A 71,923-nucleotide genomic window follows, 5' to 3' on the forward strand; every position below is an offset into this window, starting at 1 on the left:
CACTTACCAATCACTTTCCATCAGTATTTATCTGAAATGCAAGGCAAATTTACTGTTGCACTTAGCTTGTAAAATTGACATAAATGTCACATTAAAATAAAAATTCACATTAAAATAAATATTCACATTAAAATAAATACTGAAGTGACTTGGAAGGTGGACATCTTCTATGAGAAGCTTTCCCAAGGAAAAGAATTTTAAATATGGAAGACAATCACAATCAAATCTTTTTAATAATGTTGAACTAAAATCTAAGCATAATGAGAAAGTAGTATCTGCGTTTCTTAATATGAATGGATGAATTGATTCAGTAGGGGATTGTGACTTGTATTCTGATGATACTTAAAATTAATGCAATATGGCTTTGTTGCATTTTGTCTTTCATCAAACTGCACTTTAGAAGTGTAAAAGGCAAAATGCAGCATTCTAGTACTCATATCTGCTTTGTGATTTGGTTGGTTTTTTATTTTCTCCTTTTGTCGTATTTATGTGCTCCCCTTCATATGCTCCATCTATGTATAGCTGCTTCCCCCTCCCATTCTTATTTGTTCTTTATACTTATTCTCAACTATTCTTAAAAATCCGATGTATTAACTCTCCTTTCACCCTTCAGTGCACCCTGTAACACTCCCTTCATTAATGCAATTTTTTGTATTTTGATGATTTGCTATCAACATTTGATTACTGAAGTGGAAATCTAAAAGCCACTAAAAATATATCAAGTTATGTTGTTGGTTTTCAGTACTTTTTCATCTTTATATGACCCAGAATCTTGAAATTCTGACAAGTTTCTCCACTGCAAAGATTTTGGGAACATACAGAGTAACAGAGAAGAATGTCATGTAGGATTTAGCAGAACTCAGAAAGAGGTCACTCTTTTTGAAAACCTGCAAAAAGTAAATGAGTTTCATATGGGTTGTCCTGACATACAGAAAAAAAAAAAAAAAAGACATTGGCTCTTCATCAAGCTGGAGAAGATGATGCACTGAATCTGCTCCCGACTACATCTGGTTTTAAATTACCATTGTAGTAGCCCAATATGCATTTTGCACTCTTGTCTTCTCCCTTAAACTGCTGTTACATTTGGTTGAAGCACAATATGTCAAAGTAGGATCATGCTTTTACCAAGAGCAAACCTGCCCCTGGACTAGGCAGTATTTGCATGACTTTAATAATTTAACTTTTATTTTGCCAAGCGTCTTAAACTCCCAGAGAGTTAATTAAAAATGTATCATTTTTATGCTAATTTACAACATGGCTACTATACGGAAAAGGTGTTACCACAGGGACATATGCCACAAAGGCTCAAATAGGGAATGAAATAAGTACATTTGCTCATATCTCAATAGACCAACAGCAATATTTTCTAAGGATCTGCATAGGAATTGAGAGAATAGGACATAATTTTAACGGATAACTGCCTATATTTATTTGCTCTCACTTGTTGCTTCCTAACTTGCTCCCTCCTCTCTTCTAGTATCTCTTTTTATTCAGAAGGGTAAAAGCTGCTTCCTTCTTGGTTATTATGAAATCACTAGACTACAGTGACGGCATCAATCACCTCTTTCAAGTCCACCTTTGTCATCTTTAAATTTTGGTTTATACGCTTTACCAATCTTTTGTCTGCTGAAACACAAGGCAGCATGAAGAAATAAGTGATACCCAGTGGACATGCATTAATACTTTAGTGCATCATTCGGGTTTGATAGAGATTTCAAATACTCAGGAAATTTCAAAGTCCAATGTTTTGCATACTTACAGGGTTTAGGGATTGTTCTATTCAAATGTAGCTGTAATTTAAAAACATTATATTTGTTTGGTGAGAATTCCATTGCGTAAAAGATCTACAGCTACAGGAGGTCATAGTGAGGTGGGTGTCAGTCTTTTCTCCTTGGTATCAAGTGGCGGCATGAAAGGAAATGCCCTCAAGTTGCATCAGAGGAGGTTTAGATTAATTTTTTTTTAAATTTTCTTTTCCACAAGAAAGGGTTGTAAAGCATGTTGGAGTCACTATCCCTGGAAGTGTTAAAAAAAACCTGTGGATGTGGCACTTGAGGATGTGGTAAACATGGTGGTGAACATGACTGGGTTGACAGCTGGACTTGGTGATCTTAAAGGTCTTTTCCAGCCTTAATTTTTCTATGGGCATATGATCTAGTGCTTTTACAGTTCAAATGTGTTTGTGTCCTGCCTGAGACTGAAAAGAATGTATTATGTGGGTTGTCTAAAATATACCCATGTGTGCACGCCTACACACACTCATACCTAATGCAATATATTTAATTTCAGACTATTTAAGCATGTAGAAATGTTTTACTTTATGTCCCTATACAGTAGTACTGACAGAAACATCTCCACTTGGGTATCACTGAAATGAGCTTTATTCCAGGCTTCTGGCAGAGAATGTTGATCAGCACTTCTTTCTTTAGGCAAGTATTTAAAAAAGTAAATACTTTCTGTTACTGGACTAATATATTTCTAGTAGATAAGCAGTACTTGACTTCAATTTAATTTCAGCCAAAGTAACTGGCAAATGTAAGTATTCAGTTTGCATATGTTTGTTGAAAAGAGGCAAAGTTTTATAATTATATGTGTCTTAATGATTGCACCCCTGGGTTAACAAACAAAGGATAGAAGTAGAGACACACAGTCAAAGGCAAGATAAAATTGTCTTATTTGTACACCTAAGGGTTTTTCTCTCTGTGGTTTACTGACAAAGACAGGTTAGGAACTGTCTCAACCCCTTTTGTGTCTATACAGGCACATCTCTTCTTGAGTCAATTATCGCTATAAATCTTAGGCCTGAAGCTCAAGCTATGCAGTCACAGTCCCCTCCTGAGCTAGTGCAGCTGCTCATTCTACCGCGGTCCCTGCCCACGGGCAGCTGCTCTTCAGTGGTGCGATGGTTTGCAGTAAAACCGCTCCACACCCTGCGGTCTTGGGGTGAAATATTGCAAGTGGCAGATCCGACTGTGATCTCCCAGATTTCAGATTAATGAATAGACTGATTTGCAGTCTATTCCTCAGGCGCTAGATGTCTCCATGAGCTATAAGCACACAGCTCAGGCTACGTTTACTATGCTTTAAACAAAGAGGAAATTGCTGGAGGCGGAGTTAGTAGGTCAGTATTCATAGACGTACAAGTGAGTTATCACTTGACTTCATCTGTTTGGAATATTCCCAAGGAAATAACTGTGTTGGGAAATGCTTGTATTTCCCGAAGCATTTCATTGAAGCATCTTGAATCCGATGAGGGTGCGGTTTTCTTAGTTCTTTTTTTGGTAAGTTTTTTGTGAGGGTATTTTTTTTTAATGACTCATTAGTAATGAGTGTGGCCCAACCTTGCTGCACGGAAATGGTGGGAGGTCCCAAACTTAAGAGAAGCCCGTTGTCAGATTACATCAAAGCTGACAGCCTGAGGCTAAGGTGTCCTGAGGCTTCACAGTCCCTCTTGAACGTCTATATCAATTGATGCTCTTTGCTGTTCCTGACATTCAAAACATTTTGGGGTTTAGTTTGATTTTACTTAAAAAACATCAGAACTCGAAACAAAATTTAAACAAAGGAAAACAAATCAGAAAGCGGAATCAGGTTCTCCAGTCAGCTCTTTCCCCTGCTCAGACTGCCCGGACTACAGCCTCCGTAAGTAACTTTGTTCAGCCTGCAGCCTGCACGTACCGACAGCCGCCGCGTGTCTCTGCTCCCTGCTGCTGTCGCCTCCCGTGTGCTCCGGGCGTCCCTGCCTCCCTCCCGGCTGCCGCCTTGCTCTCGTACCTTGCGCACCTTTCACGTCGCCAGGCAGCACCTGCGCGTTTATACTGCGGAATTGTTATTATTACTGTTATAATTATTATTATTACCAGTAATGTTATTATTACTACTACTGTTATTCTTATTATTACTTTAACACGGACACCGGCATCTAACGCTGTGTCTAGTGTTTGAGCTGCAAATCAGCTCCTCTCCACGCCGACCAGAGGAGATCCGTAGGGCGGGGCACGGATGCAAAGCACGCCCCTGTCTCCTCTTTGCCCGCAGGCCCGGGTGGTACAGGAGAGGGCACCTGGTTCCCGGCAGTGCGGGAGGGCCGGAGGGAAGGGCAGTCCCGTGGGGAGGCGCCGGGCCGGGCCGGGCCGGGCCGGGCAGCGCGGCGCCCGGAGCGCAGAGCGGAGGTGCAGCCGGGCCGGGCGAGGGGCGGGCGGGCGGCCCCGCTCCTCCCCTGGCGCGGGGGCGGCGGGAGCGCGGGAGGCGGGGCCGCGGCGGCGGGGTGCAGCCGCCTCCGCTTGGGGCCCGCGATCTGGGTCGCCCCGCGGGGGTTGTGGCCGCTGCCAATTGCGTAAGGGCGGCAGCCGAGGCGGGGAGCGGCGGAGTTGGCGAGCAGCCGGCGGCCTCCCGCCGTGTCCGGGGCGGGGAGCGCTATGCCGCCGCCCTGAGCGCGCCGCCGCGCCGGGCCCAGGTGAGAGCGCGCCCGGCCCGGCCGGGGCCAGCTCGAGGCCGGGCCGTGCCGGGGCGGCTGGGGCGCGGGCCGAGCCGCCGGGCCTCGCCGGCCGGGCTCTGCCGCGCTGGTCTCTTTTGTTCCCGGGGCCAGCGGGAGGGGAGGGAAGGAGGGAGCGGCGGCGGCAGCAGCCGGCGGCGGGGCGGAGAGGACCGGGTGGCAGCGGCGGCGGGCGCGGCCGCCCTGAGGGGCCGCGCGTGCCCGGCAGGTGTGGGCCGCGCGCCGCTCCGCGGGGCCGCGGCAGGTGCGGCGGCGGGGCCGCGCTCCCGGGGCCGCGCCTTTGTTGGCGCGCCCGGTTAGATGCTCCCGGGACCGCGGTGAGAGCGACCGGGCTCGGGTCCGGATCGCGGCGTGACTGCGCTGGGACTTGTCAGAGGCATCCTCCAGTGCTGGGGTTGCCGTGGAATGCCGTCCTTGTGACTGATAACCAGCAGCTGCTTTACTTGCCAGAGGCACGGGAGACACAGTGAGAGTTGTACATCACTGCAGCCCCTCTAAGAAAAGAGAGTGTCTACCGATTAATCTGCTGCATTTGTGCTACATCACAGCTTGGATGAAGGCTGTGTGCTGAAGATACTAGCCTTGTTGGTATTTTACATATGTATTTAGTGACAGGATTTCCTTAAAAGGGAAGAGATTTTATATTTCGGGGTAGTACTAAAAACAAAGTAGTAGCTGTGACTAGACAAAGACAATGTAGCAAGGAGGATGAAGTAGTACTTTTTATTTTTGTGGCTTTAGTCTTGTTTTTGTGAATCACAGAAAAAGATTTGTGGTGACTGATGTGAAATGGCTCACGGGTAGCAGTAAGGAGGAGGGAGGTTCATCTTTGTTCCTAAGAGTCTACAGCTCTTGGAGGTGCTTTGTCTACACGGATCCTGCTCACTGCCTGTACAAATGTGAAGTCTTCTGCCAGATCAGCTTTGTTGGGCCTGCTCCTCCTGCACTCTGTCTACTAATAATACACCACCTAACAGACTGTATGCCAGGGAATTGAGCTAGGCAAAGAGGCTGGAGAAATAAATTATTTCTATGTAAAGCGCAAGAAATGTCCCCAAATACAGAGGGATTCAGGAAGAAGGAAAGGAGTGTGAAGGGGAAGAGGACAAAGACAAGAGGTCTTGTGAGGTCCACGGTAAAGTGAGAGTGTCTTCTGAAGTTCAGTGTATGATCTCAAGAGGAGCTGTGGCGTGTGCTGTTTTGAGATGGGGATGTGTGTTTTCCAGTGGCACACACTGTGGGGTTTTTTAATTACAAATATTAACACATTACTCCCATAATATTTTGTGGGTAAAGTGGTGTTGAGGATTAGCTGGAAGCTTTTAGCCAGTTCATCTGACTTGTTGCTAGCTGTTAGAGACACTAACTGGTAGAAGGAAGTGGCCCCGGTGTGTAAAAACTGTTCCTTTTAGAAAACCCTATGAAATCCACTAAAGACTTCCTAGCTGTTACAGGTCCTGTGACTGGAACTTACGTTTGGTGATATTGTTCACTTTTCTTCCAAGTTGACAAACCAGGGGACCAAAAAAGGTTGTTTTTCCTCTAAGGCATGAATATAAAAATAGGTAGAACACAAGCTGTGGGGTGAACTTGGTTATTTTGCAGCTTTCCTTCTTTTTTTTTTAATATTTTAGTTGATACATATTTGAGTAGCTTGGTACTTCAAAGGAAGTTAGGGTCAGGGTGCAGTAGAACAGGTGTTTTTCAGTCTTATTTAAATACTTCCAAACAGCATTCTTACCACCAAGGCTGCAGAGAAATGTCTGCATGCCTTCTAGTCAGGGCTAGAAATACTTTTTAATTATGGATAACTTCTAATGTGCTTCAAATACAAAACACAATCATTAACTTCATTTATTATATGTCCAGTGTGTTTCAGAAAAATTTTATTAAACAGTTTTAGTGTACTGTTTTTGTGTGTTTTGGAGGTAAGTCAGTTCAGCTTCTTGCTGTGGAAGCCTTGTTTGCAGAAAATGAGCAGTTTTGACTCAGTTTTGTTTGTGTTACCCATTGAATAGGAGGGAGCTGTTTGCTTCTTTACCTGTGGGAAGGCTCTGACTACTCTCTGTGCTAGGATCAGAGCTGCATCTGTGCTCGGTTCTGTCTTGTACCAGAGCTGGGGAGAGCCAGGGAGGAGAGGGAGCCTGGTCCCCCGTGTCTTCTGGAGGCTGATGCTGCAGCCCACGGCTGTAAGGGCACAGCTCTGCTGTCTCCTCCCTGCAGCTGGAGAAGCTCCTTGGCTGATGGGCCACATCATGCATGACTTCAAGGAACCTTGCCCCACAGTGCTTGTGATGAACTATTCTTCACCTTCTGTGTACCTACACCAGTGATTTAAAAACTTGAGACAGAAGTCAGTGGGAAAATTGTCACCTAGTAAATCTCACTTTCTGTATATTAAAAAATTAAATCATAGGAGTGTAATCTGAAGTGTATCGGTAAGGTTCATGCTTTGCATTAGTAAAGCTGTTCTGTAAAATCACTTACGGTATGCATCAGAACATGGTTAAAATCTGTGTTGTAAATTGCAGTTTCATGTTTGTGAAATTGTGATTAGATTGATGCATTCTCAGGTTATTTTTACCGAAAGGGATTTCACTGTTGATTTAATGGAGGTATTTTTGGCAAGACCAATGGGAATGAGTTATTTGTAGATGTGGGTGTAGAAATCCACAGAAATATTTTCTTGGAATAGTAATACTGAGAAAGAAAGTGGAAAAGGAGTCGAAAAGTTGAGCAAAGATGTGAGGGAGAAAAGTGATGTATTTGCCAATATGGAAGAAAAACACTGAAGGTGTTATAGAATGCATACTTTAGAACTTGTAACTGATTTCATTGCTTTTTTGTGAAGTAGGTTAACAGAAGGGTAAGTGCTAGTAACTCTTCTATCTTTTTTGACAATGGGGTTAAGAAGGTCATGTAAAAAAGAGTAGTGCAGTCATGTAGGATGACTAGCTATACCTGGCAGGATGTTGCAGTACTTGGAGTAGGGTGCAGAGTTCTTGGAGTTTCCTAGAATGGAATTCAGTGTAGTAAGCCAAAATATGAGTGTAGCCACCAGCTCAGCAGAATACATACTTAGTGGTGGATTGCAGGGCTTTGTTTTGAAGATTTGCTGTTGTGAGATCCCAAATATGCTGTTAATGTTTTTTATAAAAAGAAAATTATAGCATGTTGTTTTCTTTTACTAAATTGTACAAACATACCATGTTGTGTAAGTTAAGTCACTGTTCCTTTTTCACCAGGCTCTCAGCTCACATACTTCTGTGATATCTGAGATACCTGAGAGCCACAGGTAATGTTGGCATTCTGATAGACACACAAATTATTTTTCAGTTCATCAGTAGAAACTCTTTTCACAAGACTTTGTGCCTTCATTTGTTAGCTGGTATGTGCTGTGCTGGCTAGATTGCCACCATTCCTACAGCAAAATGAAAACTGTGCTATGTTTCAGCTATTGTGTATCAGCTTGGCATGTTCATGTAAGCAATCAGGTAAAGGTGTATTTTGTGTTGCTGATTTCAGCAGGCAATTACAGTGGCTGAGTTGAGGGGCATTTGGTCCTTAGAGGAGGGGAGGGGATTTTGGAAAAGTGAAGGGGAAAGGCATTTAAATGAGGTCTTAAAGCATAGTAGAAGAGTGACTACATCCCATTAGGAAATTGTCCATCCAGGCAATTACCCAGTGTCTGACAGTGGCAAGTAATAGTCATCTGGTGAGGCTTCTGTGTTGTGATGCTACTGCTTCCAGCTTGTGTTTCAAGGACTTCCTAAACCTGAGGCAGTGTTATTTATCCATTAATCCTGTGATGACTTCTCTTCTGCAGCCTTGTTGCACTCCGAACCTACATAAATTATTGAAGTCCAAAGCATATAGTACTGATTCAAGTTCAGAGATTTTTGTGCCAGCTTTTTTTTTTCCTCCTCTGAAGAGGCATGAGATGTTGTTTACATTCTACCAGCTACTTCTGATTCTATGGACCTGTCATATAGCCTTTCTCTTAGAGAGACCTTCAGGAGTTCGAAGAGCTAAGAGATGCTGATGTCACAGCTATGTCTGATTGGATGTGATTTGCAGCTCTTAATTATTTTTTTAATGCAGACGCATTTAACTTGGCTCATACAAAGGTAAGACAAAAGAATGTGGGTGTGCAGCTGCAACAGTTCAGTTTTTCAAGCAACCTTTTTTTGTGGTTGGTGCACAGTTAAAATCTGCAGAGACAGTTCTTCAAATATGCAGAATAAGAGGTGACATATCATTTACTGAAGCTTGAGTTGGACTGAAGAAAAAATTCCAAGCACCTAACAACATTGTCTAAGAAAGAAATAAATCCACATACTGATATGGAAGAGAATGTGTTATGCCGATTCATGTTTTAAATATAACTTAAATATGACAACCCTTTGATGATTAAGTTATGAATATGCCTAGGAGTATTTTTGCATGTCAGTTTACCAAAGCTAAGTGCCTTTTCCCCACTGCCTGTTATATTCTGTACTTTAATCTATCCTTATAATCTATTTATAAGTGCTATTCTAATTGAATAATAGACACCTAATCTTACTGTCCTTGTCCTTGGAGGAGGATTGTAGACCCAGTGATTCAAGGTAGTACCATTACTTGACTTTACCTCTCTGAAGTGTATTACCATTACATAGAAAATATTCTGCTTTGAAATCCTAAGATGTAGCTATTTGGTTGGGATTTGTGGTTTTTTTAGAAACTATGGATATCTGTATACCACTTCTTTTTGTCCATATGAGAAGTTCAAATGCATTTCCCTGAGTTTTATTTGGATTTTTCCCTACCATCTTATTCAGGTTCCCTAAGGTGAATGTGGCAAATTGTCACTTTCCTGTGAAAGTTGTTGACTTAAGTGTAGCTATTTATTTGCTTAAAAGTGGGCTTGTACCTGGATGCATCACTAAGCTGAGGCCAAAGCGTTCTCTAACCTAACCCTCCACTTTTTTTTCCTCACATTACAGTCTTGGGGGCCAAATAATCTGTGACTCATGCAGCAAGCTCATGGCAAATGCTAATGGCAAATGGTGACTAAAATGTGATTTTCCACTCTTGATCTCTTATACAAATTATTAAACATTTTATTTTGGAAAGTGGAGCAGTAAAAATGATTCCATTTATTTTTCCTACTTCAGCACATGCCATATGTCCTAGTGTACTCTTGAATGTGCTGTATTTAAGTTGTTGTTTATTCACTTGTTTCTGCATGGTTTCCTCCAGCAGAATGTGCTGTTTTTAAAACAGAGTGAAAAGCAAAATAGACCTCCTCAATTTATAAGTAATTTATAAAGATAAACTAAAAAAGAAACAAAGGGAAAATAGAATTCAGTGGAAATGTCAGATACCATTTTATATACATTGACTACGGTTTGCTGTGGCTGCTAGCTTATGTTTCTTTGTTTTAGTGGGCAAAGTCTGAAGCTACTACAGTTCTATTTGAGCAGACTGGAAATTGCAGTATCTTCTGGTCAGTTTAGAATTCTTGAAAGCTTACAGGATGTTTGGCATCCAGGAAATGGAGAAAAACATGTCCCTGCTTTTTCTGCAGTCAGATGCATCTCTGCAGCATTACAAAAATCCCTAAGTTTTGTATGTAAACTTTCTGTAAGATCAGATACTTCATCTGCTGCATCAAATGTTCTGTAGGTGAAATGAGGTGAGCGCTGCAGAGGGCAAAAAGGGCAAAAGCCTGTTTGACATTGGGGCAGGGAACCATTTTTATTGTGCAAATACCCTCTGGCCTTTGTCACGTCCTTAATGGTGATCTGCCAAACACCTGCACAAGAGGGTAGAAATGAAATTTATGGCTCTCCTTTATGCCGTCACTATGGATGTGAGAGTGGTTTTAGTTGCCCATAATTTTGTACTTATTCACACAGACAAGTTATATTCCAGAGTGTCTATTTACTTCTTTCCCTTGGAATGCAATCTTCTCGCCATCCTCTCCCTCTCACCTCATCATCCTTTCTAATCCATAGATAATAGCTTAATTGTTTTGCATATCACCTAAACACATGTTGTCCAACTTTCCTTACTTGTATATAAATCTAAAATTTCTTCTGAACTGGAGAGGCTTGTGTTCTCCAAGATTTCCTTAGACCAATTGATGAAGATTATTTCTATCTTTAGGCCTTCTCTTATACTGTAAATTTAATGCATGCTTTCACTTCTTTCTCCTAATGTGTGGTACTGAAGCGGTTCTGTGATTCTGTATTTTGAAAGATTTGGTTTAAGAAATATCGACCTTGGCTCAGGTGGTTTCCAGTGGTTGTGTATTATGCAATTTTACATCTTTCCTATGTGGCAGGGAATTTACTAGAAACTATAATTGCTACATAGGAAGTTTAGAAAATCTACTGCAATTGAGCTTATCTTTTAAATTTTGCAACTTTTACCATTCTTACATCTCTGTTTCTTGCTGATTTTTGCTCTAATTTTCTTCTGAAAGTGCTGAGCATGGGAGAAAACTTGGAGGCGTGTGGTAAACAGTGTATGTGTCTAGATGTCACTAGAGTTCTTACAGGTTTTTTTTGTAACTCAGCTGAGATTTTTCAGGCTGTTCTAAATACTCTCATTTCTGAGAGTTACATGACTGTAACAGTGCATCTTACTCTGCATGTATTCTTCCCAGCTTTTGTACATGGGTGGAAAAGTAGGATCCTTCCAATATGCTGTCTGTTGTCTTAGTTGAATAGCTATAATTTCGGAATGAGGCAGGAGGAAAATATGTAGAACCAGAAAGGAAAGCATGTGGCTGTCCTGTTTGGAATTGTTCTTACTGGTGAAGTTGAGATTTGTTGAACTGGGGACTTCCAAGGCACTTGAAGCATTGGCATTTGTATTTCTGTTACAGTTGACCAGACTGGAGGTCTGTAAGGGTGTACACATTATGCTTTAGGAGCTTCCCTGACATCATGTTCTGCTAAGTAATTGTTTTTGCTGAGGAGTTTTTTAATACTGAGTTCTTGTCCCTTTCGCTTTTCATAGATTTCTCACTGCCGTTTGGTTTTATACCAGACAAGTGCCCCTACCAGGAAAGCAGTAATAGCTTTTGTGGTACAGAATCACGAGGTTTCAAGAAACCTTCAATATCATCAAAGGGCCCTACCACCTCCAGTAAACCGTGGCACTTAGTCCCATATCCGATCTTTTTTTAAACACATCTAGGGATGGTGACTCCACCACCTCCTGGGCAGTACAATTCCGGTACTTCATCACTGTTTCCATAAAAAACTTTTGTCCTAATATCCAACCTATATTTCCCCTGGCGCAGTTTGAGATTGTGTCCTCTGGTTCTATCAATGCTGCCTGGAGAAAGAGACCAACCCCCACCTGATCACAATTGCTTTTCAGGGAGTTATAGAGATTGATAAGGTCACCCCTGAGTCTCCTTTTCTCCAGGCTGAACAAGCCCAGCTCCCTCAGCCGTTCCTCACAGGGTTTGTGTTCCAAGCCCCTCCCCGGCCTCGTTGCCTCCTCCTGGACGCGCTCAAGCATCTCCACGTCCTCCCTGACCTGAGGGGGCAGAACTGGACACAGCACTCAAGGTGTGTCCTCAGCAGTGCTGAGTACAGGGGAAGAATGACCTCCCTGCTCCTGCTGGCCACACTGTTCCTGACACAGGCCAGGGGCCATTGGCCTTCTTGGCCATCAGGGCACACTGCTGGCTCATGTTCAGCTGGCTGTTGACCATTACCCCCAGGTCCCTTTCTGCCTGGACACTGTCCAGCCATACCGTCCCCAGCCTGTAGAACTGGGTTATTGTGGCCAAAATGCAGGACTCAGCACTTGGATTTATTAAACTTCATCTTACTGGACTCTGCCTATCCATCTGTTCCAGGTCTCTCTGTAGAGCCCTCCTGCCTTCCAACACATTGACACATGCTCCCAGTTTAGTGTCGTCTGCAAATTTACTACTCTGTTGCATGGGGAAATATTTCTTTGTGTATGTGTTTTCTTCCATCCTTTGCTTATTCTTTTCCTTAGCGGGAATTACATATTCTGAGACTAGACAGTGTGGTAATAGGTCAGCACTAGAGCTGGTGTTGTTTGATGGCCCAGATTAACAGAAGTCTGTCATTTCTTCTGGTTTGTCTTGTATTTTATTTTTAAGACCTGTGATCCTTAAAATATGCTTAAAGAGAAGCATGATTTTTTTTTTTACACTGTATGAAGTAAGCAAACTTTCTTTACAATCTTTTCAGACAGTGCAGGTGTGGGACTTTTTTAGCATATTTGACGTGTTTTTTTACGCTTAGCATTTGACAACGCAGAAGTGTAAAATATCTTGGTATTTTTCTCACTTTTTGGGTGGTGTCTTGTGACGTTTAAATTATCTGGTAAAATAAGCCAATTTCTTTCCAGGAAACCAGCCCCCAGATGAGTAATGGATAAGCATGCTGCTTGCTTCTGAGCATACAGTCATGTCTCAGGAGATTTTTATATTATCCCCTGGTTGCACAGTGTATATGTTTCCAGTTTCTGACTGTGTGGAACAATGTGGGCTTGTATGAGAGTGTGATAGTGGCACAAGTTAAAAGCAGCGAAGGAATTCTTGAGGAGACAGGAGATGTTGCAGCCCGTTCAGCATCTCACTGCTGTCTGGCTGCTGGGGTTTGCTGTCCGCATCTGTTTGCTCAGTTGGTCGGTAGGCATATCCAGGCTTGCAGGTATTCACTGTTTTTACTTGGAAGCTGAGCAAAATAAACCTTTTAAATTTTTTTTTAATTTTTAAATTTAAGGTGGTTTAAGCTGGATTGACTAATGCGACCAGTATGAGAAGAACTTGTTTGCTTGCTCATGCTGTAGGAAGGGGTGCATGAGCAGAGACCTGGATTGTGTGGAGTTGCGCTACTCTTGAAAAAGATCAATTTGCAAATAGTGCATTCATCCAGCAGATGGGTGGCAATGAAATATCTGAGATACTCCAGACACATTGTGGGCTGAAGCATCTGATGTATTCCAGTTGAGTCTGTGCATTGGAAGCTTTCCTCTTTCTGATGGGCTGGAAACACATGCTTAAGTGTGGCTCTTACTAAAAGATGTGTTGAATAATGGATTTAAAGTCTTGCATAATACTCTGTTGAAAGCTGATGTGCAAGAAGTTTGGCAATAGTGAGACAGCAGTATTCGTAAATGGCATGACAAATAACACATTCGTACACATAGATCTGTGTATAAATGTTGGGTAATCGGTTGTGTATGGTGTGAAAACTTTAAAAAGCATTCTGAAATAAGCTGCAAAGTAAAATATGGCACCATTCTGTATACCGCAATACAGTTGCAAAAGTGGGAGGTATTCTTGTCTGGACCTGAACATCAGGAAGAGATGCCCAGATCATGAGTTCCTTTAGGAGACCACAGCATAAACACAGGTCAAAGAGAAACTTGGGGAAATTCAGGTGCGTAGGAACTTTCAAGCAGATGTGGTATTTAAATATCTCAACGGTTTGGGTATTTTGTTCTGCATTTTACTCTGTAAATGCATTTGCAGAATAAAACTTGTGCTGTATTTGTGACTCACAACCTGTATTCATGCAGCCAGCATTCTCTGGGGCATAACTGGCCGTACAGACAATTACTGTATATGCTTTTGTGTGGTGCTTTCTGAAGGCTTCCACAGGGTGGAAATAAACAAACCAATAATTTGAATCAGATTATCAATCTGTCTATCAATCTGTCCTGCTCTACAGGATAGAAGAGATCCTTTTTCAGCTAGCGAATTTCGAATAAGACATGAAGAGGGAAGGAAGTATTGCAATGGTTTTTCCGGTTGAGATGGGAAACTGATACGATGTGTCTTTAAAATGTGCTGAGTATCTCCTTATTGGCTTAGTTTAATTATTTTTATTTTGTAATGGGCAAGACAGCAATTCTACTGTCTCTTTCCCACTCATCCTTGGGGTGACCTGTGTATTCACTTGAGTGGGATAGTTGAAAACCTTTTACAATTGCTAAAATGTGGTTTGCAAACAAAGCAGAATGCTTTGTGTAACACAAAATATGCTTGAAATATGACACAAATGTTTCCAATGGCTACTGTAATGAGTACTTTTTGTTTGGTTTCTTTTATTATTTCTTTAGAGGTCTGGCAGTGCTTTAGGAGGCCTTGGTGGGAAGAATTGTGGGAAAATTGTTTTGTGAAACTATTTCAAGTCTTCCATAGCCAATCTGGATTCAGTTGATGTAGCTGAGTAGTTGAAAAACTTTTTAACTGTTGCTATTACTCTATAATGAACGCTATAGTAATTTCCTCAGCGTCACAGAAAAATATCCTAACTGAAAAATTAACCAAATTTAAGAAAATGGGGTTTCAAACCATTAAAAAAAAATCTCAGTGCTGGATCAGATTTCTTAAAATCTTTAATTAAGAAGATAGTCCAGCATTTGTTTAACTAGACATAAATGCTGTCTTTGAATTAGCTGAAAAGCTCCATCTCTACCCAGCTTTTAGTACCACATCTAAAACACAGAAATTAGTTTCACTACTGAGAGATAAGCTGAGTGTAGAAGCACATTAAGTTAAAGCAAAGTGTTCCACAGTGCACATAGCAGGTTGGGCAGTTAAGTTTGAGAGGAGAGGATTAAGTTTGTCAGAGAACAGAAGGGAGAATGCTGAAAATTAATTTGTTCTAATGAACAGGTGCAAGAAGCACTTCTGGAGGACTTGGAATAATTTTTGCACTCTGGGATAGCTACTCCAGTTTCAGTGCCTTCATTGTCATTGTGTGTACATCTGGAGATGTCTTGTCTCCCATGAAAGGGTAATCCAGCCTGTTCAATAGTAACAGCTCTTTTTCCTTGAAACAGTGAAGTATCAGATTTTGCAGCATGTGGGACAAAAGCCTGCTTTGCTTATTCTCAGAATAAGATTAGTTGACTCATTTGTCACATTTCTCCTTCATCAGCATGCCTGACGCTTCAGAGTATGGTTCAGGCTTCTCTTTGTTAATAGAAGAGAAAGAGGATCTTTATACTTTTCCATTATCTGTAGATTTTATTTTTCCTACACTTTGCTGTTTAGTGCACGTGACATGCCTAATAAACCCCCTTCAGGATTTAGTTGCAAAAGTTTAGTTTCTATTAACTGAGACTTGAGCACCCTTCTCAAAAAATTTCATCTATAAGAAATGTTTATCATAGTTAGGAAAAAAAAATATGACAACCTTGCGAATACTCTGTACAACACTGTTACCTGGAAAACCAGAGAAAACAGTCAAATGCAGGTTTGTCTCTTAAGCTAGACAAGTGTGATGAGTTAGAACTGCTGCTGAGGATAGACCAGGCAGTGATGGTGCTGGTACACTTTGCTCTTGGTATGCTTCAGAAGAAAGATGGAAACAATACTAATAACTGAAATAAAAGCAGCACTTACTTCTAGGCAATAGGTACAGAGATCTGAAGCAGTCATGTTGCTTCCAGGCTTTGTGTCCAAACACAGGCATCTCAGCAGAGAAAAATCAGCAAAAAAGGTTTGCTGAATGAGAGGTAGGTTATTTTCCTATAGACCCATTCATGATGCACCTTTACTAGCAGTTGAATCTTGCTGTGAGTACAATAAGAGTTTGCTGGCTCTGTGTAGCTCAGCTTGTTAAAAGTGTTGACTAAGTTGCATCAGCATGACTAGAAATAAAATAGTATTTAGTGTTTTAATTTAAACAGCTTTTAGGACTTTCAGTGTAGAAGACAGGCTTATGTTTTTCAACTTCTTTTCCATAAGGGAAAGTGAGCAGTTTGTTCAGCTTCTGTGTACAGAAAAAATACATTTAGACATTCTTTGCATAACTGTGGGGAAGCAGGGGTTGCTAGCTTTCTCATTGTTCATCTGATTTCTTAATGTCATAATACAAGTTAACTGTGAAAATGCTCTGTGAAAAATACCCACTGGAACAATGAAGAAATGGTCTGTGCTGTACTGGGTTCCCACATGACATGCTTTTGAGTTTAATTTTGTTGAAGACACATATGCTATTGTTCCATGCAGTTACACCATGGCAAGTGACCAGTAAAACTGAGTAACAGATACTTTGTAGTCACAACTTCAGTGGCTGCTCTGGACACACGTGGCTTTAAATTGCCTTTTGTTGTTGTTTCTTTTTCTGTTTTGTGCATTTTGATCTGTATTCTGAAAGCCTGTCTCTTATTTTTATTCTCTGTGTGTGTGTTTTCCAGTGACTTTATAACATGCAAGGCACTGATGCCAGGGGGAGCTCCCCTGCATTCCTCCGTCCTCAGAACGGGAGCAGTCACAGGTCTTCGGGCTACGTCCCGGGGAGAATTGCCCCTCTCCGTCCCCCGCCGCCCTCGCAGAGCCATGCTGCAGCAGAGTTTACCTCGGCGAGACAAGAAGCCCAGACAAGACTCCCGACCTTACCAGTGGAGCAGCACCGCCGACAGGCAGAAGCCAGCAGGCATAAAAATACTCTTATTTGCTCTGCCGTTTCTAGCCTTTCACTTTTTGTTGCACTGGGAATTTTTTTGGGAATAGCTTCAAAATATGCTCCAGATGGTAAGTTCGTTAAGCAAATTGTCCTAGAAGTTATGCTACCTGTGATCATAACTCAATAATTCAGCATCAGGATTAATGTTGAAAGCTAATGGGACACTCACTGTGATTTTAAGATCAAAGGACGCAGAGATTGGGGGCAAAGATCAGCTCCATTTTTTGTTATCAGTGTTGTTTTTATTACATATGGTTTGATTTACTTACATGAAACAGGAAGGAATAGCAGTAAAGCATAACAGTAAGTAAAGATTACCGGAGAAAGAGGCATGAATGTTTTATAAGCATAATTATTTTTATCTGCAGGAGCTGTATCATAGGTTCACAAATTATAGACAAAACTAAATCAAATCTGTTTCAGCAGTAACTAAGGAAGATAGTAAAAAAATATTAAAATAATTTAAAAATCTATGTGAATCTGTGCTAATAGTGTTTGTTTTGTTTATATGCAAATTGAGCAGGGACCTTTTTTGACCTATTAGCCCTGATTTTTTGTTTTCAGCTCATTTTAGAAAACTGGGCAACTTTTTTGGAATTTGGAGAGTCTCTGCAGTGTGTCAGTGGTTGTAAAGCATCAACAGGTGATGTGATCACAAAGTGTACATCCCTCTAACCAATTACTCCTGGAAGATGCTGTGAGATGCAGTTGCTAAATAGTGGTAGTGAAGTTTGGAGTGTGGATTGTTTTGGTGAGTTTGGAGTTTTTGTCTGTTTTTAAGGCAGTAGTCACGTTTCTAAAAGCTAAACAGGATTTTGAATTGAAACTTTTGGCTACTGTGATAACAGACTTTCAGTGGCTTTTGACGTAGTAGTTATAAGAAGCTGTTTCCAAAGTCAGTGCAACACAGGCTGAACAAATCAGATAGCCAACTTAGGATTTCAGATAACAGTACAAAATAAGTGCATGTATCCAACTGAAGTGCTCTTGGTGATGGCTTGCTGAGATACCTCCTTGGTTGAAGTTACTGAACTTTCCTAATAATTATGAAGGAAAATAACAAAACCTTAGGGACTAGTAAATGGAAGATTATTGCTCTGTTATGATACACATTACTGTAACAGGTACATATGCAGTAAGCACTTTCATTACAGACAAATTCCAGAGGAGATTGGAGGGTGATTTACCCAGTTAACACTCTGAAATACTTGGAAGTGCAGCCAGGCTCTTCTTGGTGCTGTTGTGCAATAAGACAAGTTAATAAGAAGTTCCACCTTAATATGAGGAAGAATTTTTTTACTGTGTGAGTGACAGTGCACTAGAACAGGTTGCCCAGAGAGGCTGTGGAGTATCCCTCACTGGAGATACTCTGCAACTGTCTGGACACAATTCTATGCAGTGTGCTCTGGGATGACCGTGCTTAAGCAGGGAGGCTGGACCAGATGACCCGCTGTGGTCCCTTCCAGCGTATTTATTCTGTGATACTGTGCAACCCTGACACAGGACAAACTCCTGCAGGCACTGAGGAAAGCCTGGTTGATGTTTTAATCTTGCAGTATGGTTGTCGCAGAAACTCTCCAAAAGTTGTCCAGCAGGTTGAAATGTTAATGTGCATTAACATGTGCATTATAGCTCCGACCCAAGCATGTGCAGTACTGCGACAAACAGCACCAGTTCCAGTTAGGAGTGCTTTTTCTTCAGGGCTAGTTGGAAATCCACGTTGTCAGAACTCTTAATGACTGTTTAAAAAGCAGTGGAAGGAAAGTGACACTTGGTAGTAAGTGCCCATGAATTCTAAGCTGCCGCCATACTTTCCCCAAAGGAAGATGCTGCTTGTCGGCATTTCTGTTCCTACTTGTCAGCTGATTTCTTTTTCCTCCTTGCTTCTATATTCCTAACATCTACTCCTGATTCATCTAAGGAGTCCTGAACACTGGAGATGAGGGAGAGCAGTAGAAATGCAATTTCCTTCCCCATTTCCCCAGGTTTCTGATGTGGGGTCAGAATGACAAGCTGGGGACACAGGAAAAAGTTATTTGCTTTTGCTGGACCTTGCCCAGGGGTAAACAGGACCCTCAGAAAATTTAGCTGCCAAGGTAATTTAGCTGCTGAGCGTAATATTACACTGATAACTTTCCCAGAGGCCTTAAAAATTCCAGACATGGTGTCTAAAAAAGGAGAAAATAACTATTTAGTTGTATCTCGAGAATTATTCCCTGCCTTTTTCTCCTTTTAAATTTCATGTGCTTGCTCCATGAAAGGTTCTAGCATTGGGTTTTTTTTTTGTCAGGATGCTTTCTTGTGGGTGGGATGGTGTACTTTTCCTCCACCACTTGCAGAAATTTTACTTCTCCCCCCCAGCTCTAATAGAAGCCACTAAACCTGAAGGAATGCTGACCCGTTTTTACAGAAATGTTTTGAAGCAGAGGCTTGACTTGAAAAAATTTCAGCATGGGTGGCTAAATTTGGCAAGGTCAGCACCTAATGGTTTTTGGTCTGTGCTTCTGTTTTTATTTAACTTGAAAGGCAGGAACTGTTATCTGTAAAATCTACTTTGTAATTTTGGAGATAACATATGGTGAAGTTCTAAGTATTTGATGTTTTCATGCAGCCCACTGGAATTACTAAGGGAAAATTTCAAAATACTTTTGTTAAACACATCTGATATGCTTGCCAAAAATGTTGACCCACTATGCCCCAAAAGCATGTTTATGCTACAAGAGTGCCTGTTTCTGATTCTGATGGCTTTCTTGCTGGATTGTAATGTACAATACATTTTAAAATTATAATATTTTTTAGTTACTGCTGTATACGTCTTTCTTTCTGATTCAGTAGAAAAATGTATGGTCACTAGATCTACTCTTCTATGAATCACGCTAAGCAGAAACCATCAGGTTGCTGACTCATGGTTTCCTCACGCTGCCCTTTGCTACCAGTCAGGAAATAAGTGTTTCTCCACACTGCTTGTGTGTGTGGTGTCTGGGGAAAATGATTAGGACTCTGCATGAGTCAGGCAGTAGACTTGCCTTTATCTGGTGAATGCTTAGCAGTCTTGCTGATAGCAGTTCTTTTTGGCTTTCCCTCATGTTGAATTTCATCTTCTAAAAGCTGATCTTTATAGGCTCATCCCAGAAGATTTTGTTTTTATTTTCATAATACTACTTGTATGCCTTCTGACCTTTCTGCAGTTTGCTGATTTTTCCCCACTGGTAGTCAAATCTTGGTTTATGTGGCTTTCCTGAGTTGGGAAGGATTTGAAATGTGGAGAGTTAATACCAAAGGAAAAACATTTCTGTTAGCAAAACTAAGGCTGGCTTGTATTAAACTTGTGGATAGGTTTTGGTTTCTTTAGATAGTGCAAGAATGGACTGTTTCTGATAGGCTTTTGCCTCTGAAGTAGCAGTTCAGAAGTGTGGGTGTGTTTCTTCAGAAGACAGGATATTAAAAGACTGCTTTGGCAGTTAACCTCAGTTGGCCCACTAACATGTTTATTTTGGCAACTTTTTGATTATCTTTTGCATAGGAAAAATATTTTTAAAACTTAAATTTTTAATATTTATTTTTCATTTTATAAGATAATCCAAGAAGTATACTTTGCAGTTTTTATAGTGTGTCTATGCTTCCACATTACTCAGATGCTTAATTTACTAAAGAGGTGTGTGGTACAAATACTATATTGCTTTAATTTTGTTGTAATCAGGCAAGCCTGATTACTTCTTGCTATTGTCTCTCCTCCTCTGGCCTTGTGGTTCAGTTTCTAGCCTGGTGCCATGGCTTTCAGCAAGGACTGTGTGTAGCTCTGCTCTTGTGTAGTTTGTAGCCTGATATTTAAGCAGATTTCCTAAGGGATACAAATGTTTAAGTTAGACCCAAATGTCTCATCTCCTGGGAAACTGCTCTAGCTGTTTAGCTTTCATACTAAATATGTTAAGGATGTCCTGTCCCTCCTGCAATCTTCCACTGGAAGTAGGAAGGGATCAGCCTTTCTGACAGGGTTGAGACCTTGAGGATGTGAGATACTTAGGTTCTTTACAATGATGTATACCTAATTAGCTGGCCTAAGGCTTCCAGTGCTCAGTGTGATTGCTCTCTGTCTGACTGCATTCCACTTATCTCTTCTCATCTGCTACAGGTGACCTAGCAGAGAAAAAGAGAAGAAATTGCCAAAGTATCTGTGGTTAACACTGGGTGGTCAATTGTCATTCAAGTAAAAGAATGCCTTCCTCCCCTGAGACTTTAGTTTTTTTCCAGGCATCTTTTTGGCGATTCAGATACAATGACTGCAGTATTGAAAGCACAGAAGGATGTGGGTGACATTTTTGGGTGACTGACCCTTTCTTGCTTGTGTTTGTCCTAGTGCTGCCTTGATTGGTGTGGTGATGTTTGTTTTTTAAAAGTTGGATTTCTTATTGTATTGCAGAGAATTGTCCTGATCAGAACCCTCGCCTTAAAAACTGGAGCCCTGGAAAAGATCCTGAAAAACAAGTTATTATCAAAAAAGGGGATTTGTTTCGTCTGAACTCAGATGCTACAGTACACTCTATAGTTATACAGGATGGAGGTATGAAATGGCAAGATGAACACATTGCTTCAGTGTCCTGTGTGGTTTTTACTTCTGTGATTGTGTAAAAATATGTTGAAACTTTATCTTGCAACTGATTGACCATATCCCATGCTTTCTTACTTTCAAGCCTGCTGCCAGGTCAGGTACATCATTCAAAAGATGAATTCCCTATGATGATAGTCTAGTATCTTTTCAGTGCAGCATTGATGTAGTTTTCTGTTAAATATAGGAAAACAAGGTTGTTTAGTAGCACTTGTGCTACACAATCTGTTGATCTCCAATGGTAACTTTTGTATATTAGTAATCCTACCAAACAGAAAAAGAATAGGAATAAACCAGCAAATTCTTAGAAAGGTAAATCAGGATTGGTAGCAGTTACTTTCCCATATGTGTAAGAATATGTGTAATATATGTAAGAATATAACAGCTTAGTTCATGGGTGTGAGAAATAAATCTGTAATTTTTCTGTTGTTCTTACTGCAGAACTTGGTTATTTGAGTCTTTCTGAATTTTGCTTTGATGTACAAATACTTTTTTTTTCCTTTAGGTTTACTTGTTTTTGGTGACGATAAAGAAGGTTCTAAAAATATTACCTTGAGAACTCGATTTATCCTGATAAAGGATGGTGGAATGCTTCATGTTGGAGCAGAGAAATGCCGCTATAAATCCAAAGCAGCTATTATTTTGTATGGGAAGTCAAATGAAGGTGCTGATGTGCCAGAATTTGGCAAAAAATTTATTGGTGTGGGCCCTGAAGGAGTGCTGGAGTTGCATGGCCACCAGAAGGTATCATGGACTCTTCTGTCAAAGACTGTACATTTCTCAGGGCTGGCCTATGGTCATTATACATTTAAAAAGAATTTTTACCGAGGACTAAATGTTAGAGTGATCGATCAGGATACAGCAGAGGTTTTGGAAGTGCTGAAGTTTGATACTCATGAATTTGCAGAGGAAAGCTTAAAGCTCCAGAACTTACTGAAAAATGGGCGTCCTGGTCGCATTATTGCTATTGCTGTAGGAGATTCAGCTGCTAAAAATCTTTTGGAGGAAACCAGAGTGACTATTCAAAATCTTCTGGGAAGTAAGTTTGTCAGAGGATTAAGCTACAGGTAAGTAATTTATTTTCATTTTTGTGCTGAATAAACATGATGTGCAGATTCCGCTGTGGGGGATTTGTTAAACTTTGACAGTTCATAAAGTTTTCCGAGAATTCTTGTGCTTAGTGCTGCCATTATAGTATTCAGTTAGCAGTACAGTGCAGAGACTGGTATCTGTGTGGCAGACTTTTTTACTTACTCCTAATTCCTTGCTTTCACTGTTCTCTATAGAAATTAAAACTGGGTGCAGCAAGGATATTTTCCTCATTCTAAGACATAGATAGATAGCAGTTGCTAGGTGAAGCTTTTAATTTGTATGACTTTGGAAGAACAGGGAGTGGAGATCTTTAAGGTTTCTTCCAACCTAGAGCATTGTTTTTAAGGAATACTAGGCCCGGGTATCACACATCTTATTTATACTCCTGCCCTGTTGAAATGAAAGTACATTACCTCTCCATTGAGATCTCAAAGGACCTGACCTGTAAAATTACTTTGTGATTGAAATGCTGTTACAAGGTGTTTGTATGTCTTTTGGCCATTCTTTTCAGTTGGTCAGGATTTGGATGGTGAGACAGTAGAAGAGGTATAACAGGAGTTATCAAAGCAGGAAACTTACACTGCTCTTCATGGGTCTTCATTTAGTTGTTGTAAATGGCTTTTTGCAGTGCATGTTCTGAACTTGGCTTTGTGCTGCAGAGAGTTGTCCACACTGCTCTGGGTAACACAAAGCAATGTGCCCAAGTGGCCAAGAAAAGTCCTGGCTAGTATCATCAATAATGTGGCCAGCAGGACCAGGGCAGTGCTGGGCACTGGCAAAGCACACCTCGAGTCCTGTGTGCAGTTCTGCTGGAGTGTTTCCAGAGAAGGGCAACAGAGCTGAGGAAGAGTCTACAATGTAAGTCATATGAAGAGCTGCTGAGGGAGCTGCGAACGTTTAGCCTGAATTAAAGGAGGTTCAGAGTGACCTTAGTACTCTCTACAAACCAGGTGTGGGTTAGCCTCTTCTTCTAACCAGCCAGTGACAGAACAAGAGGATGTAACCTCACACTGCATTGGGGAGGTTTACAGTTGAACATAGGAGGAGTTTCTTAATGGAAGGGTATATTAAGTATTGGAGCAGACAGTGCAGGGAGGTGATGGGGTCACCATCCCTGGAGGTGTTCTAGAAATGACTGGATGTGGTGCTTGGTACCATAGTCTAGTTGACAAGGTGGCCATTGGTCAAAGGCTAGATGTGATGATCTTAGGGGTATTTTCCAGCCTAAATGATTCTGTGATTCTGTGTTGTCAATACAAGTGAAAAGTATGCCCAGTCTCCTAGCTGCCTGTCAATCTCTTGTTCTTCTATTGGGATGGTGTTGTATAACCTCTTTGCATGGTCCAGTGTTTTCCAGGAAGTGGTCATTTGGTTTTTCCGTTCTATTCTTATCCCTCACTTATCCCCTGACATCTGGATTCCAGTTAGTTTCCTCCCTGTGCTTTGGCAGAGGCGAGTTGGCATGTCAGTCAGGATGGCATGTTCTGACCTCAGTTCCCGTCAGGAGTACATTTGTGTCACTGGCTGTGTAAGCACAAGGGTGTGGGATGGAATGCGCTTGCTTCTGAAGCAGTTTGGCCAAAAGTGCCAGGACCTGGATGTCCTGTAGTAGAATACCACTTCCTGAAAGCAGCAAAACCTGTGTGGCTTCAGATTGCTCAGGCTGTGGTGCAGCCTGCCCAGCCTGCCCTGAGAGGTGTAGGTTTCTGGGATTAGTCTCTGCCCATGCCGTCCACACCAGTTTGTCTAAAAGGAGGAACTTCTTCAGCCTGTAACTGTGGAGAAGCAGCATTTTCCCTTCCTCTCTGCTGAGCTGATTCTTGCATGCTTTCCACAGTCAGTAAAGGCTCTGTAAGTACATAACCGTCTCTGTGGTGGAAAATGGGCAAGAAAGAGCCCTGATGCCTTGCTCAGGAAAAACAGGGTCATTTTCGTAAACCTCTAAAGCTAGTGAAAAAGATGTCAGCGTGGAGGTGAATATTCCATTACAGCCCTCACCCCTTCTGCTTCTTCCTGCAACATGTGAAAAGCATAGCATGCATCAAAATAACTATTTTAAATGTTTGTATGTGAAATGTTCAGCTTGTTTGCAGCTGCTACTAAAATATTGGCCCTATATATACTATTCCTGTGAACATGTTAATGCTAATTTATTGTTTGGCTTTTTGATACCGATCAAAGAAAACATCAAGAAGGATTAAAATAAAGGCAACTGGATTGAAGGTGGGTTTAATATCTTCCTTTGAATCAATCATTATCAACAGACCACAGTCCAGCTAGCTGGCCCTATTCTCACTTGGAGTGAATGATTCAACTTTAATGATGCAAAATTGTCTGGCTTTTTAATAGATAATCTCGACTGCTTCCTTTGCACACATGGTTATGTCGTTACAGAGCAGTAAAGGACAGCAAAATAAACTTGGTTTCTTTTGAGCTTGGTGGCAGCTATCTGTGGCACGTTGTTTGCTTTCAATTTCCAAACACTCACACATCAGTGGTATATTGTACAAAGGTTGTGTAACAGCATGCATTTCCTTTTCTGGGTCTGAACATCCTGAAAGATTCAAAAGCTGTTGCCTGTCCAGCACAGGGACCAGCACCAGTGGCTGTTGCTAGCTGTGTCCATCCCTCCTGGCCTGAGGAACATGAGGAGCCCTGGAGTCCTGGATGCTCCTTTGGGGTGTTGCTGGCAAATGACAGGGGGCTATAGCAGGAACATTGGCACTGACTCCTGATCCTTCTGGGCCCTGCTAAAGCTGTTTGGCAGTAGGATCCTGTGTGGCTTTTGTCACACATCTCTAGCATTTTGCTTTTGGAAAAATGTATATTTTGTTGGATGTTTACTAAAAATGTGTATGAAAGTCTTCTCCAGTAAGAGCTCTCATGTTTGCCAATTTGTGTATAGAACACCCAGTTATTTTAAACTATTTTTCTCTAATGTTATGTCTGCCCATTTCCTTCTACATTTTGAAGTTCCATTTTTAAAATTAATTTGGAATAGCAAACAAAAGGTTTTTTGTTACTTCTATGCTCCTTTTTTTTCCCCCCTGGTTTTGTAAAGAATCTGTAAAGGGCCATTATATTTAAACATTTACTTTTGATTTTCACAGGCAAGCCTGGGCTTTAGTTGGTGTTATAGGTGGTGGAAATTCTTCCTGTAATGAATCAGTGAGAAACTATGAAAACCACAGCACTGGTGGGAAAGCTCTTGCTCAAAAAGAGTTTTTCACAGTGGATGGTCAGAAGTTTGTTGTGAGAGCTTACAGCGAATGGAATGATGGTAGGAGAGCATTTTGTGAAATTCTACAGTTGGGGAAAAAGAAAAAATATTTTATATGCTTTTTTTCCACTAGAACTTCTGGTTGCAATTTAAAATTTTGAGTTCTGCTACAAGTTGTTTTTTCTTGCTATGAATGAAATAGGAGGACACAGTTCTTCAGTACTACCTATTTTCTCGCTCTGTTTACAGTATGTGAGCAGCATAATACTGAGTCTTAAATTCTAGTATATTTAGTTGAAGATAGGAGTTTTGTAAGTTTCGACACTTAAAAAATTAATTTTCATAATTTGGCAGTTCATGTATATTTTAAATCTAAACTTCTGAGATGTTGATTATGGTACTAAAAAAAACCTACAGAAGGCAAAATAAATGTTTTATTCTTGTTACAATTCTTGGTTGCTGTTAGAGTGTTGAATTTTAGGCAACTGTTCTGGTAGAAAGTTGCATCTGTGATATAAAAAGCTAGAAGACCTGCCGCTTGCTTGCTTTTTTTCCTTTATTAGTTTTTAAAATTTAAGGTATCTTTTATCTGAGTTTTAATGGGTAATTATGTCATTCTGTTTTTAGAAGTACTAAATGCTATTGTGTTTTCCTCAATTATTTTATGGTAGTCATAAATTTATTTATTAGGCAGTTGACCTATTTGGTACTACTCCTTTGCCGTTTGTACGTTTTCATGGGGTTGTAATGGACTTGTGTTTTGGTGGATTATTTTTTTAAATATATCTTTTACCTGCTGGTGCTGTAGAGTTAGGTTCAAGAGTTAGCAAAAGCAACTGAACTTATGCAAATTCATCATTAGCCAATGAAATCCTATGTGTCTGCATCTTAGTCTGCCAAACTGTTCTATTAGTTGTGCGTAAAAAAGTAAGTCCTTTGCTTTGTTTTCCACATCCTTGATTACATCTGTACAGTTTAAAATGGCAAAACAATGTCACTTGGAGGTAGCTAGACCTAAAAATTACAGCCATATGATACTAGGGCTTTTTGAAGGAAAAAAAATCATGGATGATTCCAGTCACTATTAGTTCTGTGTTTTCCCTTTGTTTTGTGATCCAATAAGTAAATAGGCTATAAAGACATCTCACACTGGCATGTTTGACGTCAGAGTTGTACTTTAGAGAGCTTCGTGGCCTGCAAAAACTCATACATATTTTATTAGTATCTTCTTGGGAATTGTTTCATATAAAGGTGAATGTAATCTTTATTTCAATTTTTTTTTTTTAACTAGGTGTCCCAATATCAGGCTTCCAGGTGGAAGCGGTGGGTGGAGTAATATTGAATCTTCTGGATGATGTCAGTAGTTGGGAACCAGGAGACAGGATTGTGGTTGCGAGCACAGATTATTCGATGTATCAGACAGAGGAATTCACCCTCCTTCCCTGCCCGGAGTGTACCAAGCATCAGGTTAAAGTCAAAGGTATGAGAGCAGTCACCAGTGAAGATCTCTGTGAAATAGGTATTTGCAGTGAAAGCGGTAAAGAGCAGCCTTTTCTCCAATCACGGTATGGGTTTGTTGGCACACACACGGGTAATTCTCCGTGCTATGAAATGACTCGGTATGTCAGGTCTACCTCACAGCTCACCATGCTAACTTGTATTTCTTATTTCTTCCTAGGCTCTTCGAATGCCTTATTTTTTTTTTTTTTCCAGTAGGGTTAGGCTTGTTTTCCTTCCTTTGCTCCTTTCTGACTTTCACAAGTTCTCTTTATACATGCTTGAATAGCTGTTGTGGTCATTACTTGTTTCCCTTGCCTTTAGTGTCATTCTCCTCTTTTGAACTGTTGTCACTGAAATTTTTTTGTTTCTTTTGTTATTAAAAAAGCAGAAATAAAAACAGGAGGGGAAAAAGAAAATTGTGGTTTTTGAACCTGTACCTTTTTTTTTTTCTCCTTTCCCTCAGTTTCCCTTTTACCACTTCCCCAACAAAATGGTTATACAATAAGTAGCCCTTCCAAGATTCTGCTCTCACAGGATATCCCTAAGTGGTTGCAATCTGTTTTTCCTTTGGGTGTGATGCACAAGTAAATGGTCATGCATGTTGTTGACCATTTCCTTTTTATTATCTGAGTCATTCTGCTTGACATCACAAGGGCCTCCCAGGGGACTGCTTGCCAGCTATGCTGGCGTCTCTGTTTCCTTCTGCTCCACACCTGCTCCATGGTGCTGCCCTCCCCTGAGGTGTCCTCCAGCTTCTGGTGTGAAGCTTCCCCTCTCTCCTGGAGGGCTGCAGCATCAGTCCATAGCACAAACTAACAACTGTTGTTCTACAGTGTTAGTTTGCAGCAGTTCATGGATACTCTTCTCAGTCTGATTTTGTCCCAATAATTTCTGCACAGTGCAATTTCCTCTTCTTCAAACTGTTCTTCTTCATTCTTGGAAGTTTTCTGTAAACAGCCTCAGATTTCCCTATCCACCTGTGCCTTAAGGGACTACCAGTCTGTGTGTTGCTCTGGTGGTGAACTTTGCTTCTCACACGTTTTTTAGCATGAGTCAGGTATGTTTTATTGCATTGAGAAATCTCAGGTATGAAGAAGGCATATCTGTGTTTACCTTATTATACCATCAGAGAATACCAGTTTGAGTGAAGCTGTAGAGCTAACTTTGTGCTATTGAACATGACACTTCCTGGGCTTTGTTCTTAGGTGTCATGTTTTATTGAGCAAACTTAACTGAAGGTTGCAGTTTGAAATTTAAGAAGTTTCTTGTCACCACTGAATGTTGTGTATGTAGACTCTATTTCATCTTGGAAATCATGTGCTGTGAAAAAGCAGCTGTTTTTAAAGGTTAAAAAAACCTGTTTTCACAAGATGTACAATATGGCACAAAATACAAAATCTTGGCTTTTTTTTTTTTTTAAGGTAAATCCTAGCTAAACTATTAAAAACATATTAAAGGAGGTGAACTTACAGTCAGCTTTCCCAATTGGGGTTCTTTGCCACCCTCAATATAATTTTCTTTGTCAGAGTAATGTATACAGTTTAAAAATATCCCCACATCACCCTACATATTTGTTCCACAAAGAAGGAATTTTCTGTATAATGGTAAACTTGACATGCTGAAGAACATACCGTAGTTTGAAATTATTTCCTGCATGTTTTGATAGGGTTTTTGCTAGGTTTTTCGCTGGTTTCACCTTTCTGTAGTAGAAAAACTAAAAAGTGTTGTGTTGTAGGAGCCTTGGTTGCTCTTTCTGCACTTGATTTCTTGAGTTGCTAGTCAAATACAGGGAAAAACAATAGGCTAGCCTTAGAGAGAGGAGTGTAGTCCCATTTACAGACATCTCTTGTCTTTTTAAATCCTCAGAAGCAGATACAGTGTTGGTATCTCTCTTAGTTCTGCTTCATGCTGTGGTAGTTTAGGCTTATATCATTTTTTTAAGGCTGGGAGGGATACTGATAGTCTGTATTCAGGGTATCAATAAATGCATAAATGCTTTTTTAAGATTTACAGAACCAGATAATTTTCTCAGTTTCAATGAGTAATTGGTTGGGTTTTTGAAGAAGGGTGTAAAATCAGACTATCTTTTTTCCCTAATTTTGAGTTTATACATCTTCAGAATAACTACCTAAGAAAGAGAAAATTTAGTTAGGAAAGCAAGTAATTTTTTTCTTTTAGGAGGAGATCAATACAGCATTTTCAAACAGTGTTAAGCTTCACTTTCAGTTCTTAATTTGTCTTTGAAACAGATTAAGCAGCAAGAATCTTTTTTCTTTTACAGCAAGTTTGCATCTGTGTTTCACTAAAAGTTTGATACACTGGATTAATTTAAGCTCTTTGTTTTTTTCCTGTTCTGTTCACAAACTATTGGATCAAAACTATAAGGTTCACTTGGAAATGAAATGTTGATATTTTTTGAAGATTGGTTTCTGATTAAAATGATAAATACATCTACCATAAGAAAAGCTAAGAGAGACCAGCATGTTAAGGGGGAGGAACGCACAGATTTTGTTACCGCAGTTATCTTGCTTATTTATGTAAGTCAATTCTGGTTTTAATCAGTGGTGACTTTTTTTCTTCTTCTTTTTATCCTGCTTCAAAATTTGTTGTTGGACAGAAAACCCACAGTTTCCTCATGTAGGAGAAGTAATTGATGGAGTGGACATGAGAGCAGAAGTTGGAGTTCTTACAAGAAACATCCTGATAAGGGGGGAGACAGAAAATACCTGCTATCTTGAAAAGGACTGTCAGTTCTTCAGTTATGATACATTTGGTGGACATATCAAGGTTTGAAAAATATCTCCAATTAACTTTCTGTCATGTAAAGGCATGTATTAAAGTCAAAAAGGTTAATGTTTGACTTCAAGGGATTTGAAAACTTAAAGAATATCAATTCATTCAGTTGCTTTGTGTGGAAATGGCTCTGTTCCCAGCTTTACCCAGATTAGATTTAACTCCTCAAGACTTAGTCTGCGGAATTGAAAGAAGGGATATAATGCACAAACTGATCTAGAAACGTCCAGCAGGTGTTGTAACATTGTATGGCAGGGATTAAGCAAGTGACATCCATGCATGTGCATCCTATAACATTACAGAATAAAGCTTGCTATCTCCCTTGTATTTCTCTTCCTTTCTTTCACTGCCTTTGTACCTCCCCAGGTGATGAGTATTGAATCCTAATTCAGGTTTCCTGTCTGAACCTGGTCACTAAAGAGGCAGGGAGGGGAAAGAAACTGACTTGCACTATGGGGTTTTGTATTTAGTTTCTTAAAAATCTGAAATTACTGAGATTATATAAAGGAAGCTACTTCAAATTTCTTGTATTATGAACATAAAGCTGAGAGAAAGGAGTGTTCTAGAAACTAGTGTTTAAACTTGTGGTCATTTACATCTTTAGATTAAAGAGTTGAGCAGCAGTGCTTCAGTGATGCTGGAGAAGTTTGAGGCCTCAGATTATAATTGCAAATATATTTGTGCTCATTTAGTGGTCATCACAGCTGAAATCTCTTTCTAATGTATTTGGATACAGATTTTAATTTCATAGTGGTGGCCATAATAGCAGGAAGGAAAATTAGCCCTTTCCTAATATGTGGCAGCTTTTGTTTTGTGGGTGAAGGTAGGTGGACTCAAAAAGTCAAGGGTTCAAGATAATGTAATGAAAGAAGATATTGACAAGTGGTGAGTCTTGATGAGTCTCACTAAGTGTGACCTTGATTGCCACAGAAGTGTGAATAAGCAGACCTTCAGTTGTCTGGAAGGTAGAAGAGAAAACAAACATTTTGGCTCATCAAATATAAATTGTTCCCAGGAGACTGAGTAGTGAGTATCTGTTGCAAAACCTGGACTTCAGCGCTGAAAGTATTTTAGGCTTATACTAATTTTGCATGCTTAAGCAGATGGATCCTAGATGTTAAGAAATGTAATAGCTTTTGAACATCCTGAATTTCCTATTAGACACTAGTTCATTAGCCTAGAGGGGGCTTAGTAGCAGTGAGGAGAGGCACTGCAGTTTTGGTGCTTTTCAGTTGTAAGAGTTAGAGATTAGGAATGCCTAAAAGATCTGTTTTGACCATCTGTCCCGGTTTAAAGGGACAGTATTACCAGGAAAAGGAAATTCAGGAACTCGCAGGCACAAAAAAAAAAAAGGTATAGGTTGGGAATAACAGTTCTTTACTGATATATTTATAAGACAAACAAAAACAGCATCAGCTATACGAAAGAAAAAAAAAACAGTGACAGAATTCAGTCCCAGTCCCTTTTTCAGTCACCGATGGCTCTCCGATGGAGCAGGGCAGGCGGTCTCTCAGTCGCGGCTGCTGCAGGGGCAGGGGAGGGGGCCAGGTGGCCTCTCCGCCCCAGGTGGAAGAAAAGGGTGAGGAAGGAAACTCTGCTCACCGTGGGCGTCCCAGTTCCCAGTTGTTCAGAGGAAGCAGGAAGCTTTAGCAGTCCAAATCCAAGAAGCCTGATCCCAACAGGAGAAAAAGAACTTCTCTTCTCGAGTTCGGCCGGCGAGCTGTAAGAGTTCTCCTACCCCCAGTGTCCTCTTACTTGCCGAAAACAAAATCAGGACTCCACCTTTCCCTAATGGGGCCATCAGCTTGCTTCAGCTAGTCCTTTGTCTCCAGCTCTTAACGGCTAATAGGAGAGCCATGCCGGCTAGCTTAACATAATAATGGGAAAAATTTCTAAACCTCGCCAACCCACAACACTATCCCTCTCTAGATGTTAGGTACGAAAACCCTAAGAGTGCAGTTAAAGGAGAAGGAAAAAAATATTACTGATTTCCCTATGAAAATTGGTAGTTTTCATAAATACTCAGTGTAGGTAAATGAAGTTACCAAAAAAAAAAAAAAAAAGAAGTAGGGTTTGTTTTGGTTTGGTTTCTGTTTTTTTTTTTTTTTTTTGGGGGTTTTTGTTTGGTTTTTAACTCAGGTTAGGTGGTTGCAGTTTAGCTGTTGCACTTGGTTTATACTTTCATAGCAGACTCAGTGGGAGAAAATACTTTCCGTCTCCTGCATTAGTGGTACAACCTCATTATGACTTTACTTCATACACAGTAACTGTAATGTGAAGTTGTGTGATTGTGAGGATAATTTAATATATTCCGTAGTAAAGACGTTTCTCTGGAGTGCAGTGTCCAGTTTTGGGTTCTCATTGCAATGAAAATGTAGATGCACAGGGGTGTGCAGGAAAGGTGATGTGGCAGTGTGTGATGATGAGTGACAGAGTGCTGAGAGAAGGGAGCTTGTTGCTGTCTTCTGGTGCTGGCAAGGTTTCAGAGTGACCACAGCAGTTTTTGGAGGTGCACAGCAATAGGACAAGAGGCAATGGGACCAGGCATAAAGAAAGCAAATAATGCTACTGTGCTGAGGAAATGAAAGGGTAGAACCAATTGGCACCATGAGTGTCTCTGTGACTCTCAACTGGACTCAGTTTCTCAACAGATTAATTTGAAACTGCAGTATTCTGTGGTTTTTATTCAACTAAGCCTGTACCTGTGCTGGTGCAGCTCTGTTACAGACACACCTAGATGTGGGTGACTTCTGTTTGATTGGACAGTGCATGTGAGAATATTTAATGTGCCACCTGGTAAAGATCTAATAGTAAAGTGTCGCAATATGTCTTGTGAAAATTCTTCTGTTGTAGCCACATGGAGGTTTAAATTTTGAACTTACTTATGAAGGATACAGTTTTGTAAGGCATCTTGTAGAGCATGTAAAGCAAGACAGTAAAGTTTGTTCCAAGTTTTATTTGTTGGCCTGTACATGTCAGGTAGATGATGTATTAACTTAAAATTTCCATTGGTTAAAAGCAAATAATTGGTTATTTACTTTGGGTTTTGTTTGGTTTTTTTTTTTTTTTGTTTTTGTGGTTTTTTTGGTTTGTTTTTTTTTTTTTTTTAGATTTTGAAGAATTTTACATCTGTTCACCTTTCCTATGTGGAATTGAGGCAAATGGGCCAGCAGCAGATTGGAAGTTACCCTGTTCACTTTCACCTTTGTGGGGATGTTGATGAAAAAGGAGGATATAATTTTAAAACTTATCTGGAAGGTCTTTCCATTCATCACTGTTTTTCCAGATGTGTCACTGTTCATGCAACTAATGGTTTGCTGGTAGGTGCATAGAGAGTAAAACATATTATGTTGGCATAAATATTATAAAGAGCATTTATATGCCAAAATAATCCCATCTCTTCTGCAAATTCAATGCTCAGCACTGGTTTTCTTATTTCAGTGGATAAATAAATTACTGAAAACAGTAATTTAACAGTTCTCACCATTCTGTTTTTTTAGATTCTCATAGCAGCTAGCTGTAAGACAGCTGTAAGGCAGCTAAGCTCTCCAGACATAGCAGTGTGTTTGTAAGGGGTGAATAAATCTATGTACTTGAATCATCTGAGCTGCTGATACTGGCACTTCACTCTGCAACTGTGCCAAGATAGTAAAACTAGATGGTATTTGTCAAATAAATGCTGTTACTGCTGACATAATGAACTTGTATTCCTACAGATAAAGGACACCATTGGCTACGACACACTAGGTCACTGTTTCTTCATAGAAGATGGCATTGAGCAGAGGAATACTTTGTTCCACAACCTTGGGCTAGTCACAAAACCAGGCACTCTTCTACCTACAGACAGAAACAGCAGCATGTGTGTTGGGATTAGGGATAAAGTGTATGGAAGTTATGTCCCAGTGCCAGCCACAGACTGCATGTGAGTATGTCATGATGAAAAAGTAAAACCCAGCCAACTGTAGCAGTTGAATTGCGGCGAATCTCTTGATTATCATACAATACAGAAGGAAAACATTTTTATCAATAATTTAATGAATGCAGTGGTATTTTAAAAATGGCAATAAAAATAAACATTTAGTCTTCTATTAAAGAAATAAAATGGTTTGTAGGAATATTGTTGGTTTTCGTGATACTTGGAACCTTGAAAATCTGTTGAACATCTTCACTACTACATAAATATATGCATATTCTCAAGTTGTCACCACTGGTTTTTTTTCTGAATACTACTTGTTTCTTGTGAAAGCTTCTTAAAACTGTTTATCATTACGTGGAATATCTGCACAACATTAAATACAATACTGTGCACTGAACTAAGAAAAAGGCATTTTTGACTTCTAGATGTGGGAGTTGTGATTTGTATTTTGGATGTGAAACAGTTACTTTATCAATTTAGCTTTTCCTGATGTACATGTTAAAAAGGGAAGATACTTCTGCTGGAGCTAGAGATTTTATGTAGTAACTTGTTTCTGAATAATATTGCAGGGCTGTTTCAACATTCTGGATTTCTCATCCCAATAATCATCTTATAAATAATGCAGCAGCAGGCTCACAGGTAAGGCTTATGGATGTAATTAATGTCAAACTGCTTATGCCACTGGCATTTGTAAAAACATTTACACTGCCAGATATACATATGTTTTTCTTTTTTTATATATGAATATTTTTATGTTTGACAACATATTGGCATTGAAAGTACGTGTCTAGGTGTGCGTTTAAATGATGCGAAAAATCTTTGTTGTGGCTGCAACCAAGAAGATCTTCTTTGTGTTTAGTAGACCTGAGAGTAGTGTCAATGTAAAAATGTTGTAGTGTCTATGTAGAAATCCTTTTATTTTCACAGAATTGGTATTTCATGTTAAGTCTTCTATGTTTTCTGTAGGTTGTCATGAGTTTAGTGACAGCTCTGCAAAAGCTGTAGTCACTGGAATGAAAAATGACTACAAAAAAGTGTCGTTGTTTACAAAACAGTTAAAACACTTCACTTCTGTTGCTGTTAGTCAGTTGTTTCCAGCCATGTGATGTGGTTTTGCTTGTTCTGAACCTGAGTGCAAATATCTTGTCATAGCTTCATGTGGTATAAGGATCTGCACATACTGTGCAAGAGAGGGCTGGAGTCTGTTCTATATTGGATAAGAGGCTAAGATGTGTAAGGTTTTTTAAACTGGATTATTCTGAAGAGATCAGTGGCAATGCAAAACGGGAAAGATTGTTGTTGTAAAGGCTCTGGTGTTGGTAGAATATGAGACTGTGTACTTTTAGCCACAGATAACATTTATCTGTAACTGATAACGTTTATATAATTAAATCATTTATTTATCAACAGGTAACTGATATTAATAAATAGAATAGGATTCAAAGTACTTAGCTAGTTGAAATATCTGGAGTATTAAAAAAATCAGAAAATTTCATTCTGTTTTTTGTGTGGTCTCATTCTTGTTGCTTTCATTGTAGTAGGTTTGCTTCTGTTTATTTGTTTTCTACTTGACAGTCTACCACTAGGAGGGATCTCGACCCACCTCCCAAATTAAAACAGCTCTTTTCTGTCCAGCACAATGTCTTTCCATTTTGCTTGCTTTATGTAATGTAACTAGTTTAGGCATTGCAGGCTAAGTTAAACAGCTTCTTTGCTTCTTTGATCTGGTGCTTAAGTCCTGCAAGGTTTTTCTAGTTGTGTTGCTCATCGCAGTAGATGTTACCTCCTTTTATTAGCAGGATCTACCTGACTGGAGCAAGCATTTGTGTCTGTTACAAAGTTTAGCCACTCTGATATAGGTCCTTGCATGGATGTAAACATGTCAGTATAAAAGGGACCACAGCTTATTGTTTCAGAAATATAATAATTCAGCTGTTCTCATACAGACTCTGCACTAAAGTCTTTTTGCTGGTATGGGCTAGAGCAATTCACAACTAAGTAATTCCATTCCTCTCCCTGGTCCTTGGTTATGCAGTGAAGCCTATTGTCAGGCTGTATAGGCAGTAGATGTTTCATTTGTTTTGGTGTGTATGAGAGAAAAGAGGAAAAAACCCCAACCTTTTTCATATTTCTGAATGCTTGCAGATGCTTAACAAGCTTTTAAGTTTATCTAAGTCTATTTTCCAAGCGTCAGGGGGTGTTTTGGATAGAATTTGAGTCTGCCAAGCACAGAGCTGTACTTAATTATATGTGAGGTAAGATTTTGGTTTTTATTAATGGAACATCTATACTTGCTTTGTAATGGTTAATCACCAGAAATGTCAGTGTGTCATCATTACATACTGGGATGGGAACATTACTGTAAAGTAGAATTTCCAACACTCATTGGAAAATTAGTATATTCTTGGAATGAAATGCATTAAATCTTTTAAGCCAGGATGAATTCACTTTATCCATGTTTCTTGAAAAGGTTGATGACTGTTTTTGTGAGATGGAGCACTTAGTGTTTCTTTAGCTACCATTTAATCCTTTAATGTGCCTTGTGGGGAGATTTTTTTTTTCAAGGGCGCACAGCCTATGGTCAGGCAAAGGTTTTGATGTCTGTAGGTGTCTGCGATGCAGATGTCATGGTGCCACATCTTGTAAATGCAGATGTAGTTGAAAGGGAAATTTTGTGGGTCTCATTTAGCAGACAAACCAGCATCTTTAAGAGCAGAGATATTAAAGAGGCGTAGAAAATGAACAGATACTAAAATTATTACTGCATGTCATTGGCACAGTGCCTTGAACCGACCAGATTGCTTGATGTGCTTTTTTTCCTGTCTTCTGAAAGCTCTTGAGGGTGTTTTTGGCTGTGCCATTTACATTTTGATGGGAACAGAGATGTACCAACCTTAATAGACTGGAACAGTAAGGATAGGAGGAATGATTTTGAGTATCTTACTGTGAATAGTATTATCTACTTGTAAATGAAAAGCTAGTGTGTGGGATGACATAACTTAAATGCAGAAATTACATTAACTTGGACGCTTTTCTACTTTGGAATATTAGAACATCTTAAATACATGGTGTTGAACGGCTGAGAAGCTAAACACTTTTTAGTTGATATTGTCCACTAGAAAATAGCCTTATTTGTAAAATCCCACTTTTTCCCTGATTAAATTGTTGTTTCACGACTTTATTTTAAAATATATATCAGCATCAATAATAGTACCAGAATCACTTATAAGTAATATTCTCTCATTATTTGCAGGATGCTGGAATTTGGTATTTGTTCCACAAGGTTGCTACAGGAGATTCTCATAGTTTAGCCATCGAAACCAAATCAGAGCTTACACCCCTAGGAATCTTCTATAACAACAGGGTTCATTCTAATTTTAAGGTAATGTAGCATGTTATTTTAAAAAAAGTGAAGTTTTTATTTCTCAGCGTTCTATATTAGAATTTGGCTGTTCACATTTTAAGCTGGGTATGAGGTAAAAATTTGTGCTGTGTTTGAACTGTACTGTAGAACAATGTATAATCAGCGTGGATGTATTTTCTAGTTGTATTTTGAGTATTCACTGTTTCAGATCCTCGTAAGGCACAAACAACTAAAATCAATTAAATACTTCTAATAAAATATTTTTTCAGAAGTAGCATTTCAGATGTTACTCTTTGCAGCTTTGTTTCCTACTTGGAAAAAAGCTGACCCTGAAGAATCAAAGTTTATTGTAGCAGTAATTCACCTAATAGCTTGCTGCAGTAGCTACAACTTATTTTTCTGAGCCTCAGGTGTTTGCAGATGGTGATGCAGTCTCTGGCTAGAGATTAAGCTTTAATATTGCCTTCAGGAGCTCACTTATTTGCATTTTCTTATGGAGTTCTCAGCCTACAGTCATTGAGGAGTGTTTTGTTACTATGACTTTAAAACTATTTCCACATCTCAGCTAAAGTTTCATTTCACCTGAAGTGCTTAAAGTATTTAATTTGGAATCTAGTTGCTGTCTGTATGTAGAAATATAATGAAATTTATAAAACCACTAAACTCTAAATAAATACTTATTAATGTTTAATTGCTACAGGAGATTCTCACAGTTTAACCATTGAAACCTTACAGAATCGTAATTGAATTTTTTTTTTTTGCCAAGTGAAACTGATTTTGCCTGACAACTGGTTGCCTGGGATACCAAGAAATGATGCATTGTTTGATGGAAGTTGTGTTTGGGACCGTAGGGCATTTTGTTCAGATTGGGATTAGAACATACTGAATGAAAAAGTGCATTGTGAAGTAAAGAGTTTCACCTATGTAGTTGTTACCATCTTTAAACCAGGGTAGCAATTTGTGTGCTAAAGTTCCATGTTGAAAGAGAACTGCAGGTGTGAGAATCTGCTTATGTATAAGACTCGATTGTAACTGTAATTTGGATCAGAGGTGAAAGTAGTCGCAGATATTTGTATGTAATTCAGGTAAAAGAGCACAAATGCTTCCTCATGCTTTTGTTTTCTCAAGTAATTTATTTCATACTGGATTAATGAGTTTCAAGCTTATTGCTGCTTGGACCAAAATAATCTTTATTGGTAAAGGTAGTTTAGTTTTAAAGTGGAATGCAAAGGATTTTTCTCAGTGGATTTTGGGTTTTCTTTTCCATTTATGAGAATAATTTGAACTCACCACAAGATTGGCTTCCAGATTTTCCAGAACAGCATCTGGTAATAAATGGAAAACCTCAAATAGATGTTGTGAAAGAAATCTGAAGAAATCTGAAATGAACTTTGATCATTTTCCGTGACTTTTTTTTTTTTAAATCACAGATAATTCCTTTAATTTTAGCACAGACTGGTCTATTATATTAATTAGCTAGCTTTCCCCTAGACAATATGCCAATTGAAGCCAAACTGAAAGATCTAAGAGTTTCTAATATGTTTATATGGAATGCAATGCTTAAATATTTAAAATTTCATTTTTACTCTGTCTTTAATTTTGAATAGTATGAATTTTCTTTCCGTGCTTATTTCAGGCTGGTTTGTTCATTGATAAGGGTGTTAAAACAACTAATGCTAGTGCTGATGATCCCAGAGAATATCTTTGTTTGGACAACAATGCAAGGTAAAGCATATTTTCTGTCAAGTGAGTGGAAAATGGCAAAGTTTCGAGACTGCTCTTATATTCACATGGGGAACAACCTTTTACTGCAATAAAAAAATATATAAATTGTAACCAATCTGTAAATTTATATATATGTTCTCTCATTTATCTGTTTTGGGAACAACAGAGATGGTGTTCCTTAAAGAATTCGGATTTCTTCTGAAGTCTTGCTCAGGGTAGTTTCCATCCTCTTAGAAGACATTGATTCAAACATGCTCTACTGTCATGCTTAAAATGTTTTCTGTAATTCCTGCTAATAGGAAAATATTATTTTTAAATCTGATCTTCTGATTTATAACTGAGTTTTAATTATTAGAAAAAGGCCTCAGTATTGCATCCATTTACCTTTTCTACTGCTGAATGTTTCTGCTGTTCCTTCTAAACTTGGAAGTCATAGCTCAGTAGTACAGTTCTACTGAAGGGTCTTTGCAGAGGTGGTACAATCAACCTCATTTTCTTCAGTTTACAAAGTGAGAGAAAGTAATGAAAAGTCTAGGAGAGTTCCAGATTATAGTGTGCCTGGTTAGTCTTGTCCTGAACTTCAAATAAAATAACCTGGGATAGTGGTTAAATGAATATTGGATATTGTCCGATATTGTCACTATTTTTGTGTCAACTAAGTATTAGCACTGAAAATATGGTTCATAGATTATTGTCAATTGACTTGTTTAAGACAAGGACAGTTAAGTGACTGCTGCTCCCATAAAACCCATGTGGTTTACCTCGGCCATAACAGGTAATCAGGAGGAACTTGAGAGGGGCAAGATGCTCTCTGAGAACCTCTAGGTGTTGAGGATGCAAGAAACTCAGTGCATGAAATGTGGTCATGTTTCACAGCAAAAAGAAAAAAAACAGAATGAGGTACTGCATAACTATGTGAGGTTCCTAGTCATTGTACATGGAACTGAACTGGAGGGATTTAAATGTTAATTGAGCAGACTGAGACTATCAAAGCCTAGCATTTACCTATCTTCCCCTTTCTCCCTTGGATAGGGAGGGGGCAGATCCAAATCTGAACAAAAGAGTGTTAGGTGGTTGGGATAAAAGACATAGGTATCTTTACATACTCAAAATACCTGTTGGCCATTTTTAAAAAATGTATTACTTTTTGTCTGGAGTCCTGGAGGTAATCAAGTGAAAATGTCGCCAGTTCTTAATCAGACTGTTTCTTCCTACTATTTAAACTAGATTCCAGTTATAATTTACAGTACAAGACCATCTTGTAACAATGCATTAAAAAAATCTCAGGCATGCCCAAAGAAGCAGCACTGCTATATGTCAGAAGAGTTTGAAACATTTGAAGTATCAGTTAGACAAATGTCCAGTCTGTTCTGCATACCTAATGGCAGCCCTGTGTGTCCTTCCAAGGATCTTACAATTCTCTTCAACAAACTTTCACATTAGTGCTTCACTACAGGTGGGGAGGGCAGAAAGAAAAGGGGATAAAGGGAGGCTAAAGGCAGCTAAAGAAACTTAGAGAGACTGAGCAAGAGCCTGTCTGGCTCTTGCTGGAAAAGTAAGTTTCACATTTCTGCTTCGTTATGCCCCAGAGATGCTTTGCTAGTACTAGATAGCCAGAGATGTACCTGCTTTTAGCTTCTTTCATTCCAAACACAAAGCAGAGTAGAATTTGTCCATCAGATGAGTGTTTATCTTTCAGGTTTACTCAGCACAAGATATATGGCACATGTAAAATAAAAAGTTTTCTTCTACTGTACTGTTTATCTGTCCCAGGTTTCGACCTCATCAAGATGCAGACCCTGAAAAGCCTCGAGTTGCTGCCCTGATTGACAGATTAATCTCTTTCAAAAACAATGATCATGGAGCCTGGGTCAGGGGAGGGGATATCCTCATTCAGAACTCTGGGTAGGTGTTTGGAAGCAAACAACTGCATACTGTTAAGTTTTCCCTGAAACTTTGTTTATGAAAGTGCATTACACTATAGGAGAGGAGTAATGATTAACTTTAGGAACTTCTCAGTATGATCAGCTTTCATACCATCCCACAACTTCAAATATGCAAGTTTTTCTGTGATTAGATGAGAACCTGTCTTAAAGAGCAAAAAACAGCTGTAGTATAAAGAAGCCTAAGAGTTGATAGAGACAGTAAATTCAGACTGGCGTTTCTGTTGTCTCCGTGAAACCCTCTAAAATGTGCGTAAAATTGTTTTACTGCTTTTTAACAACAATTCTGTGTGGTGGTTCTAAGTTCCATTTATAGAAAAATTCAAGTTTTTTTCAGTGCATAGCAGGATATGCTGTTACATTAGTCAATTGTAGGATAATTCAGAAAAAACAACTGATGTTTTCGATTTTCTTGTAGGTTTGCAGACAATGGAATAGGTTTGACATTTGCTAGGTGAGTACTTTGTTAATAATTTCTATGTTTTCTTGCATAAAAGCTTAGAAAATCTATGACCATCTATTAAAATTAATAGTATGTTTTCATAAGGCTGCAATTTTGATTAGGGGCCTGGTTGTATTTCCATCCATGCAGATGATGTTGTAGAGGCTGTAAACTGGCACAGCTGCCAAAGTTTCCACTTCAGTTCAGTCTGTGCTTTGTTTACCACAGTTTGCTGCCTCTTTACCCAAAAGGTTATATATATTCAGGTATTCTTGGTAGTGTATGATTCCCTCGGCAGCATTTTATTTTCTTCCTGAGCAGCTGAAAGCGAGTAATGGAAAAGAAAGAGGGTGAGCATTTAACAGAAGTAAAGTCTCTCTCTAATAAAAAATATCAAGTAACTTAGATAGTGGTCTGAAATTACTGCTATTTAGATTATGACAAACTGGTTCTAGGGTTGGAAAAGTGGGCTGTAAATAAAAAGATGCTGCACTACAAAGGGAGTTAGAAATGTTAATGTTTGGCTCTGCTGAACATTTCAGTGAGTTAGCCTCTGTTGATTTTAATGGTTAAATCTATTGTTTTCTGTATTGTACATGAAGTCTATACTTGAGGAAGACTGTTACAGAAGGAAAAGTAGTGCTATGCCTTGGTATAATCATATGCTGGAGAGTCTTGGCTAAAGACTTATCTCTGATGTGCTTTGATAGTGATGGGAGCTTCCCAAATGATGAAGGTGCCAGCCAGGAGGTATCAGAGTCACTGTTCATAGGTGAGAGCAAAAATTATGGGTTTCAAGGTGGACAAAATAAATATGTGGGAACTGGAGGAATAGACAACAAGACACGCACTCTGCCTAGAAATCGGTAAGTATGTCATGAATGAGGTAGAAATACAAGAAAAATTCAGTTTAAGACTCCATTGAAAGTGATGCTCTCTTTTTCTTTTTAATCCTATATGTGCAGCTGTGTCACTCTGAAGCAAGTTCATCTGATACTTTCACAGATTACTATGCTGTAGCAATTTAAATTATCCTACTTAAATTAAACGTTAGACTTAAAAAGTATTTGGGTCTAGAGGAGAGCTTTCAGGTAAAAGAATTTCAGAGGTCAGTTTGGGACTGGAGACTGCAATCTGTCTGTGACAAATTCTAATCTGTGGCCATGATCCTTCTCTTTTCTGTTTGTCTTGTGCTGATGCTTGTTTAACATAGTACCAAATCCTACCCTTGCCACAGAATAAGAAGTAAGTTTTGGTTTAATCCCAGCTGGAAATTGAGCCCAATGTGGCCACTCCCCTTTCCCCAACTCCTCAGGTGAGAAAGACAAAAGACAGAGATCTTGACCTGAGACATTGTACTGGAAGCAATGAGATTAAGAATATTAACAGTAATAGAAACAGTATTAATAACAAAAGTATGCAAAACAAAGGTGATATATGTACAATAAAATGCTCACCACTCAATCTGGCACTGGTTTGCCTGCAAGACGAAGAGGAAGATTACCAAGAGACCATCAGCACCCGAAAGTGCTCTCCTGGCGGACAGATCCTCTGGTCAGGACCAGTGTTACCCCAGTGTTATTTCCCCAGAAAAAGGAGCTCTGTCCCTTCAGGAAGCAAGAGAGGGTCCCTTTCCCCTACCTCCTAGCCATGGTGTAAGATGTTATCAAGTAGCACAATGTCTTGGCCATGCCCCCTGGCTCCAGGTTCTGTCCCCACACATCCTTGGCCAATTAGTACAAAGGGTGAAGTGGGCCCCCGCCATCCTAGATTTTTGCTGTTCAGCCATTTAAAGGGGAGAGCTTAATGTGTTGGTGGTAGGAGGTATTCAGTCTTGTTGAGTGGAATCATATAACTGAGGCTGGAAGGAGCCTCTGGAAGTCATCATGTCCAACTCTGCTGCTCAACAACTGTCACCTAGAGCTCATGTTCCACAACAACATTCAGTGTCTTTACTACAACTCAATGGGTGGATTCTCCACAATTTTCCTGAGCAACCTGTGCCAGTGCTCAGTTACTCTCTCAGTTCTTTAGCAGAGACCTCCTATTTTTCATTTTGTGTGCATTGCTCCTGGTGTGGTTTCTGGGAATAGCCTGGCTCCATGTTCTTTGCACCTTCCCTTCAGGTATACATTGAGAATCCTGCCTGAGGCTTTTCTGTTCCAGGCTGAACACGTTTCCCAGTGTTTCTTCCCATGAGAGATGCTCCAGGGATTTAATCATCTTTATGGCCCTTTGCTACACTTTCTGGTATCTCCATATCTGCCTTATACTGGGGACAAGCACTCTATGTGTTGCTTCACCAATGCTGAAAAAATGGGAAGTATGGCTTCTCTCAGTTTGGTGGTAACACTTCTCACAGTGGAGCCTGGATAACTTTTGCTTCTTTGTGTCAAGGACACATTGTTTGGCTTATGGTTAATTCAGCTTCCTCTAGGATTAATAGGTCCTTTTCACTGGCACAAAGGGTTGTTGCTGCCAATGTGCAAGACCTTATGTTCCCCCATGAGGAATGTTCATGAGGTTCCCATCCACCCATTTCTCCAGCCTGTCAGGATCTGTCTGGGTGGTGGCACAACCCTCTGCTGCATCGGCCGCTTCCTTCTGTGTTGTGCCCTCTGCAAACTTGGCCCATAATACTTGGCCTAATCATCCAGCTCACTAACGAAGATAGTGAACAAGGCTGGAGTCAGTATTGACCCTTGGGATACATCACCAGTTGTTGGTCTCCAAGCAGACTTTGTGCCATCACTTTTTTGGGCCCTCCTGTTTGTCCTCTCATCCTGCCCATTACTTAATGAGGATTTTATGGGACACAGTGTCAAAAAGTTTTGGTAGACTGTGTCCACTGCTCTCCCACTGCTCTACCAGTCATTTAATCACAGTTTATCAGCTTCTCCTTTGTGAATGCATGCTGATTATTCCTGAGGGCTTTCCAGTCCTTCAGGAACCTGCAAATGGTTTCTAGCATTAGCTGCTCCATCATCTTCCTGAGGATCAAGCTAAGCCTTACCAACCTGCCATTCTCTGGGTGTTCCTTCCTTAAGTTAGAAGTAATGTTTGCTTTCCTCCAGTCTGCAATCACTTCCAGTTGCCATGATCAATCAAAGAGCAGGTGGTATTAGTTTTCTGCTGTATTCCTCATATTGAAAAAGGGGGCACATTTGTAAATAGACAGTGATAACTCTAATATAGGAAAAAATAGGAGTAGGGGATTTTTTAACTCATTAGAGAAACCATATTTCTTTTACTAAAATCTATCTTGTGAGTCATTCTATAATTGTTATTTTATTGATTTCTCTGAGAAGAAATGTATTTGACACAGATTTGAACATATCAAGAGTTTTGTTACAGGATGGTATAAATATTTGCTTGCATCAACAGGACGTTTCCAATCAGAGGCTTTCAGATTTATGATGGACCTATTCACCTTACCAAGTGCACATTTAAAAACTTTGTGCCAACTCCAGACAGATTTACCAGTGCAGTTGGATTTTTGATGAAAAATCCATGGCAGATGACTCCAAAAAATAACATTTCTCTTGTGAAGTTTGGTCCAAATGTAAGTTTATTGCAAGTTTTCCTTAAGTCTTGTAAATGGTTTTCTTTTCTTGTTATTTAACATACGCAGACAAGGGCCGTAGGTCATCTGCTTCAGAGTTTGTCTCCTGGCTGGAGGTCACACAGAGTGTATCCTTTGTCTCCTGAGCAAAAAAACCAATACCAACACAGATGTAGGATATGTTACACTAAATGATTAATGACTTGTGGTAAAGCTGAAAAGAAATTTTTGTAAGCTTTTGTAAGGTTTGGTATATCCTTAGTAACAAGTGGTAATATTAGCACTCAGAAGCAAGAGCTGGCCTGAGCCTATTATAAAACTCAGCATGTCTGCTTTGCAAGATTCTGCTATCCTTGCTGTGAAGTTTTTAATCAGCTTTGTCAAATTCCTGTGTTTCTGCACATATGCACTGTTAGTTTGTGTTTCACCTCAGGAAAAGCAAAAACTTTTATTGTCATTGTCAGGTTTCTTTGAAAGCCTTCTTTGGAAAGCCTGGTCCCTGGTTTGAAGAAGGAGATCTGGATGGTGACAAGAACTCAGTATTTCATGATCTGGATGGTTCAGTGACTGACTACAGGGATACCTATGTGGGCCGAATGGATAATTACTTGATTCAACATCCCAAATGCATTAACATCACAGAATGGAGTGGAGTGATTTGCAGTGGGAACTATGCACAGGCTAGTACTTTGGCTATCTGTTTGGGGCTAATCTATAATATGAACTACTTGTGCAGTCAGGTAGCATAAGAAATACAAAATTACCTGTCTTAGGATTTCAAAACTTTTTGACTTTAAAAAACAAATATATTCATATCACACTCTTCAGCCAGTTGTGTACATATCGTGCTTACTCTCAGCAGAGTGAGGGTACAGTATCAGATGCTGCAAGATAAAACTGAATGTGTTTGCTGAGAGTTCTGTGTTGCAACTGTATCTGCTACAACATTTTTGCATTGAAGATGTCTTCTTCCACGCAAATTCTATGTGCTCTTTTTTACAGAGTAGATTTTAAGGGGTTGTTTTGTTGGTTTCTTTCCTGGAGATGTTAAATACCACCTTCTGAATACAAGTGTTACAGGTTTGATTCCCATTCTTGTTCCTGCTCTGTATGGCCAGGTGTTATAGCTGATTTTTTTTCTCCTCCATACACTTTTTTATCTGTAAAACAGGAAAAATCTGTAGTAGTTTTTAAAATAGGAGTTTTATTCAGGAGAGATTTGTGTATTGCATAACTAAGAACATCAAATTGCAGTGTTTTCATTGATAACGTACTGATTGTGCTTAACTATTTCATTTTTTTTTGCAAAGAGACCAAATTCACCTTCTTAAATATCATATAGGTTTATGTCCAAACTTGGAATGGACAGAATCTTTCCATGACTATTGTCAGAGATGAGTATCCAGCCTATCCCATGGTTCTTCGAGGTATTAATCAGAGAGCAGCTGCCTTTCAGCAATACCAGCCAGTGGTGATGCTCCAAAAGGGCTATACAATACATTGGAATGGAAAAGCTCCAAATGTCACCTACCTGTACCTCATTAACTTCAACAAGTATGTTTACTTTCTTTCATTGCTTTGATCCATAGGACAATGCTGAAGTTATATCCTGCAAAATTACTGTGCATGAGTTTGCAGCCATCTGGAAAAACAGAGCTTGTTTTTTTCTCCATAGTTGCAAATACTAAAATATGAATAGTAAGGGATTAAACGCAGAACTGCATCCAAAGTTAAACACTTCTCCAGTACAGTGTCTCTAAAGAAAAACCACTGCAGAAAAATGTGCACCAATAGGGAAGTTGAGCAGAATTGCAGTTGAATAGCTTATCATACTTGAATTTGTTGGCAGATCTGAAGTCTATAATCAAATATATCCTGAGACAATCGGAGTTATTAAAATATTTAAAGGAAGACTGTGCAGATTTGATCATCTGTTTGAGGGCTTAGGAGCTTTTTGTGTTCCTGTTTTGGTTTTTTTTTGAGTGATCTGTTTGCTCTGTATTGACACCTAAACTGTTACTATGAGGACTCCATTTTATTTTGGTTTTAGGAATGACTGGATTCGTGTTGGTCTTTGTTACCAACCAAAGACAGATTTTCTTATAGTACTGGAAACCTTTCAGAGGCGGTCATCTGCTCTGTCAAGCAAGGTGGAGCGCTACCTGCCCGTATCTTCAATGATGGAACTTGAAAAGAATCGATCAGACAAGAGGTTTTACTTTGACAACAGTACTGGGTAACTCTTGCCATTTGACTCCACCAGAAGATGTTGTTTAGCCCTGGAATGTCCAGTTTGATAGTGTTAAAAGCATCTGGTAGAGACACTTGTATGAGAGGAAAGATGTTGAGAAGGACCCCAAAACCCTTTGGAAGGATGCTTATATGTCTTTAAATCTCCAGACTATCATGGTTGTGATTGAAATACTTTTCAGGAGCACCACATTCACCAAGGATATTTCCTACCCCATTTCTGGGGAAAATATAGTATCTGGTGTGCTGCAGAGCAGTGCCTTTTAGGATTTAATTCCTAGTCTTCAGTGAAATTATCTGTTTTCTTGTTAAACTGAAAATTCTAGAAATTTCCAAGAAGCTTTCTCTTCCAACACTTAAAAGTTGTATTTTTGAAAATCCTAATCTGTTTTCAGATGTCTCAGAAGAACCTGAAAGTCCTAGTCTCTCTTTCAAAAGTACTGTTCACAGAGGCCACTAAGATCCTTCTAAGGGGTTTTAGATATGGTCAGCTTTCAATAAATTAAGTCCTGTGTACATCAGTTGTGAGTTTTGCAAACGTTGATTCTGAATTTATAATTTATTCTCTTACTCATTTTGTTCTGTTACCTGCTACTGTGCCTGTCTGTAATAAGTACACAAATGAATGCAGTTTTTTAACAGACATTTATGTTGCTTTGTGTAAGAGCTGCTCTAGTGACAGTCTAAAATGTAATACAGGAACTATTACAAGTCTTCTATGGACATGACTGACAACTACACCCTAAACTGCATTTCCAGGCATTTGAAGTAGCACAACTATATTGTTCAGTGCTGGTGGGTGAAACTGAATATTTCTGCGAAGATCTATTACCAAGGAAAAAATTAATGCCCTGCAATTTGTTTTTTGTTTCCTGCAAGTCACTGATCTGAGGACTGGTTCTTTGCAAAGCATCTACATTTATGTTGATGTCTCCTTTAATTGTGGGGAGTTTTACATAAGTTGTTAGAGATTTCCTAACCCTAGCAAACTGTAAATAGTTTGAAACCTTTCGATAGTGGTGCAGAAGTGAATATTGTAGTTTGTCTGCTTCTGAAAATTACTAAATACAGCTGTTAAAACTGACTATAAATACCTATATTTCATCAGTTAATTCAGATTATTTTTTCCCCTTTTTGTGTAGATTACTGTTTTTATTTCTTCAAGCCAAATATAACAGGGATGGTCACAGTTATTGCTCATCTCAGGGATGTGAAAGGATCAAGATTGTGACCAAAGATTCATCAAAAGGGATAAGTAATTGCATGACAAAAGCCTACCCAAAGTACTACCAAGTACCAACCGTCATAAAGAAGATGCCAGAAAAAACTACTGTACCATGTACAAAATGTGGCACAACTCAGGTAAAATAAAATAAGCAAAAATTTTCATGCACTGTAGAATTGGTGATGCTGTCTACTCAATTTAACTCCAAATTTCAGTCTTCTTGGACTGCTTTAAGGTTTGGAGTCCTTTCTGTAGCATATTGTTTCAGATTTTTTTTTCCTTCTTTTATGCAGCTCTTGCTCCAAGTGCCACAGAAAAGAGAACATAGGTGGATTGATGTCTTGCACTGCAGTATTGTCTGTGCTACATGGAGTGCTTTGCTGCAGATATCTATATGGCAAACCTCTTTGTTTGGATCTTTGCTTATTAGCATGAACTTGAAATTGTGCCAGCTATACAAACTGAGAAAAATACTGAAATTAAGAGATAAAATAGATTACACTATGTATCATTATATATATTAGGATTAGTAGTGCCATAAGCAATGTCACTGACAAATTGGTACATTTGCTTTGGAGCATGGACTGTCTGTTGTAAACTGGCACGATAAAATGTTGAAGAAATATTAATATGTGTACTTAAATGTTCTGTTTGATATCCAGATGGTATTCACCAGTGACCCTCACAAAAGCTACCTCCTTGTGCAGATTAATTCGTCTGTTGATGAGTCAAGCAGAGCTCAGCAAGCATTTATATATGTAAGTATTCCTCATGGTTTTCTTCTTAAATATCACTACAGCAGTTTTATTATAAGAGTTGTACAGCTCTACATAATGCAGATCTCGTTTTTCTTCACTTGGATGAAAAAATTTGTTCATTGTTTTAAAAAAAGCCTAAAAGCTTATTTTTAAAATTAGGAAATGAAGCTTCAAAGCTCCATTTTGTATTTGAATCCTACTTGCTGAAGAGAAAAACGTTCCCATTAGAGTTTAAAGTGTTCAGCTTCATGTTTAAATCTGTGTGAGTACACATTTATGGCTGGTTTTATAAATAATTAAACACATGATCTGACAATTGATTAGTTAAATCCGTTTTGTTGAAATTGTCCTAGTGTAAGCAGATTAGAAAGTTAGTGGGATGGGTCACACAAGCCATTAAGCTTTGCTTAAGTTCTCTAAATGGCAATTGCAGAATCAGTAGATTTTTGTATTTTTTCTGATATGGCCCAAATAAACCAAGTGATAAAAAGTATAAAAAGTAGTTTAGTTTGACTTTGACTTTTACGTGATGGTGGAATACCCTTTGCAGACACCCTCCCACTGCAGAGCTTAGTCTGTACATCCCTTACATTCTGCACTGTCATTGTTGGCCTGACTGAACCTTCAGTTATCCAGGCAGGCAAATGGCATGTGAACAGCTTAACCCTTGCAGCTGTGAACTTCTCCAGGAATGTATGTGCCATATCCAAAGCAATAAGAGCAATCAGTAGGAAGAAACTGGGCTGGATCTAGTGTGCTGCAGGTGTCAATTAACTGTATTACTGCCAAGAAGTTCAGGGGATTCAGTATTTGAATTTTAGCTTCCCAAAGCAGGAGCAATGACTAAGGCAGGTAGTAAGTCACCTGGAATGTGCAATATTCCTATAGAAGCTACAGGCTGAGGACTCCTGTGCAATTTCAGAAGTCTTATTAGCAGTATCCTTCCAAAGGGAAAACTGAAGAGATTCTAGGGAGAATCAAGTATTTGTAAGGAAATTACTATGTCTAAACTAGAATAAGATTGATTAATACTAATTGCAGTAGAATTGCTGCTTGATTCAGATTAATTTCCTTTTCTCTTTCTTTTTCTTCACATTCAGGTCAATGACACCATGTTTTCCTTCAAGGATAATGGAATACTTATTGTTGCAGTAGATGCCTGTACTGGCACAGTGTTGGGAAACAAATTATTTTCTGGAATAGACATTAGACATGTAGGTGGCTATTTAAAATCTGGAATTCCACAAAGGTATGTGCAAAGACCACTCATTTCTAGTATGTCCTGAAAGCTGTAGCTCTGCTCCCTGACAAGAATTTAATGAATAGATAATGATACATGAGCACTGAAAGTGTGCAAAACGTATGTCTAAGTTCAAAAATAATTTTCTTTAACAAAACATGTAATAACTCTGCTTTGCTTAAAACAAGAGTATCTTTTTGTTTAATAAGGACAGTGGCAAAGACTATGTGAAAGATATCGTATTGTTCTCTCCCTGTAGAGAGAAAATTCTATCACTAAATAAAGATGAATTAGTGTCAGAAAATAATCAGCAGTTTAATTTTCTAATTTTGGATCACTATCTAAACTTGATTTTTGATACAAAATACTAGACTGTATTTAATTAACACTTTTCAATGATTTTGAAGTTAAATTTAAAGTCAGTTTAAAACCAGGAAATTCTAAGTACTGCTTTCAGAAAGAGTTGACTGTTTCCATGTCATAAATACTAATAAGGGATTGGGCTCTCAGGGCAGCTAGCTGTAAAGACATGCAGCAAAATATTTAAGAATGTGTTTATAACAGCAACTGTGTCTATGCTGTTCCTGTTGCAGGTCTATCATTCTGCTGAGCACAAGAAGTGATGTAGCAATTCCTAATAATTTAGCTGAAGCTTTTATGTCCCTGGGGACAGCAAAACCACCTTATCTTCAGAGCAATGGTTGGTGGAAATGTTGCACATTTCTTTGACACCACCTTGATCTTTGTGTTTATGTTGGCATGATGGGTTTCTCATGGGGTGTGTGAGAAGGATGCAGCTGATGAGGGGTGGTTGGCAGTTTGCACTGGTGTGACTGCTGTGTCAGCTCTTGTTGAGAGGGGAGGTGGGCAGCTCTTCAGCAGATGGGGCAGAAAACCACTTTATCCCATTGTGTGAAGCTTGTTGCATACAGAGAAGTACCTAGCAGTTCTTGGTGCCTGTGGATCACACAAAAGAATTTTTTCCTAAAACCTGTATTTGGTGCCTCACCCAGCATTTATCTTTAAGCAAACTCCTGTGCCTGCCTAGTATTTCCCATTCTAAAAAAACCCTTGAAGCTGGAAGTGAGAAGCTGTTGGTATTCTGAGGGATGATGAGTTTATAGGCTGCGTGGAGTAGCTCTCTGTTCAGACTGATGGCACAAGTTGTGCTTGAGAAAGCAGGTTTTATAACTGTCCAATTAGCTGTATTTTCAAATTAAGATTTCAGGGTATTTAATACTAATTATTGAGAAAGGCAGTTACAATTCATTATTTTCTTGTATGTTGCATGTAAAGCTGAGAGTGGATTAGTGTCCTGACTAATGTGGGGGAAGAAATTTTGGGGGAGCATGCCTTTTCCTGTCTAACCAGTCCTACACTGTGCTGCAGTGAGCTTGGCTGGTTTGGTAATGCTGGGTTTTTCTGTCACAGGAAGCTTGGCCTTTCTGGGCTTCAGAGGAAGCATTAAACCTCCCTGGATTAAGCTCTCTACCAGTCCTGCTGGGCATGGGCTCGTTCAGATAGAAAAGTATATCCCTCTGCAACTGGAAGAGTATGGCTGTGCCAGAGCAATTAAAAGCCGTCGGAAAGACCTCGAGCTTCTGAAGAAGGCTGCACGATCTCATTAAAGACTGAGATGTACATAAAATCTGGAGAAAAAAATGTGAACTAACTTATTTTTAATTTATGGCATTTTAAACTATATTGTTATCCAAGTAAATCATGTTATTGTCTGACAGATATTTGCCAGCATTGACTGCTTGAATGCCAATCTGTGCACCTTCTAGTTGTACAAAATAATAAAGAATTTATTAGTATTTGTATAAACAGGTTTCAGAGATTTTTCAGATGTTTGTATTTACTGTAAACAAGTTCCTTCTGTTTAATACTCCTTTTGTATGTAAGAGGGTATTCATAAAAGCCTTAAGTTTTTAATAACAGGTGTTGGCGTCCATTTTGGGTTACTTGAAAGATTAACATCAATGCCTTCAGCTTGAGTTGGTCATTATAACTTAAGCTTTTTTCCCTCAGCTGTTTAGGTGTTTCCTTGGAGTTTATCAGTCAGCACAGTTGCATTCTCAGTCTGTTTTCCAATGTGTTAAAACCTAATTTCCCCTAAGCATGCAGCTGACTCATGGGATTTTAACTGCAGTAAAAATTTTTGCTTTCCTGTTGTGAAATATGGAGGGAGGAATTCAAAGATTCAGCCTGGGGCTGGATGAGGATTGTGTACCATTCAGCAGAGTTTTACAAGGCTATGTGTGCAAGCATGGCATGCAGAGCAGGAAATTACTCCTGTTCTTCAGGATCACTATTTATTATTCCCTCTAAACACACAGGTGTGTCTGTAAGAGTTACTTTAATAAACAGTCTAGAAGTTAAGGCTGCAGTCTTGAGTGCAGCTTGATTTCAGCTTAGCCTTCTAAAACTTTTACCCAGAAGGGCTAAATTATTCTCAATTTGTTAGGAAATTTGGCTTCTAGAACTCCTGCAGTGGGGGTTTTTTTGTTGTTGTTTTTTGTAAGTTTTTTAATTTTTTTATTGTTTAGGGGGTTTTTCTTGTTTGATTGATTGGTTTTGGGTTGTTTTTATTTGTCTTTTGGTGTTGTTTTTTCTTTAATTTTTAGGACTATCTCAGCTTTAACTTCTAAGTGAATGGAAAGTGCTCTCAATTCATTAATTCATACCTTCTGCCTTAACTTTGATTTCTTTAGTATACTCATGTTGTTAATTCCTGATGACTTTACATTAGGTCCGTTGATTTCATCTGGTTTTGTTGCAATTATAAGGCTCTGCCAATAGTGTGAAAATCATGTAGACCAGTGGCACAGCTGCCCTTTTTCAGGATCCTCGTCTTTGAAATTAAATTTCAGGGACTGTAAAAATGCATTTCATAATAGGAAACAATAGCTACCATAGGGCTAAAATGTAACCCTAGTTCTAATAAAACTGACATATTTCCTTTTTCTTGTATATGTTCTCATTCATTCAAGCTGGTATAATATCTACCATTCAGAGATACTTTTTGTTTTGAATTCAAAATAGAGTGCTGTTGGAAATGAACTATATGCCTGTCTTCTCCAAAGATGTTGAAAAACTGTGGGGATTTTTTTTTTTTTGTGCTTTAAAGGAGAGGAGGCACAATACCAAATTTATTGCTCTGTTCAATTAAAATATGCTACCTCAGTGCTATAATTAAACTGCCTGGTCTAGTGTAGTTTCCTAAGTAAGAAGGGAGGAGGTAAGGAGTATGACACAAGAGTTGAAGTTGACAGATAGATGACTGATGTTATTTTTATTGTAAAATCAAGCCAAATGGATGATTGTGTATTTTGCAGTTGTTCTGATGCACAGTTCTCTTGTAATGTTTAAAAGAAAAGTAATTTTGTTAGGGGAAGCTGTGATAAATCTTGTAAGACTAGCTGTAATGTTTGGTGTTAATAATGCAGGACAGTGTGATTTTAATGCTCTGATTGCAGTAGTGACAGTGTTTGGGGATTACAATGGCTTTAAGGCTTCTTCTATTCTGTGAGTCATGCTCAGCAGAGAAATAGTGATGAGATAGTGACTCTCAGGCTTGTGAAGTTGGCCAGTATTTATGATATTCTGCTGTTCTAAGCGTCTTGTAAAAATTGTCCTTGAGGTGTCAAGGGTATTCTGATGTAGGGCTTACTGATGAACAATTGGACCTGAAGTTAAAGTGTTTGTCTTTTGTGTAAATTTAAATACTTGATAAATAGCATAAATAAATTTTTACATCTGACACAAGAATAAAATTTTGCGTGTCTTCTGTTCTTGTATGAAGTAATTTTGTAATGTGTGCTGTGTGAATAATACAAACTATCTTATTTCAACACCAGTTTACTTGTGAAGTTTGTGGAGTGTATTCTACTCTTCGTTCAAAAACGCGTTAGCAACACTGGAAAGGAGACGCTGATGGTGATAGAAGTTATGGGCCTGTCTTGAAAGCCAGATATCTCAAAGTCTGTCTGAGCTGCTGAGTCTGTAGTCACTTCAGCTCAGGCGGGGAAGGATCAGTGCTGTTACTGACTCAGGGGCATCCTATCCATATCCTTAACTACCTTCTTGGGAGTCAAGAAGGTGAAGCCAGCTATTCTCAGTGGTGCCCAGTGGCAGACAAAAAGAAGGCTGTGGGCACACATGGAAATGCAGGCGGTTCCACAAAAACAGAAGGAAAGTTTTTATTGAGTAGGTGGCCAAGCACTGGAATTGATTGCCAGAGCAGCTGTGGCATGTTTTTCTATGGTGGAGCAAATTTAACTGACCATACTTTGGGACAGCACACGTCCTGGGCCCTCTCCAGTGCTGGTTGCCATTACACCCTCTACAGTGGTGCTGTAGTTGAGGGCAAAAGCCACTGATATATCTAAGTCTCTCTCTTCAATTGCACCAGCTGCCACAGACTGCAAGGGCTGAGTCAGACACTTCTGTCTGAAACTCGGTGAGTCCCGAGACCCTTTCCAAAAGGCATTGTAATTGCTTCTTCATGCTCAGGTTTTATATACAAATAGATTGGTTTCTGTTCTTTGCTCAGATTATGTTATCCTTGCAGTAAAAAAAAAATTTAAAAAACCAAAAAAAACCACAAACAAAAAAACCACAAAAAAACCAAGTTCCTTTGGGCCAGTAGCAGATTGAATGTACTATCAATAAAGCCCTCTCTCTCTTGCCAAAGGCACCACTGGAAATCCAATATGTGGGGGATGACGGATTATCCCCAAAGAGCCAGGATGATGGCAAGGACATGCTTAGGAAAATGCAGACTGAATTTTGTATATTGTGGGACAGCAGTGACAGCTGAGGCCCCAGATAATTTCTGACCCAGGCCATGAGTTTCCTGTTCAGGGCAAGTCCCATGATTTCCTCTGCTTCCACTCAACTCTTTTTCACCTTATGTAGGAAGGATGTAGATCTAAGGCTAGTAATCCAGCTTGGACTGAGTAGCTCAGTCAGCTGGGCTTGATGGTATCTGGATCTGTAGCTGCACTGGCCAGTGAAGGTCTTAGTGTTTATTGTGGCTGTGTTTGTTTAAAGTAATCCTGATGTGCCGGATTATCTGTGAAAAGCAGTAACTTTTCTGCTTCAAAATGTAAGCTTTACCCAGTCATTATTGTTCAATGTCTTCTGGTCATACTTGTTCTAGAACTGTATGGGAAGGTTTTGACCCTTCCTAGAGTTCACAAACATATTTTTCTTTCCTAATGCCTTCTCTTTGCCCTGTGTCTTGGGCTAGTTAAAATTCTAAAATAATATACAGTATTGAAGTATATAAGGCCACCTCTGGCTAGAGAAAATTTATAGCTTTTTAATTGTATAGCTGGGGACTACTGCAATGTTGCAGATTAAATTTTCATACTACCAATTGTAATTTACAAAATTAAAAAAGGCTTCTCTGGCCACTGACTTGCATGACTGGGAGTGATTCTGGGAAAAAACAAACTAACAAAAAAATCCCAAGAAATCCCCCCCCAAACAACAACAACAAAAAACAAACAAATGACAACAACAAAAAGGAAGAGTAATTCTTGGATATAATGTGAAAAATTTTAGATGGACAAGACACTACCACTACTTCCCAGTACGTGAAGGTACAGGATTGCTGGAGAGGGACTTTTTATAAGGGCGTGTGGTGATTGGACAAGGGCCAATGGCTTCAAACTGCAAGAGTGTATCTTTAGGTAAGATATTAGAAAGAAACTCTTTGCTGTGAAGATGGTGAGGCACAGGAACAGGTTACCAAGAGAAGCTGTGGATGCCCCATCCCTTGCAGTATTCAAGGCCAGGCTGGATGGGGCTCTGAGCAACCTGGTCTAGAGGGAGGTGTCCCTACCTATGGCAAGGGGGTTGGAATGGACAATTCCCTTCCAATCCAAGCCATTCTATGGATCTATGGACTCTGGGAGAGGGCAGTCTTGAGGTGTTCTGAGATCAACCTAGTCTTTTTGATTGATCATCTTGTGCCCTTAGCACATAATGAAAAAAATCAGAGAAACTTCAACTTTTATTGGAAGTTTTGTGGTTGTTTTGTGGTTGATATTTCTCACAGTAGTGAGAAATTGGCTTGGTCAGATCACAGAGAAATTTCAAAGTAATCAATCTGTATAAACTTCCTCCTTAAAGGCAGACTTTAAATCTTTTTCTATTTCTGTTGTATTTACAAGTACAAAGCAGACCTAACTGCCTTGCCTGGAGAGTGAATTCTTTGTTTAATCTTTTTCCAAGTTGAATAAGTTGACAGGTGAATATTCTAATTTATAATATTTTTTGAGGAATTGTTTGTAGAATATACAAGGGCCTGACTTTATATATAGTTTATTCTAAATGAAAAAAAAAATGCAAACAAAAGTGGTATTTCACGATTATTTTGGTGTGTGCAATTATTCTAAATAGAAAAGTTCTTTGCTAGAACTGCTATAAGTAGCTGGAAACATAACTGTCTCTTTCCATGCAGCATTTCCAATGACATTTTCAACAGATACCCTAAAGTCAGTTTCAGGGTGTGTTTTGTGTAATTGGTTGCTTTTTGGGGATGGATCTCAGATGATATCATCTTTTTAATATCTGTGAAGTTCATGACCAGAAGATGGTTTATTCCATCTGTAGGGTGTGAACTATGATCTAATAATTTTCCTTCAGCTCCAGTGCAAATGACTGGTGTATGTTCGTAGTAACAGCAACAGCACTGCAGTTATCTGTGGTCTCATTTCTGCTTCTGAAAAATTATTCTGTGATGAGCACCACTCAGTAGTACATATTGCACTTTTCTGCTTTTTAATTGTCTTTAATAGTGTAATATAAATTTCCATATGCAGCATGTTTTAGTTACATTCGTCTGTTTAATGTTCTTCTCTTGATACCAGGTTTTTCTGTCCTTCATTACAGTGAAGTGTTAGAAGATACAAATATCTGTAATCATGTGAATCATAGCAGCATGCACAATTGCCACTGGGTTGATTCTGCTAGCCAGTAGATAAACAGGCAGTAAGAATTCATTGTCAGGCTTTAATAGGTGAACAGGGATGAAAATATACGCAAAAACTCTTTGCAGTCTCTATTCCCTATAAGCTGTTCACATCTTTCTCTTTTTGCTTTGTAGGGACTCTCACCACTTTCCTCTCAGTCCTTAAAGGCTGGATGCTGCTCTGGTTAAGTATCTTATTCCCACAGAATTTTTCATTTCTGGTATTTCCAACATTTTGCCCCCTGCAGATTTGTCTGAGTAATTGTCGATCCTTCTTTTCCATTAAATCTATTTACAAAGTTTCTCAGAGTGTGGGTTGGATCTCTCCTGTTTCCCCACCCTTTTTTCGAGTTTCAGAATGTAATCTGTCTCGTTGTGGTGGCACATTCCTGATGCCTCCTTGAGCTGCACTGACTTCAGAAATGCTGATTAGGCTTTGGCCTTGATGTGGGAAAGTACTGAGTTGGCTAAAGCCAATTCTCTTGCATGGTGGGTGGTGCCAAGTGAGGCCCTTTGAACTTCTCTGGCCCACTGTGGAGTGTGACCAGAAATCTCCCTTGGAGTGGGCTCCTTTTGGAGCCAGGATACTCAGGGATCACCGTGAACCTGAGCCCATCCTTGGGGCTCAGCCGTTCACCCACGGAGAAGGCACAAGGGCATCCCATGGGAGTACTTCACTGAACTTGGGAGCAATTTGTCACAGGTATACACCTTGTACGCACTGCTCTGGGTCTGTGTGCATGCAGGTGTGAACATGCTACAGCAAATTTCCTGTGAATGTGGCTCTTTTACGTGCTTCAGATTTGTAAGTTGGACCTATAAGTGAGTTACTGTTGTGTTTGCAGTAAATGCTATAGAATCTTGTGACAAATTACTGAAGTCAGGCTATCGATTGAGTGCTGTTGAGTGCTGTTCGGTTGAAGTGATGTAATAACCTTTACGCCTAAACCCTTAGGTCAAGTCCAAGGCTCAGTTTGGCAAGGGCATCCACTCTGAAGCCTGTGATTCAACAGAGTCTCCCTTACTCCTTTTAATCCCCACCCTTTCCCATCCTTACCCTTTTCCCATCATCTGCTTCTATGTATATATTTAAAAATAAATTTTATTTTTAGAGTGATTGATTCAGATTTTAATCTTGTTTTTCTGTGTGTTCTAACTATCCAGTAAATAATAGAGTGAACTTTGCCAACAAACTTTTTTACACTTTCACTTCTATATTAAACCTGCTTCACCAGTAATTCCTTGAGCCTAATGCACTCATTCATGTCTCTCTAAACACTCTTTACCCCTCACATGCTCCCACCCTGGGCAGTCCTACACAAATAACAGCACATAGTTAATAGAGACACACAAGCTCAGTCTCCAAAATGAAGTTAATAAATAAAGTTCACGCAAATACACATATGTTTAACAGGTATTAATTGTCCAAGTAGAAAACAAGGGTCCTAGGTGAATTGCAATTTCTAGATTTATGTCTTTAATACGTAAGTGGGTAAACGACTGTATTACTCTATTTTCCAAAGAAGATCCTAAAAATTACAAAAATATTTTTGTGTGCCATCAGTTCTTCTGTTTGCTTGTGAAAGCCTGATCTGTGAAAAGTAAATTGTATCACAAATTGCCTAGAACTGAAATTGTTTTGGATGGTCTGGATCACCCCAGAGCTCAAAGTCTCAATACAGAGCTTAATAGAGAAGCAAATGTTCTGTTAGGAGCACAGTGTATGGTAAACTTGAGTAAAAATAAAAAAGAAAAAGTTTCCTCTCTCACAGGTGACTATACATATGCTATAACCAATATGTGAGCCCACCCCTATGGTTAACCAAATTCTGGTCGGGGCTTTAAAAGGCTCCAACACTATCTCGACTGTAAACATTAAGAATTCTCAGAAATGTTGTGCAAAAGTAATGAAGCTGTACAGAGACATGCAATTTGCTAGAATATATCTGCAAAATGAAAATACCAAGTGAGATGAAGTTTCTCTCTAGGCAGAGATGCAACAATATAGGTGCAGACAAATCCTTGATCTCTAAAGACAGTAATTACCCTGACCATCTTTGTAATTTTTTTTTTACAACAATGCTTCACTTGTGAGCAATCAGCTATGTGAGGTTGTGGTCCTAGGAACAAGTGTCTGAATGCAAGTGTGGGGTTTTGTTCATAATTGTTGCAGAAATAATTGGACCTAAAGTGAATGTTTAATTTTGCTTTTCTTTTTGTAGTCCATTAATTCTTGCTTTAAATTCTACTCCTTGTTAAACAAGTTCATATATTGGAACTGTGAACCTTCTTCATAAAAAATGCATGAACCCAATTGCATCCAGAGGACCCATCATTGAGATTTAGAGGGGAAAAAAAAAGCAAACAAAACCCACCTTTCTCCATGTAACAGTGAGTAGCAAGGTGGGGGGGGGTGTTGTGTGTGTGTAATTTCACTGACTTTTCACAGATTTCTCTGCCCTTCCTTAGCATTGATGCATTTGCTGTAATATGGTTTATTTTTCATGCGACAGGAAGTAACAGGAGTACAACTGTACATAATTATTTGGAAGATAGGAAGCCAATTATACAGATCCCAAGAATATGTACAGTAATTTCATGAATACAAGCCGCAGCAATTTGACAAAAATTTTGGTGGAAACCCGGAAGTGCGGCTAATACTCGGGGGCGGCTAATATGTGAATAATTTTCTGACATGTGCCAACCAGGGCACCGAGCCAAGCACCGGCCAGTAAAAGCCGGCATTTCGCGATTGTTACAAAGTGTTACTCTGTTGCCCTGGCTCCCTGCAGGCAGCACGGGGGGCGGGGAGAGAGGCAGGAGAGCTTTCTTCTTCCCTCCTCTGCCATGGCCCGGGGGAGAGACGGGGGGACCCGCGCCGCCATTGCCGCAGCTCGGGGAGGAGGGGGGGGCTCTGCCCCCGCCCTCCGCCGCTGTGGCAGGAGCAGGGGGTACTCCATGCCCGGCCGGCACCGCGGCGTGAGCGGGGCGTGCTCTCCCTGCCCGGCCGGTGCCGCGGCAGGAGCGGGGCCGGGACGAGCGAAACCAGAGGCGGCGGCCAGCCCGAGCGGCACCACCAAGCTGGGCCACCTGGCCCCGTCAGCAGCCCCTAGCGGGCCGAGCCTGCACAGCCTTAGTTGAGCCAGTAAACCCCGCCATGCCGCGGTTCTGTTAGTATTTGGCAGCTTTGTTGCACACGAGTCCTCGCTGCGAATGACAGAGCGGCTTATGTTCAGGTGCGGCTTATTTATGGACAAAGAACAAAATATTTGCCAACAGCCAGAGATGCGGCTTATACTCAGTGCGGCTTGTATTCGTGAGTTTACTGTAGTCCATACAATAATCTAATAGGAATGGGATATCCAGATCTTCAGGTCTGGTTTTGAAATCCAATGCAGTAGTTATATATAGAAATATTTTAATTTCCAGCAAAGTCACCAAAGCTCATCCCAAAGCTCATCCCAAAGCTTCTTTTACTGGGTGTGCAGAGGCTGTCCCAAAGAGAATGTGGGGGTATCACAGGACAGAGAAAGAGAGCTGATTCATCATGGAAGACAATTAGTTTAGGAAAGAAATGACTGTAAATATTGGCATGATTTTTCTTTTGCAGATAAAGTATGCCACAAACAGGAAAAGGCTCCTGTGCAGGAAACAGCTCTTCCATTAAAGGGGCCAGGGAACAGAGTGTGTTAGGTCAAGACAGTGGCAGAGCAAGGAAAACAAGTACACTGGCTACTGATTTCCTTCCTCTGTCATGCATAATTCGTTGCAGAGCTGCAGAGAGTGTTAGCTAGTGCACGTGTCTCAGACCCTGGGAGGCTTTTGATTGTTTGCAAAAGGTGTTTTTGGTGTGTCTCAGCCACAGCCTGTAATGGTGAGGGGTCCCTTGCTGGGATATTGGCAACTCCAGTGTGCTTGGAACCACAAGAGGCAATGCCAAATGGCAGGGATTGTGGATTGCTTTACCACTTGGCACCTGTCCAGCAGATACTGCAATTTCAGGAGGTCTCCCCACCAGGCAAAACAACAAAGGAAGACTTGCCACCACATTAACTGGTAAAGATGAATTTGCTGTAATAAAAAGAAAAAAAGGTCACTTTAATTAATGGTTTAGTGTAAGCCTCTAAATTGAAATCTTGATGGAGGGAATTAGAACGACCTTTGAGTGAACTTAGCTGGAGCTGTCACTTGTGCACAACAATAAGAAACATAAAGCATGCATTGCCATGAGCTCAGATTGAAGAGTATCATGGATGGGAGTGCTGGGGAAATCAAGGGAGAATTTAAAGAGACAACACATCATTGAAGAGGACATTTTTCTTGCCTCTTAGGCTCCACTCCAACCCAAGCATTAATGCAGATGTTACTCACAGAAAATCTCCAACACATGTCCATCTTCAAACAAAAACCTGAGAGCAGGCTGTTGAGTAAAATCTGAGGCTGACTCTCAGCATGACTGAGGAACATGGTTTAGTTAACCAGTCAGCCATCAATTCAGAGGTGTTCTCAGGTAGCTATGCCATAGCTCTCTTGCCATTTTACATTGTAATTAAAAACACAACAAAAAAGGCTCAGAAGAAGTTGCCTCTCGTATAAAACATGGCAACAATGCACTGGAGATAGGAGAAACTGAATTCAGTTGGGAGAATGAGTCTGTTTTTCTCATCTTGGAGTTTTTTCTTTTAAAGCAATGCTTTCAGCAGACTTTAGCGTGTGGGCTCTGAAGAGCAGATATGCATGGCAATAAAGATAGCTTCTGCCTTTTGGTAGCACTTTGAAAGGTAGAGATGGAGATAGAGGACAGCAACTGCATTGGGATATTTGATGTCAGCTAATAATTGCAACAGCAGCATGCTCCAAACATGCTTGTAGCTGAGCCTGTGGAGTTGTTTATTCCTAAACCCTTGCCTACACATCTTCTCTAAATACTGTGCAGACGGTCAGGCATGACCAACACATCATATCAGGAGGGGCATCTGAGTCCTTTAATCCTTGCCTGTTACAGAGTTCTTCTTCCAGGTCAATTTTTTTAAAGAGATGTAGAATGCGTAAAAATCATTAGTTGACATTAGTACAGACTTAAACATCTATCAGATATTCTTCTCTCTCCTGGGCTTAGCCATAATTTTTTTTCCTCGACCACTAAGAAAGACAGCTCAAGAAACCACCAGGAAACGTGGGCTGACCCCATGAGAATGTGTAGGACCTTCCAGGTCACTGGAGCAGCCACCACGAAGGGACTTTGGTCCCAGCAGTGACTGTCCCTGGTGGGGGACAGGGTGGGCATACCCTTGACAGTGTGACTGTCGGTACAGGCCCTTAACAAAGCTCTCTGCAGTTTTTGTTGTGAGTTAATGCTGCACAGTTTTCATAGCAGAGCAACAAAGTTGGAAACAAAATGTTTCCCAACAACATTGTTGTGAAGGCAAATCCTAGGGTCCCAAATAGCTTTTCAAATCTATTTTTATCATTCATATTTGAGTAGGAATTATGTTATTATTATTCCTGTTTGAGTTTTTAAGTGTTGTTCATTTTTTCATGTAGGCCTTTATATTTCAGCAGAGGGCACTGTGACCATACTTAGAGTTCAATCCATTGATTTGGTCTCATGAAAATGGACAAATATTATTCTGTTTTTCCTCAGTCCTTAAACCACTGGGCTATACCTGTAGGATTTACTTATTCTCCAGTTTAATCACTGCCTCTTCATCATAGCTAAGAGGTGGTAAGCAAGTGAGAAAAACTACTTATTGATTAATATATTTAAAAATAAAATATTCTTCTCACTTTTCTGTAGGGAAAAATTAGCTAAGGCTTGGACATTTTTCCTCTAGGGTACAATAGCTTCCCACAGTACAATGGTGTACTGAGTAGGCGTTTTAACAAAGAATTTACAACAGCCACTGTACCAGAGGATATGAACACAAAGGGCAAAACCAGCAGTTTGTCCTTGCTATAGCCCAAGGTGCACTGGCTACTGCACCTCCAGCACCTCCAGCATCTCCAGCATCTCCAGCTACCAGGCTGCCTCTGCTCTGTCAAGTGCTGTGAGCTGAGCAGTTCCTATGTGAATAGGAAGCAAAGGGGCTGCTATCAGTTGCACTGTGATTGATCCTATTCATTCAGCTTCTACACAGACAGTGCCAGTAAAAGGGTAGCAATAGAGATTTTTCTTACAAAGCCATTTAGGCAGCTGATAATATTCCCTAAGAGGTAAGTCAGTCAAATATTTCAGGACTGCATGAGTATATTTGTATGAAAAAATGAGGTCAAAATAACAAAAAGAAACTAATACAGGCTAGTAAAACCATCCGTTAAATTTTTCTGCATTGAGTCACTACAGTCCAAAACTTACAATTATTTAATGCTATTTTATCCAAAAGTGATATTTGTATTTCTCACAGATCATACATGACTTGGTAGGATTTCTTTGAGCCCTCCAGATAGGAAATCTTATTCAAAGTATCTCCATTTGGTTTTGATGGTAGCATATGTCTGAGGAAAAACAACTTGTTTTTTGAGAATGACCCTCTTCTTTCCCTTCCTCTCTGGATTAAACATGATGTTTTTGCAAAACAGAAAGACAAGCACCCTTGTGTTTCAGACATCAGGTTTTTAATCCTGGTTCTGCAGGGTGCTGTGGTGCTAGACACCTATTATTTTCTGTGGCACATGACCCACTCCGTATGGCTGCCCTGCTGGTGTTTGTTCTGATCCTTTATAGAGGGCTCGTATGATGGGACCTTGGGAAGGTTGGGAGAGACCTTGGGAGGCTCTTTGTGGTTTACAGGTCTCTAATGCCAGTACTGGAAACAGGTAATACAAAAATAGGACTTTCCTGTGGGCTGTGTGGTAGAGTCCTGCCCTGCTGGAGTCATATGTCCTGAGAAATTTTTTCTATCCTCATGGATATGCAATACACCTGACAAACACAATAGTTATGCACTGTTTTTAGGCAAAAGTTTATGGCATATTTGCCCACCATCTTGTTGACAGATTGCCTTAACAAGAAGCTGTCAGCAGGATCCTTCTAATGAGACAAGCTTTTTCTTTAAAATGTACTAAATAACAAAACTACCTGTTTGTACAAGTCAAACAACAGTGACCTCTATCTAATTATTGTTCCTATTCCACCCACAGGAAGAGTTGCAGTAGTACAATTTGTCTGAAAATTTTTATGTCTTTAATTTGGAGGTAAACATGACATCTGAGGCTAACAGGATCCTCAGTGACAATGTGAGAACAATTCCTGGTTTTTTGGCTTGTGCTTTTCATTTGACATGTTGTCACCCTAGTTGCTTTCAGAAGATTGGTGGGATTTGCTGTGTGACTCCATTTGTCCCCCGCTACCCCACAGAAATAACCTCTGTGGCCATTCTGTCCTGCATGGCCATACCAAGCAATTTAAAATGTATACTTACCCCTATTTGTGATTCTAAATGATGCCAGTCCCAGCGTGTTTAAAAGCCCCTCTCTGGCATCTTTTTGTGAGTCTGCAGGTAGTGCAGGTCTCTAAGAAGGCAGTGTTGCCTTACAGCTGCCACTTACTACTCATTCTTTTCATCTTTTAAAATACATGAAGAGATCCTATACTGCCTTTTACTTGTCACCCCCAGCTTGTATAAAATGGAAAATAAGGTTAAATATTAAACTTTTTCAGATGTTTTAAAATGATTGAACATGTGAGAAGGAGAAGAAAAAGAGATACGCTGTGCATTTGTACTGGCTTGAAAAGAACAGAATAGACTATGGCATGACTGGCATAAACACTCCCTTTGTATGAAGATAGACTTTATATAGCCATGCTGTCATTTATATCTATAGATCTGGAAAAAATCAAAACAGAACAAAAATTTTTAATGTAATTCTAGTAATTCGTAGCACATCCATTGCAACAAAAGTGAGTTAGAGCTTCAGTCTGTCAGTGTAAATAGCAGTCCCCTTTTATTTCTTGTGGATTAAACTGCAAATTGTCCCCATGAAAGCTCAGCTATGCCCTGTCGGCTGCAGCAGACTGCAGAATAAAATGAGTTTGCTGTAGTTGCATTTCATGGAGGTGTGTCCTTGATGAAGAGCTGGTCTGAGAGGGGGCAGTATTGAAGACGAGAAGCTGTGACGCAGAACAGGTGCTGGAGACATGGGAAACACATGTGCAGGTTTGAGTGGCCCTGTCAGCCTGAGGAGTAATTGGGGGCTAAAGCAGGAGTGGGTGCAAAGCACTGCTCACAGTGGCCATGGGTAGCTGTGGCTGGCAGTGGAACTGGTTGTCCCAGAGCCAGGCAGGATGTCCAGGTGTCCCCAGGGCAGGAGTACCCTGTGGCTGAGATTTCTGAGAGCCAGCCTTGTGGCATACTTCTGTCATGGCCATTGGTATGCAAAGGAGACCCTGCAGGGTGGAAGGGAGGGCAGGGAGACTAAGGTGGGGATGCCAGGAAGGAGAAATATGATCTGGTTCATAATTTGTTCCCCATCAGGTCCTTTCCTCTGCCCATTTCCTTGATTTCCTTACATACTCCTTTCAGGGGGCAGTCTCTCTGCCCATGTACGTATCAATCATGCTAGTTAGACTGATGACTCTGGATAAACTATTTAATTTAAACCATCAAGCCTATTTGATTCTTGTCTTGTAAATGGTTTAAATGGCTCCATTCTGACCTTAATGCTCTTCCCTTCAGAAATATTGCAGACTCTCTGCCCACGGTTTTGATTAGGTTTTGATTTAAAAGTGATGCACGCATGCTACTAGATTGCAATTATTCATTTCATAATGAATTTTACCTAATTTAGATCTGATACTTGTGAAGATGATTTATCACCTCACGTTTAACACTGGCTGTGGCATCTCTTTTGAATTTGTGCACAGATCCAGCTTTTTTTTCATTCTGGGCTTCTCCATCTTCCAGTCTTTGATGCAGATTTTTTTGCTAGCCCACTCAGCACTACTTTCTTGTTGCAAATTTTTGTAACATCTACTGCTGTGTACACATACCTAGTCTAGTTATTAGAACCTCTCAGGATGACCACTCATACATTTCACTGTCTCACAGAAAGGGGGGTAGCTGAAAATGGCATACCTGTTTTCTTTATGCTGAGGTGCTAGTAAATGTTGCCAGGACCGGGATGTTGTGATTTAATGTGATTTGATTCTCCAAGAGCACTTCTGCTGCTCTCTAAGTCTAAGCTGGTTACAGGGCAATCAAGTCTTTGTGGAAGTTTGTTGAGATGGATATTGGTTGAAGAGAAGAATAGTCTTTGTGCTTAGGCTTGGAGACTTTGACCTGAAAAGAGTGGTGTGGTAAGGCGAGCAAAACCTTGAGTCAGCCCAAGAGCAGCTGCCTATGAATGTATGTCATTCAAACCACTAGTTTACAATCTAAGCACATGTTTGGCCCAGCAGGCAGCACTGTATTATAAATGCTCTCAAAGACAGTTGAGAGCCAAGAGCAGCAGACTTTGTTTACCTCAAGACCCAGCTTTGCTACCCTGCAATGCTGATGACATGGAGATCTGCAGGCATGTTCACAGAGAATCACAGAGTCACAGGACATCTCAGATTGGAAGGGACCCATTAGGCTTGTTGAGTCCCACTGCCTGGTCCTCAGAGAATTACCTAGAACTAAACCACAGGAGCCAGAGCATCCAGGTGCTCCTTGAACTCTGTCAGGCTTAGTGCTAGGACCACTTCCCTGGAAGCTGACCCAGTGACCCTGTTTAGCACTATCAGGATCTGATGAAGTTATTACATTTTGAAAAAAACTTTTTGTTGGAAAAGGCATCAATTTTGCCATGTGCTGCTTTGTAACAGCTTTATTTGTCAGTTAGTCATTCTTGCTTTGCAATTGGTGTTTTTATGTTCCAGTAAGAGTTTTGGTGGCTACATTTTTCCCAGGAGAAAACTGCAGTATTTTATCTGTATTGTGGCCACCCTGCTGTTGCTATGCTGAGGGTCTCATGGCCTTGCCCACAGCTCCGTGCTGTTGTTACAGCAGATTTTCCCGGGAAGAAATGAATTCCTCTATTTCCCTACCCTGTAGCTGCTGCTCTGGCTTTCATTTGGAGACCCAGTAACACACCAGCACAAAGCTCAACAGAGCTCTGCCAAATATCCTTGTGGCCCATAAATTCTGCATTCTTTGTGTCTGATATGGTTGATACATCCTTCTTCCTAAGCTTTGTTAACTCCCACCTAGGTCTGAGATCACTGAAGCATGTCAAGCCCTGAACTCTAACAAAGCAATTCTACCAAAAAGTAATTTATCTTTCGAACACTTGAACATCAAAAGCACCACTAGCCAGCAGAGACTTCAAACAGGCCCTGATGAAAACCTGTTGTGTTAGTGTGGGAAAGAGTTTTGAGGTAAATCACCTGCTGCATGAGGGAGGGAGGAAGGACACCCGCACTTGGGAAGATGTTGCTCTGAGGGCACCATAGCACTTTTGCTCCCTGTGCCTTCCATACTCCTTTATTTGCCTAATTTTCCTCTGAAAGTAGCCTTGACCATTAGAATCATTAAATGTTACCAGGTACAGACCCTGCCAATGTGTTTCTGTGCATAGAAATCTGTCTGAAGACATTTTGTACAACTTTCTCCCACTATTGTGAATTGTTGTGAAGAGGTTTTTCTTGACCACTTTGTGAAAGGTTTTACTTAAATTTTATAAGAATTATAAATATATTATATTTTTATGGCATTCTTTGGCTCTGCCTGCAAGGGAAATACAGATTTTTGAAGCAAAATAAGGTATATCCATTGGAAATCTGTCATATTCGAACTTGTTATCTAGTCAAATTACATGCTAGGCTTCTGGCCCCACTAGCTAGATTTAACAGATTTTTGCTTTGTAGCAATGCTTCTGCTGGTTGTCCTTTCTGGTGCAGCTATCTTACCCATTTCTGTGTGTTCCTTCATATCTGTTAGCATGCTTTAAAAATCGGTACTTTAATCTGTGCTAGGGTAATCTTAATTGCATGGTGTAGCAACCTGTTTTTATATAAATGAAAAATTACACAAAGAAACATATGTCTGACATGTCTGACTCTTCAGATTTTTTCTTCAAGTACAAGTATATGTCTTAAAAGTTTTGCAGTGCAGCTGGAAAAACCCTTTGAAAATCTGGCACCTTGGCAGAAATAATTGAACTATCATTTTAGATAACCTGAACATATTTGTACTGCAGGATGCTTAAACTGTACAGCTCATTGCAGTCTTCTGCCTCAGGCGTATTTTGGAAACTAATAATGTAGTTTGAGGGTTTTGGTGAAGATAGAATTGTAACACACATATGATAGTCTCCATTTGGTCTGACTGGAAGGCAGACTTGCAGCTTTACCTGGGTAGGAAGAAGATCAGGCAGCTGGAACACGGATGGTTTCAAAGATGGAAGCATAAATTAAAAGTTCCCAGTTTTTTTTTTCCTATTGATTTTAAATATCAGGAATTGCTTCCTTGCACATGGCTTTTTGAACTTTTCACTCTAATTGAAGTCATGAGGTTTTTAGGTGACACTAATTTTTTATGTGGACCCAAGCCTTGAATATGTGGTGAAAGATCCATGCATAAATGTTTCATGTGTAAGCATTAAGTCAGTTATATTGACACTCCAGTTCCTCCATGGATAAACTTCCTTTTGTTCTGGATCATTTTTCTTTCTCTTTTAAGGTAACTTAACATCATCTGGGAAGCTGCATGTACTGTTTCACAGTCAGCATCCACTGCCTTGTTCTAATCCATAGCATGCTGATAACCACAGCTGCATCTTATGCACAAGAAAGTTTTGGTTTCCTGGAGATCTCAACCACTAGAAAGGAAATAGTGGAAATGAAGCGGCCATAACATTCTAGGTACAAGAGTGAGGCAAAGTTTGTGGAGAACAGTGAATAATTTTGGGGGAGGGAGAACATAAACTATGAGGAACCTAGCCAGCTTGGAGTCAAGGTGAGAGCAAAAAGTATTTGTTGTCTTTCAAGAAATCTTTGGTTACCTGGAAATGGAAGTTTCTCTTTCTGCAGAGATACTCTGAATAGAAGAGCATGGGCTGCATGTCTCCCTGGGAGGGGACAAGGGGCTTAGTGGTGCAGCCTGCACAGATTCACGCTTCCATCACTTTGCTCACACCCTCTAATAAGGATTTGTTTTCTGCAGAGCTCCAGAGGTCTGATCTGACTTCCTGGCTTACTAGTCTGGCTTTTCCATGTGGCATGCTTATTTCAATTCTTTGTTTCTGTTTGGATGTTTCATTAGCCATCTTAAGCAGTTTTATGGGTGGCAGAAGGGATTTACAGTCATCATGGATAAAAGAAAGGTGGCATTTTGAAAATAAATTAAGTATAAAATGCAAACATCTGAAGACAAATGTCTGATATATTTCTCTATGCATTAAAACATTTCCAGATTGATGACAATTTTATGTAGAATACTCTGTTACGGGATCCTTATTGTGGTCCTCTTCTGTCAGCTGATTTTTGGCGCAAATTAGCTGCATTTTCAATGGCACAATCTAGTTTTCTCTCTTGGGGTTTTAGTCTACATTATCTGCAGTGCCAAAAGCACCCTCTCTCCTGTGGCTAGATGCTGAAGAAGGCCAAACCATTTCCAATCTACAATTAATCTTCACTTTGATCATTTAATCAGCAGAACCCACAAATGCAAAAGGAACTATGTAAATATTTGCAAGCATAGCATGGTTATGACATAGTGGATCTCTTATCACACTAGTAAAGTATGAGTAGAGGGAAAAAAATGAGAGAGATACAGAATGGAACCCACAGAAGCCACACATTCTGGCATGCTGCTAAATAAAAGAGTGATCCTTGTGACCTTGCATATATGCAGGGTGATTCAGATACCTTCTGCTCAATGTCTGACTCTTCCAAGTCCTCCATGGTCATAAAGTAGTGGCAGGGAAGGTTCTTAAAATATCAAAAATTGATTGACTCTCTACACAACTAGGCAAGTACCTGTAGTTAATGTACAGAATGATGTTGAAATGTTATTAAATATTTTTAAAAGCCATTCTGGTATCACTAAATGACAAACTGAGTAGTAGCCTATTTTTTAAATGAATCCATTATCAAGTAAGTTGTTCCATCAATCTCCAACTATTAATTGGAATCTTACATGAAAAACTCTATTAACATTTTGTCCTCTCAGTTATGATATTGAGAAACATTGTTCTGAGAGCAGATGAGCAGTAAGACAAATGCAGTCTGGGATTCCTTGGCAATAATGCCAGCCCACTGGTGGTGGGTTAGGACAGTTGCTTTTCTTGTCTCAGCCAAGGGCAGTATTCCCCTTTTGCCACCTAATGGCAACCCATAGGGTTTGAAAATGCTGTGGTATCTCTCTGGAGGTTTGGATGTAAGAGTCTGTGTGAGTCTGCCATTAAAAACCAACATGCCATTTAGCTGGCTCCTTAAATCTTGGTCCAGACTCATGTTTGTTTAAAGGATAAATTCTATACATGCTAAAACAAAACAAGATGAGCTTTGCAAATGAATTTCTGATTTTAAAATAATGGAAAAATTGAAAGATCATGGGTGACTTATATTGCCTGTCCAAGGGACTGTATTTCCTACTCATTATGTAGTTGGAAAAATGAAGTATTTGACCAATACAAAGCTCTGGTTCTGTTCAGAAGTGAAAACAGAATTTAATTGTCCAGGGTCAAAGGAGAGAGTAGTCCAGAGAGGGTCTTTTGAATGACACAAGTTGTTTTGTTTTTGCTCTTTTAATGTACACATTTTATTTGAAGAATTTAAAATTACGTACTCTATAAAGCAACACTACTTCCATGCTAATGCTGGGAAAAAAAATCTTTTCTGCAGTCACAATACGTCAGAAGTAGAGTCTGTAGAGTAGCTAGTCCTCGTACCTCTCATCCAAATGAAAGCACTGAGAATCTGCAGAGGTCCTGAAATTAGGAAAAATATTAGCATAAGAGAAATTCAAACCTGCATTGAGCAATTTCTAGTTTTTGATTATTAAAAATGTTATTTTTTTCCTTTATAAATAAAATAAAAATAAAAATAAATCAAAGGTAAAATCTTAGTGAAAAGGGAAACACACAGCTTTCCTCACTACCCAAACAGCTCAAGGCACCTAACATTCAATCTAATTTTCAAAGTGTTTTGTGTTATGGACCATCCACAAAACTATTATGTTGGTAATTTCATAACCAAGTTTATTACTTTGATTACTTTGCTTCTGTGATCATATTAGAATCAAGCACTCTCCAGACAACCCTTGGTGACAAGGAAGTGGAATTTGTATATGGTGTTGAGATACAAAGGAAGGCATGTAGTAAAAATAATTGGTTCAGATCTCTTATTACTATGTGGAAGAGTTTGTG

General features: G+C 39.7%; 1 protein-coding gene across 4 annotated transcripts; it reads left to right on the forward strand.

The window, feature by feature from the left end:
- Window positions 1–3,183: 3,183 nt before the first annotated feature.
- On the forward strand, window positions 3,184–54,368 carry CEMIP2 (cell migration inducing hyaluronidase 2). 4 transcript variants are annotated; one of them, XM_033084688.2, is made up of 24 exons: window positions 3,184–3,281; window positions 16,688–17,024; window positions 21,377–21,517; window positions 22,068–22,629; window positions 25,765–25,934; window positions 27,166–27,354; window positions 29,992–30,161; window positions 33,278–33,487; window positions 33,884–34,089; window positions 34,653–34,722; window positions 37,337–37,465; window positions 39,084–39,172; window positions 40,946–41,077; window positions 41,534–41,569; window positions 42,268–42,423; window positions 44,942–45,119; window positions 45,584–45,799; window positions 46,462–46,673; window positions 47,170–47,355; window positions 48,512–48,731; window positions 49,257–49,352; window positions 50,453–50,601; window positions 51,186–51,292; window positions 52,024–54,368. In XM_033084688.2, the coding sequence occupies exons 2-24, from the start codon at window positions 16,700–16,702 to the stop codon at window positions 52,218–52,220; spliced, it is 4,146 nt and encodes a 1,381-aa protein (XP_032940579.1). In that variant the 5' UTR covers window positions 3,184–3,281; window positions 16,688–16,699; the 3' UTR covers window positions 52,221–54,368. The 4 variants fall into 4 exon arrangements, with proteins under 4 accessions (XP_032940579.1, XP_032940578.1, XP_032940577.1 ...); XM_033084687.2 differs by lacking the exon at window positions 3,184–3,281 and adding an exon at window positions 3,389–3,642; XM_033084686.1 differs by lacking the exon at window positions 3,184–3,281 and adding an exon at window positions 4,373–4,456.
- Window positions 54,369–71,923: the final 17,555 nt, after the last annotated feature.

Source organism: Catharus ustulatus, chromosome Z (genome assembly GCF_009819885.2).
Source record: "Catharus ustulatus isolate bCatUst1 chromosome Z, bCatUst1.pri.v2, whole genome shotgun sequence".
NCBI classification, from domain to species: Eukaryota; Metazoa; Chordata; class Aves; order Passeriformes; family Turdidae; genus Catharus; species Catharus ustulatus.

What these genes read in the sequence shown, in the direction of transcription:
- CEMIP2 (XM_033084688.2), top strand. Translation starts at nt 16,700, where the DNA reads ATGCAAGGCACTGATGCCAGGGGGAGCTCCCCTGCATTCCTCCGTCCT. An exon ending in ATGCAACTAATGGTTTGCTG is followed by an intron (nt 33,488 to 33,883) that starts GTAGGTGCATAG and finishes GTATTCCTACAG; the next exon opens with ATAAAGGACACCATTGGCTA. An exon ending in GTGCCAGCCACAGACTGCAT is followed by an intron (nt 34,090 to 34,652) that starts GTGAGTATGTCA and finishes ATAATATTGCAG; the next exon opens with GGCTGTTTCAACATTCTGGA.